The 72089-nt window shown below is 45.4% G+C and overlaps 2 protein-coding genes across 2 annotated transcripts; one reads left to right on the top strand and one right to left on the bottom strand.

Annotated features, from left to right (window-relative positions):
- The first annotated feature begins 39421 nt into the window (after positions 1-39421).
- On the top strand, positions 39422-42758 carry LOC142803406 (uncharacterized). The gene is made up of 2 exons (XM_075888527.1): positions 39422-39688; positions 42415-42758. Exons 1-2 carry the CDS (start codon positions 39423-39425, stop codon positions 42716-42718), a joined length of 570 nt encoding a protein of 189 aa, XP_075744642.1. The 5' UTR covers position 39422; the 3' UTR covers positions 42719-42758.
- Positions 42759-47912: 5154 nt separating this feature from the next.
- LOC142803030 (uncharacterized) lies at positions 47913-68153 on the bottom strand. Its single transcript, XM_075888130.1, has 7 exons — positions 67914-68153; positions 62444-62548; positions 61710-61774; positions 59705-59813; positions 58412-58593; positions 49206-49448; positions 47913-48132 (listed from the first exon to the last, which is right to left on the bottom strand). Exons 1-7 carry the CDS (start codon positions 68151-68153, stop codon positions 47913-47915), a joined length of 1164 nt encoding a protein of 387 aa, XP_075744245.1.
- Positions 68154-72089: the final 3936 nt, after the last annotated feature.

Here is a 72089-nt window from a genome sequence, read left to right as displayed (position 1 = left end):
GGTATAGTTGTAGCAGAGCAACCGTGAGGACCAGCGCGCAATCCTTAATGGTCGGTGACCGGTGCCTTTCGTCGAAAGGAGCGTAACCAGCGCTGCGTGATCCGTTCGTAAGATGAAAGGTCGTCCCCATAGATAAACGTGCCAGTGTTCGCAAGCCCAGACGCAGGCAAGGGCCTCACGTTCGCCGACTGAGTATTTCCGCTCATGCGGTTGAAGTGTGCGGGAGGCGAATGCGACAGTTTGCAGTGAGGTCCCGTTGTCCTGCTGAAGTACTGCACCTAATCCATATCCTGAAGCATCAGTTGTAACGAACACAGGCAAGTGAGGATCGAAAAGATGAAGCACTTCGCAAGATGTGAGCAGAGATTTCAGGCGCTCCAAACTGCTCTGTGCTGCCGCACTCCAAACGAAAGAGGCTTGTCCTCGTAGCAAGGCGCGCATTGGCTCGACAACATCCGAAAAATGAGGAATGAATTTGGAATAGAAGCCTGCAAGCCCCAGTAGCGAGCGGAGTTCGTTAATATTTGTAGGTGATGGTGCCTTTGTTATCGCCTCAATGGATGACATCAACGGAAATAATCCTTTGGCGCTCACAACGTGACCTAGAAAAGTCAACTCTGCCACGTCAAAGACACACTTGTTGTTGAGCCGGAGGCCAGCATCAGAAAGACGTTGCAATACAGCGCGCAAGTTTCCCAAATGGTCCTCTCGGGATCGCCCATACACGATGATGTCATCAATGTAAAATAGGACACATTTGCACCCTTTCAAGATCATGTGCATCATTTTCTGGAACGCTGATGGCGCCGACGCTAGTCCGAAGCAAACCCTCTTGAAGCGAAATAGTCCATCGTGAGTGATGAACGTGGTAAGGTCACGGCTCTCTGAACTGAGCGGTAACTGGTGATATGCAGAAGCTAAGTCTAGCTTCGAGAAACGCTGTGCCCCAGCCAGGCTGTTCAGGAGCTCCTCAGTTTGTGGCAAAGGAAAACTGTCTACTACCACAGCTTTGTTTGGCTCCCGTAAGTCAACACACATGCGAATCGAGCCGTCTTTTTTTCTGGCTACGACAATAGGGGAGACCCACTCAGAAGAGTCGACACGCTCAATGATGCCCTGAGCTTCTAATTTCTGAACTTCTGCCGAGACTTGCTCGCGAATGACAAGTGGCAGTCGTCTCAGTTTGCTGGCCACCGGTTGTACAGACGCGCGAACTCTGACCTTGTGAGTGAAACCTCTCACAGTTCCCAGCTCTTTTGCAAATAGGTGCTCAAACTCAGAACGTAATTCTGGAGGTAGCACAGGAGTTTCTTGCGTCATTAGAAGACACCTGAGCGGTGACCCTTGGATCTTCATATCCAGAGCAGCGATGCCGTCTAATCCCAGAATGGTTGTTCCCCCAGGCACAACGTATAGTAGAACAGAAGTGCATCGGCCGTGAAATGAGGCAGTAGCAATGAAGCATCCTTGTATAGGAATTGCTGCCTTCGAATAATCGAGAAGCTGGACAGATGTAGACTTCAGTGGATACGCTTTAGAAAAATAGCGTTGGTAAAGTTCTTCGGCCAGGATCGAAACCGATGATCCTGTATCGATCAAAAATGGTACAGAAATTCCTTCTATTTCCAACGCTGCGTAAATTCCCTTCTTACGGCTCCAGATCTGACAAACACTTAAATGGTCGTCTGGATCAGCTGTATCGTTACCTTCCGCTACATGCTGAACATTCTTCTCAAACTTCCGCAATGACTTGCACACCTTTTCAAGATGGCCAATTTTCTCACATTGTCGACACCTATGCGCTTTGGCCTTGCACAGAGAGCTATTTGCAAGGTGTGCCGTAGAACCACAACGATAACATACTTGCTCTTTCGGAGATATGCGACTTTGACCGTGCATGTTATAGCAAGTACATGTGCTACAATGCCGTTCTCTGTGATTTGAAGTATCTTTTACACGATGAACTTGCAAGTCATTTTGTGCAAGTTCTCTTGCTTCATTAGTCGCTTGATCATGCTGTTTGGCAATGGTAAGAGCCTTAGAAAGCGTGAGAGACTCTTCCAGCAGAAGGCGTTCACGTAAGTATCCACTTGTGGTTTTCTCTATGAGCTGGTCGCGTATCATGTCGTCCGTTAGATCACCGAAATTGCATGCTCCTACAAGACTTCTCAGCGCGGTGACGTAATCAGCCGCAGTCTCACCTGGGGCCTGCGTACGTCGACGGAAACGGTGACGCGCTGCAGTGACGTTCGACGTGGTTTTGAAGTGACCTTCCAGCGTCGCGATGGCGCGGTCGAACACATCAGGACTAGGGGACGTCAGTGTACCTGCCGCAGCGCTCGCAGGCACGAGGCACGGGTCGTCAGTAGTCGTCAGAGTCTGGAAGATACGTTGTCCTTCCAAGCCCAAGCAGTTGAGCAGGATCGCCTTCCGACGAATGGCAGGTAGGTCGAAGGCGCCCGAAGCAACCATGTAATTCTTGAAAGCCTGGATCCATTGCTCCCATGGAATGTCCGGGTGTCCAGGTGACGACAGGAACGGAGGTGGCGGCTGTAGCCCCGAAATACTCATCGTAGAAGATGGTAGGCAATAAACGAGGGCACAGATGAGGTTCAGGCCGGTAGCACATGGGCTGGTGAATCCTCGTCGCCAAAATATGTTACATCGTACATAATGAATAGCACAGCATAAACGGAGACATCTTGTTTATTCCATCTTCTTCTTCTCTCCGTGGCGGCCACCGAGCGCGTGCCACCGCACAGCGCTGTAGTCGGTAGCGACGCCTTATACCACAATAATGAATAGCACAGCATAAACGGAGACATCTTGTTTATTCCATCTTCTTCTTCTCTCCGTGGCGGCCACCGAGCGCGTGCCACCGCACAGCGCTGTAGTCGGTGGCGACGCCTTATACCACAACCATATTTTATTTTAATTTGTTTGACAAATTCTACTGCCGCACGCTTCGTGGCTGATTCCCAGTGGTGGGTAGTGCCATAATTCCCGGAATTATCATCATCATCATTATTGCTCTTGACTCGATCACGCATATTATCTTCCTCATTCAACTAGCATACTACTTCGAACGGTTGCTGTCAACATGAATCAAGTTCACTTCATCTCGAGGTTAAAATGCACATAATTAAACACGTTTCATTCGCAAGTGAAAGTAAGATGGGGTCCTAGAAAGATCAATTCTAAGCCCATTTTATATGCAAAAGATATTGTTAACATACCACTTACCCCCCACAGTGACGAAACAAGTTTTTTTTCATGCAACGACTATGCGTGCCCGAAAGTGCAGCTAACAATTTATTACATCAGCTCCGTGTTTGGCTCTGGGCGACCGAGCTACATAAGAATGTCAGCACAATCAAAGCCCCGAATAATGAAATCACTGGTGAGCAGATGTTTGCTTGTTCTCGTGAGAATTTTGTTGTTTCAAAAATAGAAAAATACGTGCCCCAATCACCTCACATAACCATTGCTCAATCAGAGAAGTAGGTCATCTTGCTCTCTTTTACGTTGCTTCGAAGCAGTTAGACGGCTTGAGCTTGGTATATTTAAATACATTGGGCTTTCTACAATGGTGGACTTGTAGACAGCGAGCCGCACGGCTTTCGGCAGCTTCGTCGATAATCCTATGGTTGTCCCGAAGCACCGAAAATTTGCTTTTTTCAGTAGGAGCTGGGACCTTCCTGAATTGCCAATCAACACTGCATGTAAGAAAAGCTTGGGAGATCGCAGAAAAAAAAGAACATTATAGTTATGCGAAGACAGCCATCATGCAGCCAAGCTTGCTTGTTGTACGTGCTCAAAGCTGGAAACGATAACAGAGCCACGGCTCGGACTCCTGAGGACACTACCCTCGAAAGCAGCGTCCCTGCCTCGCTTAAACGACATGGGTTTCAAGGGAACGTATAACGTGGCAAGTGTTCGGTTACAGTTAAAACTGAAATACAGACCAGTTGGTTTTGACTTGCATAACGCATTATGTAGCGCCAGCAAAACAAGGAAAGAGAAAGAAGCGCGCTGGACGACCTGTGTACTTTAACCAAAAATCTCAATCTGAGCAGGTGATATTTAAGATGAACAACAATAAAAAATTCTAAACTCATAAGAGCCTCACCTTTCTGCCTTTAATGCAAGCTGAAAGTGCCGAGATATGCATCACGCATGCACTTTTAGTAGAAGCCAACTTCTTTTTCTTTTTGTTAGGAAAATTGAGGGCACACTTACACATCTATCTGCCTCCCTTTGTATATACATGGCCTCAAATATATCGAGCCAGATCTGGTCATGACCGTTTCCCAACACCCGAGTTGCACCAAATGCTGGGGCACACCCAGACCGCTTACAATGATCGGCCAAGTGGTCGCTCGCGGAAAGCGATGATACCACTATTCGCTGCTTTCTTAGGCGGTCATTCGAACAGCGCCCCGTTTGTCTGACGTACCATTTTTCGCAGTACAGCATAATGCTGTAGACGCTGCCTTCAACACAGAAAGCGAACCTACTGATGTGTCTATTGAAGCATCCGTGCCTTCTTGTTTCTTGAACAGCAGGACACAGCCGCATCATTTCACCCTGTGCAGTGTCGAGCACATCAATACCGCATTTCTTGCCCACTTCCTGGAATCGACACTGTTGTGTTTTGGGTTTTCAGTTTCGGTTTCGAATTGACATGTGAGGATGCCAGGGGGCGCCGCTCTGGCACCTAGGATTTCAAGGCGACTGTAAAATAAAGGCAGTGTGTGTTGGGTAACCGTAGAGTGCGGTTGTGTTTTTTTTCGGCGCTTTGCGCCAACCTGCGTGTTCGGGCTGGTCGGGTTCCCACCGGCGGCGTACGTCTGCGTCGGCCGTCTTCTTCTTCTGCTTCGTCGGGACCAGCCAGCCCCCAATACAGCAATGGCGACGAGGACTTGTAAGAACCCGTTTCGCTCTCCGTGTTCGTGCTAACCCTAGACGCTCTTTGTTCCCAGCAAGGTGGCTACTGCGTGCTGCGTTGCTTCATTTCTTCATTCAGCTACGCCGCCTCTGCCTTCTTCTTCAAACAGTGTACTTGCGTCATTTTCTTCTCGTCTGCACCTCTCCATTCTTCTTGCTTGAAATGGCGTCTCCTATTCCACCTCCCCTATTTCTTCATTCGCCCGGAGATCCGCCACTTCCGTGGGCGGATTGGAAATAAGTGTTTCAGGCCTACGCAAACGCGGTCGGGGAGGACACCAGCAAGCCCGAGCGTCGCAAGGCCCTGCTACTCAACGCGTTGGGCCCTGCCGGGTTAAAGCTCTTCTATACTTTGGAAGCCACCAACGCGTCACCGACGCCAGCGTCGGGCGATGCCTTCAAGGATGCTGTTGCTCTTTTCGATGAGCATTTTAAAGATGTTTCGTGCGAATATCTCGCACGCGTGAAATTCCAAGAAAGGCGACAATTGCCTGGTGAGCCAGTCGCCGAGTTCATTACTTCTCTTCGAACGCTCGCCGCGTCGTGCGGCTTCGGTGCGCTCGAGGACGATATGATCCGCCATCAGCTTTTCATCGGGGTAGCCTCGCAAAACGTCCGCTGCCGCATGCTTCAAAAGGGCTCCTCAATTTCATTATCCGAAGCCCTCTCGATTGCGCGAGAGGACGAGCTTATTCGCTCCCAGTTGGAGCAATTCGCTCCGCAGTCAGTGCAGCAACTTTCTGCTGCCGGGGACCAAGGCGCGGCTCTTCGTTTCACGGGACGCGTCAACAAGGCGGCCCTTCATCGTCTCGGCGCGGCGGCCAACATGGCGGCACCTCTGCGTCACGGGGGCGAGGAAGCCGACAATATGGCGACCCCATTCCGCCAAATTCTGGTTTTCAGGAACACCACCGAGCTCCTAATTCGCGTTCGCAAATTTCTTCTCCAAGCGCAACCGCGCATTGCTTTCGTTGTGGATCGGCTCGGCATTTAGCCAATTTTGCGCAGTGTCCCGCGAGAAACTGCACTTGTCTTGCGTGCGGAAAAAATCGGACATTTTCAGTCCGTATGCAATTCCCGTCCAGCAAATCTTCCGGAACCAGTTTCTTCGGCCGCTCCTTCGAGCACTGCACAAACCAATACGGTCACTGTTTTAAATGTGGATGGCCTCCTCTCCACGTCCGAGCCCAGCATCGTAGTTACAGTGGGCCGTGTGCCCTTGTCATTTCTCGTGGACACTGGTGCCTCAGTCTCTTTAATCAGTGCCGCTGACTTTCATAGTCATTTTTCCAACATTCGGCTTTTGCCTTCACACGTCGTTCTACAGACATATTCCAAGGAAACGATTGATAATTTAGGTCATTTTACAGCTCAGGTCTCCTATCGCAGTCGCACTGCTTCCATTACTTTTTATGTAACTGCCAATGGTAGCACGCTTTTGGGACGTGATGCCATCAGGGCTTTGTCCATCAACATCGACGGTGCGTCTATGACGTGTGCTCAAGTCGACGTCCAAGATGATCTTCCGGCCAAAGCGCCTTCTGAATTCCACCACCTGTTCACCCGTGAACTGGGTTGTGTGCGCGGTTTTGTGCATAAAGTGATGCGTCGACCAAGTATGTGCCCGATGCGTGCCAAGCTGCACCGCACTCCTCTTCATCTCCGTGAGCAAGTCTCTGCGGAACTGTCTCGCCTTCAAGCCAGCGGAATCATCAAGCCTGTCTCTGCTTCCGACTGGGTTTCTCCACTGATCGTCGTCAAGGAAAAGATGGATCCCTTCGACTATGCGTCGACTTACGAGAACGGAACAAGGCGATCGTCGTAGACGGGTTTCCACTTCCTCACATTGAAGAACTGCTTCATCAGCTCTCCGGAGCGGTGTGTTTCTCCAAGCTGAACCTCGCGTCCGCTTATCACCAAGTTGAACTTTCGGAGTGCAGTAGAGACTTCACCACATTTGTATCGCACGAAGGCTTGTTTCGGTTTCGCCGCGTGTGTTTAGGGCTTGCATCTGCCCCTGCAGTGTCTCAGAAAATGATGTCAATTATTCTTAATGGTTGTAATGGCGCCCTTTGTTACTTGGATGATATTTTGGTGTGGGGACGTACTCGCGAAGAGCACGATGCTAACTTGCATACTGTTCTCAACCGCATCAGTGAATGTGGTATGAAACTTAATAACAAGTGCATTTTTTCTGTGAATGAGTTACAGTTTTTAAAACATAATGTCAGTTCCCGTGGCTGGACACCTGTTGAATCTAAAGTTCAGGCCATTGTCAATGCCCCACGGCCTACTGATGTTAAAACCTTGCAATCTTTTTTACGTCTTGTTGGTTATTATGCCAAGTTTGTTCCTCACTATGCTGATGTTGTTGAACCACTGCGTACTCTACTTCGTCAAGCACAGCCTTTTAACTGGTCAGCTGAAGCTGAGCAGAGCTTCATTAAAGTTAAGTCAATACTGGCCTCGAAGCCAGCTGTTAGTATTTTCAATGAGAAGCTTCCCATCGTCATCACGACGAATGCGTCCGATGTTGGACTGGGAGCAGTGTTTCAACAACTCGGAGATGATCAGCTGATCACTATTGCTTTTGCATCTCATACATTGACCCCTGCTGAACGCAGATATTCAGTTGGAGAGCGTGAAGCTCTCGCTTGTCTTTTTGCCTGTGAGAAATGGCATGTTTACTTGTGGGGCCGGCACTTAACATTACGTACAGATCACCGAGCACTAGTTGCTCTTCTTTCTGCAGGATCCGAAGGCCGCCACCCCATTCGCATTTCCCGTTGGTGTGCCAAACTCATGTATTATAATTTCAGTGTTCAATATTGTAAGGGTTCTAATAACGTGGTTGCTGATGCACTGTCGCGCCTTCCTCTTCAGATACCGGTTACTGAAGAGCGGGATGAGGAAGTTGTTTCATTAGTTACTTTCTGCATTACTAAAGCTGAGCTTCAGGCAGCTACAGCTGCAGATTCCACTTTGTCTCACGTTCTCAAATATTTACGTAAAGGATAGCCTTCCAAAGGTGCTCTTGCTTCTGAATTCTTGCCTTACTTCGCAGTCCGACAGGAACTGTCTTGTGTCGAGGACTTGCTTTACCGTGATTAACGCGTGATTCCCCCTGCTTCTTTCCGTAACAAGCTAATACAGCTTGCCCATGAGACCCATCCAGGCATTGTCCGCACCAAACAGAATCTCAGAGACAGGTACTGGTGGCCAGCCTTAGATAAGCAGGTCGAGCATGCAGTTTACAACTGTCATATATGTCAGGCAGCTGACAAGTCTGCCAAACCTGCATTTTCCCCGTTGCAGCCAGTCCAGTGGCCTGATCGGCCTTGGCAGAAACTCGGCATGGACATCATCGGTTCTTTGCATATTGTTCCGCAAAATGCCCGGTTCATTGTTTCTCTCATCGACTACCATTCCAAATGGCCAGAAATTTGTTTCACACATACGGTTACTTTTGAGGTCATCATTGAGTTTCTGTCTGCAATCTTCAGCCGGGAAGGCTTTCCTGATGCCATAGTTACGGACAATGGTCCACAGTTTCAGTCCCAACATTTCGAGGCTTTTTTTTCACGACGAGGAATTCAGCACTTGAGGTCATCAGTTTTCTATCCCCAATCAAATGGGCAAATCGAGCTCTTTAGTGCGTTCTGAAGGAACATATCCAGATCGCCCAATTAGAGCACCTTCCCCTCAAGCAAGTCTTGACGGAATGTTTAGCTTCGTACAGGTTCACACCACAAGGCACCACTGGAGTGTCTCCTGCTCAACTTCTCCACGGTAGGCAATCGTGAGTTGCTCTCGACATAGTCTCTTTGCCTCGTAACATAGCAGTGTCTTCTCCTGATCAAATCCGCACCAGGATTTTTTCTCGTCAACAAGCAATGAAAAAGTATGTCGACACCCGTCGAGGTGCAAAGCAGTCCAAAGTTCGCACTGGCGATCTAGTCAAGGTTCGTGTGCCAGGCAAGCGCCCCAAGTATCAGGGTCCTTACAAAGTCTTGGGCCAGGTTAGCCCCACTTCTTTCCGCTCAAGTGATAGTAACATCTGGAATGTTTCGCACCTTGTTATCTTTCATACGGATTCGCCTTCAACACCTAAAGGTCTTCCTCATTACGTTCCGTCCACGCCTTTCAACTACGCATCAGACTGTTACATGTGGCCTCCATGTACAGGCATTTCTTCTTCAAGGGGGGAGGAGTTACCAGGCGGTGTTGCTGGTTCAAATACACCAAGTCATACGGTTCACTCCGAACCGTCAAATACGGCTAAGACCGTTGAACTAGACTCCGGTCCGCAAAATTCTTCCAAAGCTCATGCTGCGGGCTTTGATGAGACCCCAAATTTTAACGCTCGTTCAGAGCCTTCACAATCTTCTTCTGCTCTTGCACCGGATTCTACACCCAAAAGGGCTCGCCCTAAGCGGAAGCGGCAGAAGCCGCGTCGGTTCGAAGACTACGTCACGTAGAACTACAAATCTATATTGTACTGAGTTGTATAGAATTTTTTAGTGAATTTCAGGACTTCCAATGTACATATTTTCAGTGCATTTCCAGGAATCGTTGTGTGTGAGTTCAGTGTGCCGTGTTCTGAATTTTCATATGTTCTAATATACATACCTTGTAAAATATGTTGGTATCGAGCATGTATAAATATAAACAGTGTATAAGTGTGCTTTTTTCGAGGAGGGGATGATTGTTGTGTTTTGGGTTTTCAGTTTCGGCTTCGAATTGACATGTGAGGATGCCAGGGGGCCCCGCTCTGGCGCCTAGGATTTCAAGGCGACTGTTAAATAAAGGCAGTGTGTGTTGGGTAACCGTAGAGTGCGGTTGTTGTGCTTTCTTTCGGCGCTGTGCGCCAACCTGCGTGTTCGGGCTGGTCGGGTCCCCGCCGGCCGCGTACGTCTCCGTCGGCCGTCTTCTTCTTCTGCTTCGTCGGGACCAGCCAGCCCCCAATACAGCAACCACCTAAGCTGATGTATGTAGGATACTCCTACTGTTACTAGAGTACTAGATTACTACTGATTACTAGATTTCGATGCCCTGTGCACCAACTGAATTTATAATTACGCAGATTAGGACTGGCGATATCACACACCTGTGTATTCTGCGAAGAAACAGGAACTATCAAACAATACTTTTATCATGCCGTCGATACTTTTTACTTAGAAAAAGGCTTTCAGTTATTCTATTTTTGAAGGTAGGTATACGTTTAACGGCATATACTGTGCTGAAATTTGCTGCCTCTGTTTTTCGAGAGGGTCACGGGGACGCATTCGATGAAGTTTACAATTTTGTTCTGTTATACCACTTTAAATATCAACTCTAAGATAATAAATGCTGTTGAAGTAGCATTATTATTTGTTTTGATACACGAATTCTAAGCAAACGCACCTGTCTGGTCAGCTAAAACTTTCAGAATTTCACTTTGGGCTGATCTTTTCCTTTTCTCTCTTTCTTTGGGTATTTAGCATTTTTTGTGTAATGGTTTGTTAGTTTTCAATAAAGAGTATTGTAGTGTTGATTGAAAGGTTACGCTACGATTTCTAGGCCGAACGCTCTGAGTTGGGATGTGCCATAATATAGGGGAAACAAACAAACAAACGACTGGAAGACCTCTGTCTTCCCGTCGCAACAACTCAAATTAATAACCTACTATATCAGAGCTTCCAACAAAATTACAGAGCATACAATGATTTTTTGTGAGGCTTTGATAGAAAAGGGTAATACAGATACTGGGCGTAAATACCCAACTCATTCTTATTCCGTCATTTAAAAAGCAATGCTATCTTGGCTGTGTGAATTTTCAAGAGAAATATTTATGTATAGTAAACACATATCAAATATGTTAGCAACGACTGGTACGATTACGTATGCACCCAATTTCACGCGTTTTATTAGCATTTCGTCTATATCTACACTGCTGCTTTTCTTCAAACATGCGATCGTTCGAATCGCTTCCTGCATTGGAACTGGCTGCAGAAATAAAGTTTTATCGTTGCTCATGTTCCCATTGCTGTAATTGTATTTACAGGATATTTACTGGGTAAAATAGCCCGTCAGTCTGTATCGTGGTTGCGTATCCCCAGCTCACGTTGTCCTCCTTTTCTTCCCTCACTACAACCCAGTGGTAGCAGTGGCACAGTGCTCGGCCTATTTTGCTCAATAAGTATCTTATAAATACAATCGCAAAAATTTATTGACATGTTCAGAGAAAAACTAAACAAAAAACATGGAGTGCATCAACCAATTCTACCCACTCAAGTCTTTTCCTTTGATTGCAACTTCGTTAATATGCGACGGCGTCTCGTTCAGCGAAAACATGAAACCGGAGCCAAATCCACGACACAACAGCGACAACGGCCAAAGTAAAAATGAAGAATTTAGAAAGGAAAGGAAAAAGCAGTTAGCATAGCACCAAAATTCTGCAAGAATTCCATCAATTCATGTGCACACTATACAGCTCTTAACCTGGCCTGTGAGCATCGGGACGTTAAACCTGTGACTTTTTATTAATTACATAAAAAATTTGCGTTCAGTTTTCTTGTTTCTCTTGCATATTTCGGCAAAAATCATGGACCTTCTCTTACAGATGGGCGAGCCAAAGCGTCGAAACGCCACCAACAGGCCACCTTGAATGGACCTTCGCTCAAGCGCGCGATAGATTGCACGCGAGCTAGAAGAAGAAAAATCCTTCAAGAGCGCACCGTCTGTTAAGACTGCTCAAAGACCAGCAACAACGAGGACAGCTGGCCCCAGCAAGAAACCAAGAAATATGGATCCTCTAAAAGGCGCGTCGAAGACCAAGAAGCGAGAGCGACCGCGAAGGAAGTCCGCGGGATCCGCCACCGGTGAGCTGCCTCGGATCACCTCGGGATTACAAAAGCGTAGGCGCAGCAGGGGTACGATCGATAATGCTCAAGAAATGACTTTGACTGTTACTCAAGGGTCACTGCTCACAAGGGAGCGAAAAACCGACGACGAAGACAGTGGTACGAGCGCCGACATCAGCAAAAATGCCAAAGGAAAGAGAAGGCGGTATTTTTGTGATGATTCTAGCGCCTTCGCTGGTCCTTCGAAGGAAGTAGATGCCCCGACAACTCGCGATTCACATAAGCCGGCTGCGCACAATTCGGCACCGCCATCAACAAACGAGAAGGACGGCGCGGTTACAAACGGTTATTCGTCTCGTATGCTCGTCCCGCGAAGCGGTCACGAAGGATTGCCCCAGCTGACGCCGATCAAGGGAAAAACGGAGGCCATCCCGCAGCCCTCCTCTGCACAGGCGATGACGGGGAGCGACGCAACGAAGATCCAAGGTTCGCAGTCAGGTGTGAAATCATCTGAGGTTGGGAACGCGAGGAGGAGCGCTACACCTTCGAGGAAAAGCTCAACCGTGAGGACGTCAGTTCCCGAATCGACTGACCAGTCCCCGAAACACAGCGCCTCGTGGAGGTCGTCCGTGCGCGAAGACTCGAGGAGTTCTGAGCGTCGACCTGCTATGTCATCCTTCCTCCAAGGACTGAACGTCATAAGCAACGAGCGCAGCGATCATCGAACAAAGAGGTCCTCGCCCGTCGTCTTCAACACTTCGGCAAGTATCCTAGTTTGGTTCTTGGCACTTACACACTAAGTTAAAGCTTAGTTGCGAGTTTTAGCGCTCTCTTGTCTATCTGTGTTCTTTACTGTTCTCGTAAATTTTGAGCTTCCAAGCTTTCAGCTTATACGAGGTACCGCCGTCCCAGAGCTTGCGTCCGCCTGGGTACACTTACCGTGAATACTTTTTTTGGCGAGAGGTTAGAGTGCAAAAAGGTGTCAAATAAGCGATTCGCCAAGAAGCGCCCAACTATATCAGCCACGTAAAGAGAGTACCAGATGCTAACAAAAGAAAGCTTCTGCCCCGAGGCAGCAAAGAGTCTATCTGTGGCGCGTTATTACGAACACCTGGGACAAGTAAATTAATGAACCAGTTTTTCCAAGAAGTTCTTTATAAATGTGTGGTCTACATTAAATTATTCCTTGTTTTTAAGCATTGCTTTCAAAACTGGCCACTAGGACAGCTTTCATGTCTTCGTCTTTCCTAATTTCACAATTTGATTTAGTGGATCATTTGTTTAAGTATACCGATAAATCATTCTTGAGCTTAGTAAGCATCAGGACAGTAATATGAAAGTGGGCATTTAGATTAGGTTTCATTCTAGTAAAATATTTTCGTATGCTTGCAAGAGGACGACACTTGTGGGTTCTCTTTCCAATGGAGATGAAAAGGGGATGGTGCTGCTTTCGTACGTATTGCGGTGCAACATATGGGTAGAAATCAAGAATATCATGACACATTTACAAAGATGCTGCGATTGTACAAGACATTTTGCAAGCGCTAGTGCCCTCGGAACTCATTGATTTGTTTCCATTATGGGTACAGATGTGCCTTGGCCTGGTGATCTTCTAGTATCCTGGTACGTTAAAAGGGACCTAAGAGGGACCGGCAATTGACCAGAACATGAAATGAGATGATTCTACAGAATTAAAGATTATCCCTCATAGTGACTCAAACCCACCCTGCTTTTCTCGTGAGAAGTGGTGCTATATTTACGTTTCTTCATTAAAAATTAAATTGCAATAATCAACTGTGGCGACATCTGGCGGCAGAAAGTTTAATATTTCGATGTACCCTGTCACATGACCGTAAACTAGTGTGCGCGGGCAAGATTTTTCTTGTTAGTATTGAAATAGTGTTTGCTTCTTTATAGTAAACAATATTACTATATAAAAATGTACATACAGGCCTGAGTTAGTAGCATGCATAAAAGTGGCACTGCCTTAGCATGACTTGATGATCCCATGCACGTAGTTCTGAGGTGTCTAAGATTGTGGAACGAGGTTATTTTTTTACCTAAATTTTATCTTAGAAATGACCTGTACTACTACTCGGAATGGTTGCGCATATGTGCACTATTTTTTTCGGTAACATGGCTTGGCTGGTGTTTCAAAATAGTGAACGATGACGGGACAAGCCAACCACGACACAGGCGCGTCAACCTTAGACGCAGGCGCTCGCACCGTGGTACCAATAGAAGGAAGCTGTATAAAGCCACACATCTCACTGTAACGCCTTATTTTCAGAAAATGTTGTGAAGCTAAAAATAAACGTGGTTAAGTATAGCCACAGGAAATTGTGCACAAGCAGAGCGACAGCGTGCACAACTCGCTAGAAGAACTACTGGCATCTATATCTATTCTCAGGGTTGCTGGATTAATGATGACAACCTTGTTTGGAGCCCTTTAGATCTAAAAATACTGCCCAAAGATAAAGACATGCTTTTGCGATCAACTACTGCATATACAAACGCTACGAAGGCTAAGCTTTATGTCATGCCGCAAAAAACTGGGTAGAAAAATATTAGTTTTCGGTCCCTTTAATAAATTGAACGTCTCTGAACACGGCTTATTTGGCATAAATAAATAGTGATTTCACCTTACAACGAAAGCACTTCGGCGTACCCACAGACACACTGTTGTGAGCTGAATTTTCGAGAATCTGCATACACGCACAAATCATGCTAAGCGTACAAAATCAACAGTCCGTATACTGACCACAGATGAGACAGGTGGCAAAGCTAGAACGCTAAAGTCGAAAAATATAAGTCGTTACCTGTCTCACATTATGTGGGTAACGAAGTTATAGCACTTCAAAACATTCAATGGATAATGAAGTACCATTTCTATTTCATTTCTATTTTCAGGGGCAACGCAGTTCTGAGGTCGTATACAATGTCGCCGGAATGCGGCTCACGCAATTCCGCGCCATCCTGACTGTGAGTGTCACGGCGGTAATAGTAATGGCAGTTGTCATCGTGGTACTTATGCCACAACGGAAAGAAACAGTGCCGACGGAGCCATATTGCGAGACTGACGACTGTTTCCAGCACAGCTATCGTCTTCTCGCCAAACTGAACCACAGCATCGACCCGTGCGAGGACTTCAGCGCCTACGTGTGCTCCGCCTGGTCGCCGCCGCAGGGTTACCTGGAGCACTCCAACTCGGCTATGGACGACGTGCGAAAATTGTGGTTTCCCGGGTTCAGCGACATGTTGTCACTTGGCTCGAAAACAATCAGGGTTGGCCTGAAACCCCTAGCCATGTACTCATCTTGCATGGCTGACCACTCAGTATACGGCTCCAACGTGAAGATATTTTGGGAAATGCTCAAGGAATGCAGGCTCACTTGGCCAGAGGAACCAGAGTCACTCAAAAACACTGCATTAGGCGTACTAATGACGCTGGCATTCAAGTCGCAGTTTCCACTCTTCTTTCATGTGAGAGCTCTGCGCTTGATGTCGGCGCCAAACTGGCGCTTCAACATGAATCCTGGCTCCCTTATACCTCTGATGTATCAACACCACGTAACAGTCAAGCATTCGGGAGGATACGAGAAGTACTGGGCAACGTCCTACTACATCTTGAGCGGCAGGTACAACGAGTCAGCAGTGAACAAAACAATCATCGCCAAAACAAAAGCGATACAAGGCGACGTCTTCAAACGGCTCCTGGCGGCCATGCGTTCCCCGGTAATCAACCCGGTGCTCATGCCCATCTCAGAGACTGGACTCTTCACTACGTCACTGAGCTCCGAGCAGTGGTTACGTGCATTCAAAGAGACAAAGCTCGGTCCTGAGGTAGAACTGAAAGATGAGGTCTTCTTTGGCGACGCGGGATTCTTCCTTGAGTTGGCGGTTGTGATGAATTCGTACCAGGACGCCGAGCTGCTCTCCTTGATCGCCTGGTCATTCGTGCAGCTCATGTCACCGGCGGTAGACTACCGGCTCCTAGAGAATCGGTACGAGCAAGGCATCACAATCTACCGGCCCTACTTCTGCGAACGGCTCGTTGAAACCGCCTACCAGTTTCTGGTGGTCGCGCTCCACTCGGCATCACGGTTTTCGCCGCAAGAGCGCGCATTGGTAATCAACGGGTTTGACAGCCTCGTCTCAGCCGCCGTCGACAGGTTGAACGCGTCGGAATGGCTCGATGTCGAGAGCAGAAAACTCGCCTCCGCGAAGTTGTCTTCGGCGCGCCTTCAATTGTGGCCTCCGGAGAAGTACCTTGATAGCTTTATACTCGGAAATATGTACGCAGCCTTCCCTAGCTTTGAAGATTCATTTGCTGGCTACTGGGCCAAGTCGATGCGCAGCGCCGCGGAAACATATCAGCCGCGTTCCAACATGGACCTTCAAAGCTACATGCTTAATTATGCACTGCCGTACTTCTTATACGACGCCTCGAGCAACACCGTCAAGGTGGCTGTGGGTGCAGTAACTGCGCCTCTCTATTATCTCAGCGGCACCAAGGCCATGTTCTATGGTGGACTAGGATTCTCTATAGCGCTCCAATTGGTATCATCACTGGACAGCCAGGGTTTGAGATGGCATCCCGATGGAACGTTCGGCGGTTCTTTTGTAACAAAGTGAGTGAACGTAACCAGAATTTTCATCATTACCCTGTGATGTGCATTTTGCTGTGCAACGTTGTTAAGGTATCCTATATATATGTGTGACAAAGACATTTTGTGGGTGTTTTTGTACGTGTCGTAGCGCTTATTATATGAACGGCACAAAGCGCGTTGTTGTACGCGATCAAAAAATAATTTGCATATCTTTAGTTAAGTACGAGATGTTGCTGTGAATCAAGCCCAACAGTTCGTTTACAATACTAAGAAAACAGCTATGGGACAGAAGCACTATAGCTTGCACTTATGTTGACTTAGTATTTATGGTAGCAGCAAGGGTACTTGAGAATGACTTGAGAAAAAAAAGGTCTTGCTATCCCATGTAGCAGTCTATAGTTAGTTAACTACAGATTGATAAAAACTGCTCATTCCTCTTCTAAACAGCATAACACTAGTCATAATGGTCCTATTTTATATGTAAGTATTGCGCTGTTTTCTACAATAACTCGGAGGGGCGAGTAGTGTGTTGAAACTATTGGAGTAAATACACTTACAAAGGTGCGTGAGATGGCAAAATGAAGACAAACTAGACAGGCGGGTACATTTCGAGGTGAATTACGAGAAGACGAACAAAAGCTTCACAGGAAGCGCACGCTCAGACGACATCTTTGTCGTCTGAGCTTCGTCCGTTTCAGCCTAAGGATACCCAAGTTACGGCTATGGTGCGGGCATGTTTCAAGTTGTATCGATGGGGCTGTCATGACATGACTGCTATAACATGCCTTCGTCGTCGGGTGATTTACGCTCGTCGTCCTTAAGTGCGTCCATAATTTGCTGCGTATAGTTCTAGAGAACGTTTAACCGGGTGGACTAATCAGCTGAAACCTAAATCCTTTACTGTGGTGTAGGTTCATGTTTCCGTGCGTTACAATGTCAACTCACAATAACTTAAGTACAGCCGAGATTTTGTATACACCGTAATGTGACATAACTTCTCGCTCCTGTTCCAGCACTTCAGCACGGGCCTTTGAAATGCGAGACACATGCCGGAGCGCAGCTCAAAATGGCTCCAACGGAAGCGCACAGACCAACCTGACTGCATTGGGAAGACGTAACAGCGTCTTTCCCGAGATCCCCGCACTAGAGCTGGCCTACATAGCGTACCAGCGTGCGGTCAGCGACGGCAGCGACAATAATCCGCAAGGCATTCCTGGAGCCTTCTCGGGCGACAAGGTGTTTTTCATGACACTGTGCTATATGATGTGCAAACTCCCGGATGCAGTGGGTCCTTACACAGCAGACTGCAACAAGGCGATGCGCAATTTTGAGGCCTTCGCCCGGGCGTTCCACTGTCCTGTGGGGTCGCAGATGAACCCGAGAGAGAAATGCGCATTCTTCGGTTGATCTGTCCAATACAGTAGTCGACAGAATATTATTTGTGTTTATGCACGCTGTCTGACGTTCCAGAGATATGTAAATTAGCGTGGACAAAGTTATAGGACAGAGAAGTTTTATTTTAAAGACAGGCCTAATGGTGTTTTCTATGGGACGGTAGTAGTTAAGCGTTCTCTCAGAGATCTACCCGCTTGTAGATAATTCTTACAGTTGACAACTTCTCTTGTTCTCTCTGTACGACATCGTTTTACCGCATGTTGTACATTGCGCAGTCCTTGGCATGTTGCTCTTAATCCTGTGTTGTCATGAGAGATCCTAACGCAAGCTACTTTATCCACAAATAGCGTAATTTTTTCCTTTTTTTTCCAGCGAAGGTTGATCAAAGTTTTAGCTTCTGAACATTATCCTATTGCCTTTCAAAGTAACTTCAGTCACGATACTGTCTACTCGTGTGCATCTGGGCATGGTTGTCGGTGACCAGTGGCAAGAGTCATTACGAGAGGACAATTATTAGCAATCAACATAAGCTTTAGCTCTTTACAAAAGCTGACAATTTTCTTATCTTTCACATGTGTCAAAGATAACGGGTGCCCCAACTATCTTTAGCCAAGAGTCAAAAATACAATGTTAGAAGTAGCCGAGTGAAATCAGTTTCATATTGCTGACAGCCACCTTGCGCACTTCAATTTCTTGTTTTGTAAATGTTTGTTAGTTATAATTACTTATTTATTCGCTACATAACAACTTAACGCAACAAATGGGATTCCCAAAGCTCGAGAACATCCTCAGAGACCCTAATTTTAGTATTTGCCACGATTAAAGTCGCGCATATGCTATTTCACAGTGAAAGCTGTGATTACAGCAAGGGTCACATGCTGCGCCGTAGTTGTCCACTGCCGCCGGTTTCTGCAACTATAGTGTCCCAAGAAATAATAAAAAAAACTCGGCAAATAAAAAAAGGCCAGGCCTGCGCGGAAGGCGCAACACTGTCACAGCGAAAGCTAGAAAAGCTGCCTTTTCAGAGATTTTTATAAACACTCATTGCGTAACTGCTGCACGCACACTTGTTGTGTACCCACTAGGCATTATTAGACCGTCATTCGCAATGCTATCGTTCGTCATTCTTCTGAGAAGTGTGGTATCCGCTTAACAATTGCAAGGAATTCAGGTTCGTTCAAGAACCAGCTTTTGTAATGGGTTGGAGCATTGGACGACCCACTCGTTACGCTAATCGCATTGTGTGACGCCTGATTGTTAGTTCAGCGAACTGGGAGCGCAAGATTTAACACAGACACAAAGCAAAGAAGAGGCACACAGCACGAGCGCTCAACTAACTAACAGTTGAGCATGATCACTCAACTGTTAGTTGAGCGCTTGTGCTGTGTGCTGTTATGCCTGCGAGTCCACTGCAAACGTCCATGCCTCTGAAAAAGGCAATGTGTGCCAAGGCCAGCCCGTGAGCCCGCCTGACGCGGACAACTCAACGGCGTCATCACGTGGTGGTGCCTTTCTGCCACGCACGCACAGTGAGTCACCTCAGCTAGCGAGCCCGTCGAAGCAATCGGCGCCTTCCTGACTGGCGAGTCTGACGCAATGCTTGGCGACGTCACTCATCCTTGGGTGCAGCCACCTGCAGTACAGCGGCTCCAGATTCGATGAGAATGACGCGGCGCAGCGGCGACCCCATTGGAGGATTCTGACCTCACGACCAGCGGCGCTTCTGGTTGGACATTTGGTTACTTAAAGAATCCACCCGGTGCATATAAAAGAAGCACTGCGGCGCGTCACGAGCAGTAGACCTATGTGTGAGAGGAGAGAGCTCGGCTGTCCGAGTCTCTAAGCTGTCGGCCCCAGTGCCGAATTGGTAAGGCCTCTGTATATATGCTGTACATAAAGCTTGTTTAACTCACCGTCGTCTCGTCCGCTCGTCTATCAGCTCTGCGCAGAAGAAGTCGCGAGCTGAGAAACCTACGCTACCAAACGGCTGGTGACCTTCCTGGCGGACTTCGAAGCAGTGGTGCCTTCGGGACCGTGTTGGCGTCGCCGTCTTTCGTAACAGTGCCTCTTCTTTGCTTTGTGTCTGTGTTTACCCCCGCGCTCCCAGTTCGACTGAACCATCATGAAATACCAACTAGCCCACCTTTCCATTTTCTTGCCTGGTAGTTACTTTGCTGTTCTAAAATGCTTTACTGCTAATAATAAGGTGGTTCTTTTCCCGACATCAAGCCTGCCTAAGACAAGTTTGAGAACACGTCACAAGCACCGGTGTAGCTCAATAGTAGAATACTGATCTGGTATGCAGCAAACCCGGGTTCGAGCCCCACTGTGGCCTTGGCACTCGGTTTTTTTTTCTTATTTCGTGCGAAGTGGTTACGTACACTATCGGTGGAGGCGGATAAGTATGGTGTCGTGAGTGACCCGACTTTCGATCTTGTAACATCTTTAGCTGTAAAAAAAAACCGCCAGGCCTGAGCTGAACGCGCAGCTCATCCGCAAGTGGGAAGAACGTCATTTCAGAGCCTTTTCTTAACACTATTTGAGTATCTGCTAGAAACGCACTTGCTGGGTGCCCACTCCATAAATATTCATAATTTTTGGGTACCAAGCTTCCTTGCTATCCTTCGTCATTTTTCGTAGAAGCGTGGTATCCGCCACTCATTCGGTAAAAATTTTGCGCAACTTTTCGCGCAGTGTATGACGACGATAAGGAATTATGACTGAAATGGGCATGCGCCACAGTTAATAGGGGTCGTTCGTATGCGAAATGTTAGAAAGCACTAAAATCATCGTACGCGCTGGCGCGCGAGCGGGCTTGTCACGTGGTATATTTGCATTTCGCGGGCATTTGCAGTTAGTAGGAAAACACTAAAACTTTGCAGATATAAAGCTCGAAATTGTCTAATCAGACGCGTTAGAAACCGATGAACAACTTTTTCATAGGAATGTCCTGCCCATTTCGCTGCTTCAAAGTTATTCTATAAAAGTGAGCTTATTAGGCAGATAATAAAACACCAAAAATGGTCTTACCCAGTCTGGGCAACAGTCATAACAGGCGTTTGATCTCGTCGTCACTGCGTGTGTCGGTACATTTCTACGCTCTAGCTAAATATAGCTGGGCACCGGGTATGCCTTGCTCTTGAGGGTTAGTGGCAGTATACCACTCATGATTTGGGAAATGCTTGCCGAATGTGATCCGCCCTTATGTGAATGTGATCCATCCACCCTTATGTGAATGTGATCCATCCACCCTTAAGTGAATGTGATCCATCCTTATTCTTTTAGTTTTCTACCTCTCGTGGTTCGGCTCCACGGCTACTACCCAGCCTAAAAAGACATACTTTTTTTCACTTCTAACAGCTCGCTGCTTATAACAAAGCACTGTATTCAGGCGAAGCGGTCGCACGTTACCTTTATTTTATGCACATTAACTTTGAGGCCTACTTTTCTGCATCGCGTGTCTAGCTCTGTAATCATCAGCTGTGATTCGTCAACGAAGCAAAAAACAGTGCGTAACAAAGGACAGGAATAGAAACGGACGAAACGCTGACACACAATGGGGGAGCGAAGAACGGGGTAAGATATAACAGAGCCCGGTGTATTATCAATGAACTGCGCTTATAAGTGCTTATTTGGGCCGGTTTTCACATTATCAATGAAGCGAAAAAAAATGTCCTGGTTACTCGCTGTTTTTTTTTTCGCTTCGCTGATCATGTAACAAGCTACTCAAATAAGCACTTTAGTACTGTAATTCGTCCTCTGAGTTACTCATCAAAACAGTGACATCTGCGAATCGCAGGTTAATAATATGTTCTCTATTAAGTAACTCTTATCCCTAACTATTTCCAGTTTCCTATAAACAGGCGGTGAATAGCTTTGGAAAGAACGTGTTTCCCTGCCTTACGCCCTTCTTTATTGAGATTCTGTCGCCTTCATTATGAAGGATTATGGTGGCTGTCAATACACTGTTGGCTTCTTCGAATATATTTATGTAAGGTTCGTCGATGTCCTGATTCCGTAATGCCTGCATCACTGCTCATGTCTCGACTAAGTCAAACGCTTTCTCGAAATCTATGAAGGACATGTATAAGGGTTGGTTGTATTCTGTGCATTTATCTACCACATGATTGATTGTATGAATATTGTTCATTGTGAAGTAGCATGTACAAAATCATGCTTGGTGTTTTGGTTGATTGAATTCTAATGTCGTCCTAATACTGGGCTAGCATGAAAAGGTCCCGGGTTTGATTGCGAACAAAATGACGCATAATCATGAATGGTCATATCAGCATGCATTCGGTTCTTGCTTTTTACCTGAAAGAAGCTTGGTGGCCCGTGTGTGCAAGAAAATCGAGAAGCCGAGACGAAATTTAGTAAGAATCAATGATATGTTTGTTCAGTGTTGTTTTGGCGTTGTATTAAAGATTCCTTTTTTTTTGCGCGGCTTAATATATTGGCCAAGGAAGTGGTGTGATAATGACCACATTCGCGTGCGAACAAGCTCCACAAAGAAGCTAAAGATAGTCAGCGTCCTCAACATTTCAATCATTGAAGTTCCCAGCCATCTCTTCAAGGTTTCAGTTTTCTGTCAAACCACCATAATACCGTGAGATAACGTCAACAACGCTAGGCCTCTGCTAATATTCTAACATTTCGAATAATCTAACAAATACTACTCTATTACAGATTGCTGCCATTCAAATTTAAATCATTCACTACTTCAGAGTATTCAAAACGAACGAATGGGTGTATGTTAGTTCCAAACAACACCGTGGTCCAAATAAAACCGTAGCCAACTGTAAAGGTAGTTTCGCTACAGTATAGGAGTCCTGAACTCTGAAAGCACTTATCGCATAGAGAACCGCCCTGCCACGAAGCCCATGTTTAAGTTTAAACGAACAACTCGGCTGCTGACCCGCAGGTCGCGTGATCGAATGCCGACTGCGGTGGTTGCATTTCTCATGGAGGTGAAAATGCTGCAGGCCCATGTGCTCAGATTAGGGTGCAGGTCGAAAAACTCCAGGTGGTCAAAATTTTCGGAGCTTTCCACTACAGTGCCGCTCATAATCATATGGTTGTTTTGGGATGTTAAACGCCACATATCGATCAAGGTTACATGAACGTATTATCCTCACACAGATGAACCATTTTTTAAGTTTACAAGCTTGTCATACAGGCTTATACGCCCCGAGTGCAGTTCATTTAAAAACGCAAAATATTTATTGAGCCATCTATGGCTTCTATAAAAATTCATATCCGGCCAATTTTCAAACGTGTTTCCATTTTGAACCACAACAAAAAAAAACGGCGTTTGCACAAGCCTTGTTTGAATTAAAAGTTACAGTGAAGCTTGATCGGGTCCTCACAAATGTGTCAATTTTCTTTACATTATGCGATATATAATATTCGAATGAGATTCAGAGTTATTAAACCAAAATTATTATTCACTTCGAATCTAAAATTTATTATTCGCACAACTCTAAACGTTCCTATTCTGCTGAGTATTTTTATTGCCTCTACGTAGGCTCATCGTTTTTTTTCTGTTTCCTCGAGATTGTGGTTGAACATATATACATGTACTGGAGAGTAAAACACAATTTATTGTTAGTCAGCACCGTGCTCTGTGTGTTTTCTTTGTGCTGCCTTTTTAGCACAGTTTTTTTTATATACTGGAAGCCATGAACGAACCAACCCAGATGCGTACCCTGCTGGCGTCATATTGTGACGTGTATAAGTGATTTTTAATGTTACATGGTGCTGCACTGTCGGTCATTTTCGCATTTGGCGAGACATACAGAAAATAAATATTTCCGTTCGGTTACTGCTTTTGAAAACCAATTTATTTCACCACCATCACCTGCAGAGTGCAGTCGACGATATCATTGCACACATGGTCGTTTGAAGCAGCGCTGCAGTAAAATCATCTTCTGCTTCAAAATCGAGCAGCAGTTACGCAAGGCTGCGTTGACCACGCGTAACTTTTTGTAAGGCTGGCACCTATTTCCTCAATTGCGACACGAAGCAAATGTTGTTCACACAAGCGACAGATACACGGGCTACAGCGTCATCGTTGTAACGAACTGTGCGTTGAGCTTCCTCAGACGACTCTCCGGAGAGATGGCCTGCCGGTGCAGCTGAACTGTCTGCGAATAAGCGTTAAGAGAAGTGTTTAAAGATGAGGATCTGGTCGCAGCTTGACAACTCTGTCAACTAGCTGTAGTAAACAATACTACGACATGAGGGTGACACAAAAAAGCATATGTGGAAAGAATAATGTAGTAAATTACAGCATGAATGTAAAAGCAGTCGGCGTTAATATCACAATGAGGCAAATGAAGTGTTAACCATTAACCGTACAACAGCAGTTTTGTTAGTTAGATACGTATCAACGTAGTAGGTTACATAGAGGGGAAGTGGTTCGTTATTGTAAGTACGTCATTAGGGAGCTGATTGCATTCTTCGGGTGTTTGAAAATGAAATATGTTTGGACGGGTAGGTGTTTGAAATTTTTACAACATACTTCATGTGCGTCATATAATGGAACTTGAAATAAATGTTCCAGGAAATACAAAGAGATAATAGTTTGATTGTGGTAATATATCAGAGTCTGTCGATATTTTTTCTGGTGATGAAGTTTCGGCGAAAACTTTATATATAGACAGGAGCAACCGCTAGGGGCGCCCTCGCCCACGGCGGGTCATAAAGGTGGCTGTGGCACTGCAATAGTACGGCACGCGCCGGAGCTGTGAAACGTTAATAAATGCAGCCGTAGAGTTTTAGTGCGTCATCAGAGTGATGTTTATTTAAATGAATTTCGGAAAAGCTATAATACAGTGAAAATTATCGTCGAATGACGCCTTGAAGCTAGAAATTTGATGGCCTGCTGATTCCCCTGTAAGATATGTTACCGCTATAAAAGCATGCTTATTCCTTTTTCCTGAAGCATCTAGTAAATATTTGTATACAATACAGAGTTTTTCAACAGCTCTGGTGGTTCTTAGCACGTCACGAATATGCAGTGCTTGCAACTTTTGACCGCGCATATACAACCGTCCAGGCAATATGTATGAAGATATATATCTTAAAATTCCCTTGCGCTTATTAAAGCAACGTCCACTTTGATTGAATCAATGCTTTCGATTTATCAAGTGACGAGAATAAAGAAATACTTCAAATGGTGTTTGCATTGTTTTCATGTTTCGTTTTGCGTTAATTTATCACGATGTTTTCGTAGCGCGTTTGAAGTTTGGTAGGCCATGCAATGTAGTTTCTCGGTTCTTCACTCGGCTGTGTAGCCTACTCATGCTGTGTCTTCCCTGTTATTCTTTATTGTTTCTACTGTAAATGCGAAAACCTTACATGCTTCCTTAAAAGTGAGAACTCACCGACTGCATCTCGCGCCGGTTACATCAACATGTGACACAAAAAGTTATTTTCTCGTGCTCACGACGCATTGATATCGAAAATTATTTTTGCGCGCTTTTACAGCTTGCGCCAGTTTTGTAAAGTATTGTGGTGCAACCACTCTTGCGCCGTCACCCTAGCAAACATCTATGGGTAGTGCTGAGGTCTCTGTTGCATGCAATGGATGTGTGCTTTAAGTTTTTCAACCTGTGGTTCGAAAGCAATCACTGTGATTGACGCATTGCAAAACGCATTTAGCCGCTCATAACGCTGGTCCATAACCGTGCATATGCAAGGCACAAAACGTCATAACTAAGCAAGGACTAGTAACCAATAATTGTGAAAAGCGTCAGTGCAGCATCGAGTTGAACCCACTGCTAAATTTTGCAGCCACACGTTTCAGCTTTCGCTGGTTAACCATTCGCATGTAGTGAGTGCTTGGGTGGTAATTTTGTTTTTGGCTTGGCATAAGCAAAAATGGCACTCGACCCCATTGGCCTACCCAGCCTTCACTTGAGATCAAGGTGGTGCTTCCCCACCCCACCTTGGAAAAACTTTCTGCCTATGGCCCTGCCACATCGTTTAGGGTGCTCCGAGGCAAAGAACGCGAATATTAGGACTGACAAAGCGAGACACACATACTCATGTATGCCGAATCCTAGAGCGCCAGTTTTACTTAAAGAAGAGTCTACTGATACAGAGTGCTACTTCAATAGATAGCTGCGCAGTCGCTTCTGGTAAATTAATCTACTTTTACAGCGAAAGCTGTTATGAGATCACTTTTCGGGTCACGCGCAGTCATTGTTGTCGGCTACCGTCGATGTCCGTCACCACATCGCGCAAAAATAGAAAAAAATCTTGCACCAATGACACTGTGGAGCTAAAACTCGAGTTTGCTGGGTGCCGGCCAAATATTCTACCACTGGGCTACACTGGTCCTTTTGTCTTGTAGTCAAACTTGCCATAAATAGGCTTTACGTAGGGAAAGCAATCGCGTTAATATGACTTATAATGTATTTTGAAACAGCGAAAGAACAACCAGTCGTGGCACTATGCGAATATCGTAACGACTAGGCCGTCCAATGCTCCAAACCATCACAAAAGCTTGTTCTTGTTCCCCTATTAACCGTTGCGCATACCCACTGCAGCCATAGTTCCTCATCGTCATCAGCCACTGCATAGACAATTGGCACAAAATTCCTTGGAAGTGTTGAGCGGATGCCAGGCTTCTCAGAATAACGACGAAAAATAGCACAGCAAATGCCGGCCTTTTGCGTCGGCGGGTGGCGTCCGCACGACTGGACGGGGAACTCGGCGCGCGCCGGCAAACTGGCCCACCGACACGAGTGAGTTAACCGAACTCCACGGAAGCCCAACAACGACTCGGCTGACCAGCAGCTGTTTATTAAAACCACACCACGAAGCGACGCGTACACACGCAATTGGCTACTCACAACCACGTGTGCCGGTCTGCAATGACAACTATATAAAGACCACAACAACACTACAAAGAGTGCGCATCCTTCTCAAGGATGGTGCCACAACCCCACACGGCCTACTACCCAAAAGATTATTAATAATGCCCTAGTTGGTAGCAAGTGCAGTAGTTACCCAATGAGTGTTTTGAAAAGGCTCAGAAAGGCCGCTCTTCTAGCTTTCGCTGTGACTGTGCTGCACCTACCGCGCAGACCTGGCGTTTATTTTTAAACGCGGAGCTGACGAACTCGGCCGACAACCGTCCAACGCGAACGCAAATCTCCGCCTCGTGATCACGTCTCCATGCTTTGGGTAGCAAGCGGTTGCACATTCTTCACCTGCATCGCAAGCACATGCACTGCTCTACCACAGCCCATTACAGCTCGGTCGAGTCAGACATGACTCGACAGCGAACTGCGCCTGCGCTTCTTCGTTCTGTAGAAAGCTGACATGGAGCGGTGGTGCCCTATGCAGACATGGTGAGAGGGATCAAGGATCGCACCGTTGGTGAGGAAGCCACCCACAGGGAATGGCTGCGTGCTTGGAAGCGCGCTGCCATTCCCTGTAGGTGGCTTCCTCACCAACGGTGCGATTTTTGATCCCTCTCACCATGTCTGCATAGGGCACCACCGCTCCAAGTCGGCTTTCTACAGAACGAAGAAGCGCAGGCGAGACTGCTGGACTGTACTTGTTTATTGTAGCTCTAGACGTAGTACAGCTGAAGCATCCAAAACATGCTGTACTGAAGTCGAGCGGACTTTGAAATCACTTGGCATTAGTTCGTACGACGTTGTATCGCTCACCATTGCTTAGGATGGCTTAGACCAGCTAGGCACTGATCAGCAACGCTGAGACTTTAGCCTTGCTCCACTAGCGCAAGATATACCAGGATTTTTTAAAAAAATATATGAATCGATCCCATATTCGCACTATAGTCGCGAGGTGGCTCTTTGCCCAAATGACAGATGCGCAAGTTTTACAGTGAATGCTAATATGAGAGCACAACACGGTCAAGTGAGCCATAGTTGTCAACCGCCGCCGGTGTCCGTAACCTCTATCAGATAAAAGAAAAAGAAACTCAGCGAAAAAGAAACACCAAGAATACCAACATCCCAGGGAAACAAAACAAAACAAAACAATGCAATTTGAATCCGGGGCCCCTGCGTGCCAGCCCGGTATTCTACCACTGAGCCACGCCGGTGCTTCGAACTCCTTTACAAACTGGCATCAGTAAGGCTTGACGTCGGGAAAGGAAATGCGTTATATATTATGAGTATTAAAGCGTTTTGATACAGCGAAAAAACAACCACGTGTCACACAATAATAATGGCGGAATGAGTGGGCCGTAGAATGCTCCAGCCCTTTTGAGAAGCTTGGTCTTGTTCACCGATTAACTGTGGCGCGCATACCCCTTGGGGGGGCGGTGAGGAGAATTTTGAGGGATTACAAACTCTTCTGGCAAAATAGTTGATCGTCGTCAACCACAGCACAAAAAATTGCAGAAATCGATAAAATATTTATTGACAACAGCTTTTTTTTATTTTGTGGGGGGTACTTCAGGCGAAAAGCAGTTCCAAACAGCTTGAGAGGGCCTGAAAGCCCTTTGTGGCAGCGCTATACGCAGCGTACAAAAAAGAAACGTAAATAAGTGTACGTTAGTTGTAATAATAACAACATATTAATTAAAAAATTCGGCAGCTAGATCCCACGTAGATGGGAATCGACATTATGCGAAGCATGTGGAGGGAAGGTGATGGTGTTGCATTTTTTTATTGAGCATCACGTCATCAAATGAAGTTAAATATATTTATAAATGTTGCGTGCTCAGACATATGTAGAAGAGTTGCAGATGGTTATATAACCAGTTGTTTGCCCTTAGGCAACGATGCCAGCTGCAACACGCGTATTATAAACACCAGAAGCTGATATGAAGCACTGATGCTCGCGAGCATGCTGGCCCTGGACACTGCTGCAAATATCAACTTCAGCGCATGGCAACTGACCACAATCGACGTGAACCCGACGTGACGGCTGTATCAATAGAGTACATATGTAATGTTTATGAAATTTGGTAGGCAGTAGAGCAACCACTATTGACATTTCACCAAGATAAGCGTCTATTTGAAAAGTAGTTCCGAAACCTGCCGTAGTTCTGTGGTCAAATGCTGCATTGCCACGCAGACTGCTTGGGTTCGACTACAGCTGGGACCCTGACATTTATTATTTGCATTTGTCGAGTCGACACTACAGGTGTCGGGTATTTGTTAGCTCTCACACGTTGAAATTGCCTATGTGTGTTCTCGTCGTTTCTGGGTAGATATTAAGTGAATATCACGGGTGGCACATACACACATACCAGTGGCACATTCCCACCCGTGGGTATGTGCCACTGTCTGGCGGGATGTTATTGACGATGTACGCGACGGCATTTTGAAATTATTCATGTCTTGACCAGTGCGTCATATTCGTCAAAGCATATTACCCTCCCATGCTAATTTTGGTTCTCGCCAAGATATGGGGGTGGCCACGAGAGCCCCCAAACGTAAGCGGGTAGAAAGATAGATACGCTCAAATTCGCCGAAGTTCGCTAAAAAATGCTTCGCATTTAAAACATATAATTATTGAGTTGGTGTAGAACAGTGGTCACATAAAGTTTTTGAAAAGCAAAAAGCAGCAAACAATGCAACTTCATGCATCCACGTATTAAAGTTCCTTGCAAGGGTACAGCGCGTACCACGCTTCTCGGAAGAATGACGAAGGATGGCGCAGTAGATGGCTGCCTACTACACAATGATTCACAGCACAGTGTTTACCCTGCAAGTGGGCTTCCAGAAGGTAACCAAAGGCTGTTAAAATTTAAAAAAAAAACGCAAGAACAGCGCGGATTGCGCAGGACTGTCACAGCGAAAGCTGGAAGAGCGGCCTTCGGGGCTTTTTATATTCATTAATTGGGTAACTGCTACAAGTACACTTCCTAGGTACTCACTACGCCATATATAAGGTAGGAAGAAAAATAACCTTATTTTGGTCCTGCTTAACACGAATCATAATTTTTGTGTAGTTGGCCAGCATTCACTATATGTGCTGTCCTTCGACATTCTTGGGATCGAGAAGCACAATATCCACTACGCACTTATTATGACTGAAGTGGGTATGCGCCACCGTTATCAAGTGATCAAGAATAAGCTTTCGTGATGGCTTGGAGTATTGGATGACCCACTGATTACGCAATCCGCAAGGTGTGACGCCTCGTTATATCTTCTTTTCATGTTATACAACGCTTTATTGCCCATAATAACGCGATTACTTTCCCGACATCAAGCCTGCCTAACCCCTGTTTGGAAACAAGTTGCAAGCTCTGGTGTGGCTCAGGGGTAGAACACTGGGCTGGCGTAAGACACCATGGTTCGGGTTTCATTGACTTATTGGTGTTTTTTTAATTACTGAGTTGCTTTTCTTGTTTTGTGCGATAGTGGTGACGGACCCCGGTGGCAAGCACGGTGGCAGCGGTGGACAACTATGGCGCCGCACGTAAACCATGTTGTGATCCCGTAACAGATTTCGCTTTAAAAAGTCTAAGAAAGGCCATTCTCTCAGCTTTCGCTGTTACAGTGCTGCGCATATTGCGCGCAGTCCTGGTGTTTTTTTTTCAAGAACATCGGTTTTTATATAGTGCGACCGGTACTGAAATGAAATGAATATACAAACAGGTGATTGTCTTGGGAAGGTGGCGTAAATTTCGTCATCACCGAAAGTGCTGCTTCATCTGAATCACCCGCATTCAAATGTGTACTGAGGACGTGTAACAGCGCGCTGAAGGGAAATAAAGTATTTTCCCCAGTTCAATTAGCAAGACGGTATAGGACCGCCTCTGAGTCTATTACTCCATTGTCTATCATCCTCTTCGTGCCTCTCAACTCTTACCACAAGTGCATAGCAGTTGACTGAAAATGATAATAATATCGTTTGTGATAATGATGCAATCGATATACTTCTTGTGGAACACCTACCATGAAGAATTATTCTAACAATGGCGAAAGCAATCAGGGTCACCATCAGCTTCATTTTCCGGCTGCTGCAAAAGAAATACAATGCTGCGACTTTAGCGAACAGTGGAAACTTGAACGGTAGCAGCCAGTTTCGTTTGCTCTTTCCTTGTAGCGAACTCATAAATAATGGAGTGTAAGATGGAGGAAGAACTACATGGCTGTGTGGGAGACGCATCAAAGGCATATCCTCAGCTTATAAACTGAAAAAAGCCGGCTTCTCAAAGGCCACAGCAGACTCTTGTGGGGCGTCTATCACAAATATTTAGCTTCAAATTTCACTGGCGGTAATGATGCTTCCTAATGGGAGTTTTTCAATCAAGGTTGGTGTTTGGGCAGCGCCAACTGTGTTTGAAGTTATGGTTATCTGGAGTTACAGCAACGCAACATTGCTTACATTTTGCCATATGATCACCCGCGCTCAAATGTTATAGTTGCAAAAATTAGTTTTTAGGGGCGAAGCTCCTTGTGGTGTGGGTCTGTAGCTCTTCCATATGTATGTATGTTTGTATGTATGTATGTATGTATGTATGTATGTATGTATGTATGTATGTACGTACGTACGTACGTAGATACATACATACATACATACATACATACATACACACATACATACATACATACATACATACATACATACATACATACATACATACATACATACATACATACATACATACATACATACATACATACATACATACATACATCTGTGGCACATACCCGCTCCAGAGCGGGTATGTGCCACAAGGGTTGCAAGATGGGAGATGGTGGTACTTGGAGTTTTCACTAGATGGACGCACGAAGGGACGGACGCATGGATGCACGGACTCACGGGCGGACGCACGGACAGACGGACGGATGCATGGATTGACGCATGGATGGTCACGCGGACGGACAGGAGCAAGAAGGAACAGACGGACGCTTCGCCCCACTCATCATCATTTACTCCGTGGATATGCAGCGATGTTTGCAAAAAAAAAAGTCTGTGGCAGTTCTCATGCCACAAAATTTCGAAATGTGGCCACTGAGCAGAGCATCAAACCCACATCCTGGTGCGTAGTAGCGCCATACTAGACCTGCTCAGCTACCACAGCGGGTAAGCTAGTTGTAAAGGACGCGTAGCGCATTCTTTGCACAGGTACCAAATCCAGATAGGACAAATGCACGATAGTGACACTCAAGGTTCAAGGCCCCATTCGCTGTTTAGAGGCTGAGAGAGGGCCGACGCTAGCCAGGCTATAGAGAACGTTTATAAATTGTGGCACTGCCCTTTTGAGCTGGTAAGCCAGCGTTGAAGCGTCCACATATTAAGGCCTTCCTATGACATCGTACGGGGAGTTATACCACGCAAATGTAAGTCAACGGTGTTGCGGCGCTCGGATTCTTATAGGGCTTGATCTCGACTGCGCCGGTTGCGTTTTGAAGGAGACCAAGTGCGAAGGGCCTAAAAACGTACTCCTATAGGTGCACGTTGAAGACATTCATGTGTTAGAAATTGCCGGAGCACTTCAATAAGACGTGCCTCACCATCACGATGTAAGTTTGGCACGTGAAGCCCCAGAAATTACTTGTTGCATTGTGTAATTGCCACAGCACAAGACATAATGCAATGCTGTGCCCGTTGGGTGTCTGGTTAGCATCTACGCAGCTGTAAACGCGTCCCACGCGGCAATGAAAAATTGATTTTGAGGCTGCTGCTTTTGATAATTATAACGTTGTAGCTGTTTGAAATTGACAGGTAGCGTGAATGCACCTGCCTGTGTTGATCTGCTGTGTGTGACGCCTGGTTGAAATCCATGCATCTGCCATGCGTACGGATTCTTTGCGGCTCGAATGAAAGACTCCTACCTCCATGACTATTCATGATACTGTTGATGGTGTGATGTTTCGGAGGATGAGAGAGTCTGACAACTGGTCCACTGTAATTGTAAACGTTTAGAGTTTGTGCCGTGGTTAGGCCTTTTAAAGCTCCAACCTACGCCAAGCGAAGCCATTGGTGTGACTGGCCGCAGTATGGCCATGTGGGCCCTTGAGTAGCTGCACACCTACGTGCTGTAGCTAATGATGATGGAGGTGACTTATTGGTGAGCCGTTTTTAACGGCCGGTCGACTGTAAAGTACCTGTTAGTTACGCAATTCACGTGGCCTTACGCCTGAGGTAATAAAACGTGTCTTCCCCGTAAATTTTGTCAGCTAACGTGACCCGACATGTGACAGTTTTTTTCTAAAGTTCTCTAAATGATATCTGTAGCTGCGTTGGGATTTGATTGATATGTGGGTTTTAACGTCCCAAAACCACCATATGATTATGAGATACGCCGTAGTCGAGAGCTGCGGAAATTTCGACCACCGACCACCTGGGGTTCTTTAACGTGCACCCAAATTTGAGCGCACGGCCTACATTTCCGCCTCCATCGGAAATGCAGCTGCCGCAGGAGGGATTCAACCCCGCGACCTGCGGGTCAGCAGCCGAGTACCTTAGCCACTAGACCACCGTGGCGGGGCGTGGATGCGTTGTAGATTGTACGAGTACGTGCCACTCATAATACCTCGTTTTTTATGCTAATCCTGCATTCAACAGTATATACTACACTGGCCATCTGTTCCCACTTCGGTAATGATACGTATAGGAAGTACTAACAGAATACGCACCAGAACGGAGATTCCGTGCTAATAGCTAGATCGTTCGGAGTTGACCGATTTTCACGGGCAGCAGGTGTTGACGTCGGCAAGTCACCCCGCGTGCAGACGTCGACGTGGTGGCGCTTTGAATTTCCCTCTCCCTCGTACTCCTACATATTCCGTGAGCAGTCAGAAAACGTAGCACAGTACGTTGCCCGTCCTCATTTAATAGCTTTGCATGGGTCTCGACCAATGAGTGACATGTAGTGACATGTCTACGAAGCATGAAGTTGAATTCTGACTACTCGCCCCTGTCACAACACCATAATTAGAGAGGATGTCTGTTGTTCGAACTGAAGAGCGGCATTGTCTGAAGCGTTTCCGGCAGACGTGTAATGTCGCTACGGGCAGCCTAGCAGAAAGTTCAATATTAAAGTTCCATATGCACGCACGCTAAAAATAAATGAATATATATATATATATATATATATATATATATATATATATATATATATATATATATATATATATATATATATATATATAGCCGCACCTGGTTGAATTGTAGTAATTGACCTATTTATTATTTATTGGTAGGAACCGGCAGCAAGGCGAATTGACAAAGGTAAAATTCTTCCTGCGAAAAACACTGCTGCGTTATATTTCGAAAAAGTGACCCCTTGGAGATATAGGAGTAAATAAATTCGACCTCGTTCACCAGCGAAAGCGAAACACAAATCAGTGCGGTTAGCAGAGGACCAAAATGTCATTCTTCATTAAAGCGATTTCAGCAGTGTTAATTTGACACTGCTAAGCGTACGTGTGCTACGCCTTCTTTAATGCCAAGCGCAGCCCGCACACGAAAGAAGAAATGTCGCGTTATGTCAAGACGATTGCTTGGTATTGAGTATATAAAGCAGGAAAAAGGGTGAAAAGTTTATTTTCACGCCCGCTTCATTGAAAATTCGTCTATACGCAAAACAAAGGCAACCCTCTACTGCGCCTCAGCTTGCACATGTAGTGATGAACCAGTACGGGCAGGTTAAATATTATGCGGGCCCTGAAGATCAACCTTCAGGTTGACGCAGGTGGCTCTGATCACTTGGTTACGCAATTCGCGGGACCTTACGCCTGAGGAACAGTAAGGTTTAACTTTACCGCTCTATCTCGGGCCTCCTTTATAGTCTGTGCTTCATCTGAAGCAGTTCCACTGCGAAAGGCTCTTTGCCACAAGTATTTTCTCGTTTTTCTTTCCTTGTCACAGTGTGTGAAAGCTAGAGTACACTACGTGGTTCAGAGTAATGATGCCATTACACTTGTCGCAATGAATTTGTAGATCTCCCTTTTAATATACGTGCTAATAATATCTGGGTCTGCGTGCCACATATTAAAACGAACCTTTATGCAGAATCTTTTTCCTAATACTGTAAGGAGTGATATATATTGGCCTGTGACCAAGTGTGCACTTACAATGAAGACTTGCTTTCTTTTTCAAGCTGTAGCCCCCTGAATAAAAAATAAGTAAAGAGTGAACAGAGCGATAACACAAACTGAGCTTCAGCTGTACGAATTGTAGCTTTCATTAATGGGGCTGCCGAAAACTCTTCATCTAATAAAATGTCACAACAAGAGTAAATTCTGAAGCATCCACTGTGCTTTTGCTAGCGTCTCAAAAAAAAAAGAAGCTAGTCCTGCAGCCGACGAAGTCAGTATATGTTGCAGCAGCGGTGCACTAATGCTCTATTGGGAAAGTGACAGGATGATTTCTGGATGTTCTACTACGTCTGTTTCAAATGAGTTTTTTTTAAACGTTGAGAACGTTTCTTTTGGTAGCACGACATGTTCCATATAGGCAGATGATTTAGCTTCAAGCGCGACGTCACAGGCTGCCGTTCCATGCCTACGCGCGTTTGCACAAGCGCATGACGTCAACGCACCTAAACTGATCACCCTATCAACGCGATTATGTCGAAAGTTCGGCACCATTCACCATTTCGGTGCAGCAGTAATGTTGATCAGCTGCTGAAGCGAAGAACGCGGGTTCGATCCCACTAACGGCGACTGCATTTCGATTGAGTAAAGTGCGGTCGGCCTGCGTATGCGCGTGATAGAAACACACTTTTGATAATTCTAGGCCCCGTCTTCACAAACGCTCCCCGACTCAACTTTCACCCTTCACTTGACAGATTTGAGCACTGCGCCACCACTTGGCTGAAAATGACGCTGAGCTACTCATTAATCGCAGTAGACTATCGCTGATATGCAGTGACTTGCCATACCTAGAGATGGCGCTCCCATCGGCTTTCTCAAGTGAAGGCGAAGCGTTGAGTGAAAGGAGGTTCTAGAATACGGGGATAGGAGGTCGAGATTATCTTAGACCCGTCCAGTACGTTGACCCTCACAATAATAATAGTGGTCGTGGGGCTTAAAACCCAGCAATGTACCGAAAATTCGACGACGCCACTTTACCTTTTCGCACCAAGTCTTGAAGGTGTGGCGCTTGAAACATAGCTTACCATGAGGGTACAGAGCTCTGTAATTTGACTATTTCTGCGTTGAATATTTCAATTCTAAGATTGTGAAAATCCACAGATATGAAAAAATTACATTTACCAAATTGGGTATTATGAAACGAGAATAGATGACGAAGATATGTGACTGGTGCAAACATGATAATCATGATATGCGTGTCATATAAAGCATGACAACCTGCTACGCTCATAGCGTACTCGCGGTAGTTTCCCTAGTTTCATTTATACGCAATTTGGTATTACGAGATGTGCATAGACGATGAAGGTAAATGACACGTCCAAATATGATAATCATGGCATGCGGGTTATGTAAATTTTGACTACATGCTACATTCGTAGCACGCTCGCGGCCGTTTCGCTATCTCCAGATATACCAATTTTAATATCAGGTCCGTCCATCCGTCTGTCCACGCTTCAGTCGTCTCTACATATACCAAATTTGATATCAGGTGACGCGAATCGATGACGAAGGTAAATGACACGTTCAAACATGACAATCCTGACATGAAAGTCACAGAATAATTTACTTCCGGGTCGTAACGTAGTGCTGATAGTAAAGTGACTTATCAACATTCGTCATTCATGATTCGCATATTATCCATATTATCAATTCCCACTGTATATATGATCTGCCATTTTTTTCTTCAATTGCCACAGGTGTGACAAAATACGTTTTTTTAGCGGCGAAGCTCCCTAAGGCGTGAGTTGAGCATCCCGTCATAATTGTATATAGGCACCTCTCGTTAGTTCTTGAACCGGACGTAGAGGGCGGTACTTGTACATATAATTAAATGCACATACGCTGAAAAATGCAAACGGTACGATACTAGACGGCGTTACTCGTAGTATGATAAATAATAAAAATTACGACATATCCATGCAGTGACTAATGAGTGGGGCGAAGCTCCCGTCAGTCCATCCACGCTTCCGTTCATCCGTTCGTTCTTGCTTCCGTTCATCCGTTCGTTCTTGCTTCCGTCCATGCGTGCATTCGTCCATGCGTCCATCCATCCGTCCTCTCGTGTATTCATTCGTGCGTCCATCTCTGCGTCCGTCCGTGCGTCTGTGGGAGGTGTGGATAGAGGTACAGTGTTACACAGACTAGCTAAGAGCTGCGTCACAACTAAAATGGTTACAGTACGAATTCTCGTCTCGTCATTAATATACGACACTGTGTATTCTCGGCTCAAGAAATGCATTCACATTTTGTCACCATTGTCTTCAGGGAGGTGGGTGGATTTTTTTTACACGAACCGCGGTATAAAATATAATTTCGGTGTGGACATTCTTTGCCGGCCACAATGGAGCCTGTGTCCAGATATTGTTGGCCTTTCGTACATGATCCGGCCGCAGTTTTATGTGGGGCGCTGCGACATGGGGCTTAAAACTCTTGCGCGATGAAGCGAATGCGTGTTTCGCTTTTTGTTTTGTTAACTTTATAGTGTTGTTTAACCGTGTACGCAAGCTACTACAGCTGGAAACGCGACAGAAAAACGCTCCTAGCGGTGAACTCCGCTATCAGCTACATGGTGTAAAAAAAAGAAAACAATATACTTCTAACGCTGCTTTCTGGCGTGCGATGCGCCATTACGAATGCTACGCACGCAGCTCGTCTTCTATAGTACATGCGCCGGCCGCAGTTCCGTGGGGGCGCTGCGTAATGGGGGCCTAGAGAAGGAAAGAGAACATTATATGGATGCGCCGTCGGGCGTAGTGTCTACACCTAAATTATTATATGCGGAGCAGCTCTTTGACTAGCCCGTGTAACGCTGGTCCTCCGTTCGCACTGCACTCACCTGACCGCAGGTGTTGGGACAGTGCCAAGTAGGTCACGCCTTCTCTCGCTGTGCACGCGCATTGACGTTACTCTCTCCCTAACATGTCGGCGCTCGCAACATTCGAGTGCGCATATAGTGAACAGTCTTTCTGCGATGAAACTTGCTGGCTTCAGTGTTATCGCGTTTCAACCAAACGTTCACTTGAGTAAACGCTACACCCAGTTTCATTTCAAACCGTTGTTGCAGCACACGGGTCAACGATGTGCGCACCGCTGATGCCTCGCCTTCCATCAAGGTTCCTTTCGGGGAGATGTTCCATAATTTTTCTTCTCACACCATTTTAGGAGTCCAGGAACCTTATCCTACTATAAGGTTCACGTATTTCCGCACAGGTGACACAGAAGGTTATTCATAAACTCTCGAATGGTCGTCAGATAGGTTGTGCAAGAGTTTAGATGTCTGCTCGTTCCAAATCGTATATCTAGTTAGGATTCATTTATTGAAACATGAATGCGCAGCGGGCTTACCTGACGAAGACCGAAGCGAAATGGTTCTTGGAGACTAGGCGCACGTATGGAAGAAAAGGCTACGCATTGAAATCAGAAAGTTGGCACGCCATTCTATCGTTCAACAAAGCACAATTATGTGCGAAAAATAGCGCGTCATGGCGGCTATTTCCCATGGTTGGTATAATGGAGGTCACAGAATTGCCATTCCTTGGATCGCAACGTTTTAAAAGACCACTAAACAAGCGCTAAGCGGAGGCTTGCAGAAGAGAAATGCAGGCATATAGAAACCCTATATTTGTTTGATGGAAAATAAGTACTGTTTAGGAGGTTCCTCACCAGATCTGCCGATTATGAGCTGACAAGCAAATTGCTTGCATTGCGTGCTCACTAACCTGTCTGCCAAGAGTTCCGTCGCTAAGCACAGTGAAAAAAAAAACAAAATTTTAAACTTTACGTCATCAACTTGTCTCCTTACAGTCGCCGTGCTCCAAAATGAGGCAATTACATGTGACACTGAGTGCGTTGCATCGTGTAGGGCACCGCGCTGCGCCCCAAAGGTATACGCATAAATTGCCGAGTAAGAAGGGCATGTATTGCCCACGCAACGTGAGTTTTCCGTAGCGTAGAAATGAGTGTGGCTCACGTGATCTCCCTTCACCGGTAAAGGAAAATAAAGGCAAAAAAGCCTTGAGAAGGGCGTGAAGCACGCCTCCTCACATCGTAGTGGTGCGCCGCTGTAAAATATTTAAGAAAATTTAAAAAAAATGCTTTATCAAACGCTTAACAGCGTACAGTGAATTAATAAAACTTGATTTGATGTCTGGGGAGGAGCCCGTTCGGCCTGAAAGATAGTTATATTTTAACAGTACTTGCAGCAAACTGTTCCTACGACAACATGCCCAAATGAGAGACGAAAAGGCACACCACGCTCGCCCTCCCGCGTGCCTTGGCCGATTTCGTGTTGTCGCTTGTGAAAATAACTCACACAAAAGCAAAAAAAAGATATTCCATCCTCTTATAATTTCTTATATATCCTTAGGTGGTGATTGCCTTAATCTACATGCACAAGCTATTCCCGATAGCCTAATCGCAACCACACTGGAGCTGAAAGGCATGCGCAAATTCCGAAGCTATGTAGGAACTAACACGCGTACGAACGCCGATTAATCACAGGCTGCCTCTCTAAGCGTGTAGTCATGAGGTCGCCCGGTACGTACCTCCAGTTCATTGCCGCGCTTCTTGCCATGCAGAGCGCGTCCATGGGCGGCTCGTTCTTGCCTGTTGGCGGCTTGGCGTCGGCGACGAATGGGATTGTTGGCTTCAAGACCTCCATGGCCACTTCCTTGTTGTTCATGCTCACCCAAAGTGTAACCGGCACTTCGAACGTTCAGGCCGGTACTGCCTTTGTGGATTCTGCGTTCGAACATCTCGGCGAACGGAGTGGTAGGCTCTTTTTTGACATGATGAAAACTACCGAGAAGACTGGCATCGATGCGCCTATGTCACCACTGCACCACGTAATCAAGTAAGCGCTAAGCCTTGCGGTAGCATCAGCGATGCCGCTAGCGACTTTGAGCATACATGTCATAGGATGAGAGTTACCGGAAATATGATTACCTGACAAGCCACATCTAATTGAGGCTTCTTCTAACCTTGTATGTAGGCGTGTCTTCGACGAGCGTTATTTGCTCTGGCACTCCCGCCTTGATCTTTCATTGTCCGGGTGATTCTTTGCGCTATGGCCAGAATTATGCTGCTGGGTTACAGCAAAAACAGATTTGTTTTTCCGGTTTTTCAAGCAGTCGTGTGATGTGTCTGCTCAGAGTCACACCCGTTTTGAATGCTTCAGGATTTCAGCAGTTTCATGCTGCTGTTTTCTAGCCACCTGTAAAACGCAATTTGCTGGAAGCCTCAGACGGAGGAGTGTTCCACCGGCATACCAAGAAAAAGAATAGAAGCGCAAGTGACAAAAAGAACATATATATATATATATATATATATATCCTCCTTCCCATTTCTCCGCCCCAGAAGAACAAAAAAAGCCGGGGTAGGGGTTGAGGGGAGGGCACGGTAACTTGGCAAGGTGTTCAGTGGCAGTATTCTTGATTTACGACATGTAGTTTTACGACTCAACATGCCCTCCACGCACACTTTACTTCAAACCAGCCAGACAGGTCTTTGTCAAATATGTTTACCTTTAGACATGTAGCATACAAGTAAACTCCGAACTTGGTCTTCTGCAGGGAAGATATTCCTCTTAGCGACCTGTTTTCCTCTGTGATGGAAGCCATGGAAAGTCGAAATGTAGAGAGGATATTGTAAAGAATAAAGTTCGAAAAAATGGAAAGCCTCTAACGTCAGCCTTTCACGAGTGTGGCTATTGGATAGTTTTTACAAAAAGAGAAGTAACTGCAACTGCATTTTCGTTACAGCTACTCAGTCAAAAAAGTAACAGTATTACCGTTAACGCGTTACTAGTAACAAGGTACTGCCCGATACTGGTTCTAATGTGATCGAACATACTCTCGATCAACTCTGACTTTCCACTCGTTGATGACTTGCGAACACAAGTGGTTCGAAGTTGCGGAATCGTGCGTCTTCCTTGTTGAGGCAGCTTTAGGGTGGCACTACATGTTTGCGAACAAACTCATGTCCGCCCCCTTTTGCTGGAAGGTGTATATATGTACTACTCCTTCTGCAAGACCTTCACATCTCGTTCCGTGTGGATTGGTGACTGGTCGTGTTAGGGCAGATAATTGCCGTCGGAGAATGTACTGCTTGCGTGTGCAAAACATATTGCAGTATTGTACTGACGACAAGTAACCCCGTGTACGTTGCAGGGGCTTTACACCATATCTTGAATCAGCACCCCACACGCTCGCACTTGATTTCCTGCTAGCTGTGACGCGATGCACGTTGTTCGGGTTGTTCTTACTTGGCATTGTTACATGAGAAAAAACACTACCTTTTCAAAGCAAGAAGTTTACCCTACCATGTGCCTGGCAGTCTCCAAACACGCAATAAGTGGTCTTGTCACGGTGGAAACACGAACTTGTCCTATTCTTCTGGTGTTCCCGATTCGTACAGCTCCGCAAACCACCGTCGCGTGTCCCTAGCCGTACGTACTGGTTTCGACGTTGCGACGTGGCGAAGGCCTGCACTCGCAAACCTCACGAACTCAAGTCTTCATGAACCGCTGCATCAGTCAAATTATTTTTCACAGCAGCTGCAACTATATGGTTGTGTCTTCATCATATGTGGTAGCTTCAGGACGCGGCGTCCGGGGAGCCCCATGAATGCGACCTTAAGACTTGTATGCTTGAATTATTCTACAACGTCTGCAGAGGCCCATCAACTAGGGCGCCAATATATCAATGGGAATAATTTATCAGGTAAAGATCAACAATACAGCACCTTTGATCTTTGGGGAACCTTTGCAATGAGATAATCCGGTGACAGGATGAACGGCTGAGAAATATGCTTGATTGCTGTATATGAGGCGTTGTATTCGGAACAATTCTGAAAGAAACAAATGGACACGCCCCAATAGTTACACGCGTTTTTTTTTTGCAGCTGTTCTCTTCAAGCGCGGCTGTTTAAAGATGAAATATTGAAATGCAGGCTGAAGGGGCTAAGCTGACCAAAATGCGACCTGCAGTTGCGTGCGGAGCAAAGACCATTTCGTGGAACGCATGATGGGCATGCGCAATGTTTCCAGCGATGATCGTAACGGGGCGCTGACAGTGCCGTCCCCCACGCGTTCACGTGTTCACCTTAAGAGTGCTCCCCGCTGCGCGTCATTCGCATCCTTCGTCATAACTTTGGTAGCCCAAGGGCCAGTTAGCGTACTTCAGCGTCACTGTGGCTTATTTCAGTCGGTAGCTGTTAAAAAAACAGTGAAAATCCACCGAAGGTTTGATTTTAGAAGGCAGTAAACTCCCTTTTCGACACGTTGTGTTACCGTGATGACTCGGCTATGCATGTGCTTTCAAGACGTTAGTCTGACAGAGGCTAATGGTGGAGGCATTTAGCTGAGGGTGAGATGCAGAGACAGCAATGTGCTTGCACACACTCGCGCCAAGGAAACCAAAGCAGTGATAGTTACTCCAGGGTTCCCTGCAGAGCACCTCAGCAATACCAAGACATTGCTTTAACCTATAGGCCTTCGATCAGCGGTTGTGGCATTTATGGTTAACATGGAGCAATTCCACGTGCGCGTCAGGGTATTTACTTTCAACTCTACACTTGCAGCCTCGACGACCAGCGGAATGAGCAGATAGCCTTGCTGTTTGCCTTCTTGAAGGAGCTCGACGACCGGGGATGTGTCTCCCGTATTGTTTGCGAGAGCACCGCTGGCACAACACGCTTCGGCATGCTGGGTAACGTGACCAAGGATTTCTTCGACACCAACGCGGGCGTCACAACCGGAGCCGTCTCGGTGTTCGTTGCTGCAGCCAGGACTGGCCGATCGGAGGGAATCGCAGGCTGTGCACAGGCCTTCCGAGAGTGCACCGCCGATCTTCCTTACGTACTCAGGTCTGTCGAATTGATGTAGGCCCCTACTTTTGAGAATAAAGGTCCTTTTACGTCTTTCATTGAGGACTAATCTTCCAGGCTTTGCCTCCTCACTAGGTTCAGCTAAATGGCTCTTGGCCAGTAAGGACCTTGGCCGAAGGTCCACATATTCGTTCACTGCTTTAGTATGTACTACGGAACTTGAGACGAGGTCATGCAGACATAGTTGGCCCGAGCCGAAGTTCTCGCATACGTATGAAGCACAAGCCAGCAACACAAGTCTTTACTTTGCACTTGATTATATTGGGAGTTTTGGATTCGGTGACAGGTACGGTAGAAATGAGAAGGCTGTATCTTTCTAATTGCACACGTTCCATGAAATCCGTTTTCGTTTGATTTGTGTTTGACGGGGGACATTTTGCATTGACCCGAAGCATTCATTAAAATTGTAGCATCAAATTTTACTGTATGGTGTCCTCTTAAAACGTACGAATAAATAAAAAGCCGCGCTAAAATCGCCAGGCAAGGTTTTAAAAATCGAAGGTACCATTCTAGGGCGGAATAGAAGTTTTTCATTCATTGTAAAGCGCGCTAAAGTGACCGTGAAATGCTGTAATCTAAAGATCTGCTTATTTGTTATTGAAAGGCGGATTTCGCTTTTACTGAGTAACAAGTTTCTAGCTTTTACCACTTTGTACGTCGCTTGGAATTGGGAAATTATTCGCATTTGTTACGCTTTCATGACAGTGTCCTGTCTGCATATGTATTTTACTGCTAGGTAGAGATATTTGATTTGAATAAACTTCATTTGCCCAATGGTTGTCAAGGGCTTGGCCGCCAGAGATCTGCTGTTCGATAACATCTTCTGAGGACCTTACCAATGGCCCTGGCGTGCTGTGTCGCCGACTTCTGGCTTTCAGGAGCCTCGATAGGACTTCTGTATTGTCCGCGAGAGCTTCCACTAGAGAGGCCAGCCTTGCGATCGTTTTGACGTTACAGTTGAGATTGTGGCTGTGGAATATACAACAGCTTTGCTTTTGCGATACCACTTGCATCAACCCCCATTACTGCACCGGTTATTAGTCACAATGTAACGATGCCTAATAGACACGAGAGTCCCTGTGGAAGCAAAGATTCGTAGTTTCCTTGCCCGTATTATCAGGTCTTACCGCTGTTTTAGACAGTGAGCTTCAAAACAAAAGGAAACACGCACTGGGCTCACAGCCAAAGCGCAGGAAATGCGGTGTTCTAGCAAAAAACACTACCCGGCATCCAATGGGTGACGTCATCACGTAGGTGGCACCACGCATGTCCTCAAGGCCAATACCTATCGTACAAAGGAGTCTTGGTTGGCAACTTTTTCTTCGCTCGGATATCGTTCACTGATTTAAACGACCTCTTAAGCTCGTGTGGCGGCGACAAAAATTACTTAACGTGTCCAGGAACAGAGATAGGCTTGCGAATGACTTGGTCACCTCGTGGCACATTGCAAACAATCCACCGTGCTTTCAAACTTCACCTTAGGCGCACGCTTGTTGAAAAGACCCCGCATAACGCAAGAAACGAAAAAAAAATGTCGCTGTTGCAGCATCAGCCACGGCGTGACACGATTTCCTGCCTACCACAGGACACCGATCTGAAAGATACTCGTCCGACAAAAGTATGTGAATGTTTTCCGATCAGGGCTGATGTGTAGCATGAATGATATTGGGGTAATAATCAGTAAATCGTTACGAAGATTAAATATAGGGTGCGGATTCATGTTTTTGGCGTAATTACGTATGCTGTAAAACTTAAATTGTTTCAGGCGTAGCAGCATCTCTGGTTTGTGAATCTCTAGAAGGCTCCAAAGATCCTGAAAACAAAGTTACCGCTACGCCCCATCGAACGTTTCCACTTCGCATGCTGTCTGAACATCTACACAAGACCATGTGACCACTATTGAGGAAGACGGCCACACATGTGAGAAACGTCACCCATTTTTTTCAGTGTTTGTCGAAGGTGACAATCGGTAGTGACGAGAGGCTCTAGTCATTCGATGTTATTTCTCTGTTCAGAAATGTGCGTGTACCCTTCGCGGTCTCTGCTGCCCGAACCGCCTCGGTGAAAGTTGAGAACCACAGCGAGCGAAAGAGTTTTGGCATGAATGAACTGCTTCAACTTATGAACGCAACGTATTTCTCTTTCGGGGGGTGAATCGTCTAAATAAAAATGTGGAACCGCGATGGGTACCATTACTTGAGCCACAGCGGCAAACTTGACGATGGAAGTATCAAGGAGGACATCAAAAACAAGCCATGAAAACCTCATTAGCGTCTTTTGGGATGGTTGGTACATACTGACTTTAATAAATAAACAGCGCTTGAACAGGACAGAGAAGAGAAGACACAAACACAGCGCTGACTAACAGCTATGTTGTCTTGCTTTTGCAAGTCAATATATTCAGAAAAACACAAAGAGCAAACATATCTTGGGAGATGCTTAGAGTGATTGGTGTAGATTGGCATGCTTCAGCGATAACTTCAGCCTAAATATCTTCTTATCATATTCATCTAAGCCGGGCACTGTTCACACCTCAGGTGACGTTGCGGTGGCGGTGCGTCTTATCGGTGAGATACTTCAACGTGTACTCGTGTCTTGTTGGGCTATAAGATGACAAAGTGGAGGCTGTGCCAAATTATGTACAGAGTGCGTTACCGCGATCTCATGCTCAAGCCTTAAGGACAATGCGAGAATTCATGTGATTTTGCCACATCTTTTTTCAGGTCCACTTTTCGTATGACGGTGAAAACATGTAAAAAAATGGTGCTCACTATTTCTGGCCGATTCTCTTTTACAAAATCTATAAGAGCTTCTTGTCTTACCAATATCCTTGAACTCAATGTAGAGGCATATTTGCTCTTTCTACCCATTGCTGCCTTCTTTCTATACATTGCTGCCCACTATGTAGTGCACGTCACACTAGACTTTCATAAATGATGGCGATTTCTTCACCACCTGCCCAACTAACGTAACATACCCCGGAAAATAACTAATTTGCTTTATGCAACGCTCAGAGGTCTTGAAGCCGGCCACAGCCCACGAAGCTTCAAACGCATGTGAAACTGCACCCGAAGCAAGCAGAGTATAAAACAATTCGCAAAATGTTTCACCTAGTCAGAGCCGTGACGTAGCACATGCTCGTACTGCTCAGTCGCGCCAAGACAACAAGCGGCTGGCACGCACGAAAGCATCTTCTTTCTACTGGGAACACGAGCGCCATTTCTCGTGACAATATAATAAAATGTGTCTGCAGCCTTCGCGTTCATGTGCCGTCTCAGCAATGTCGTGGAGGAAAGACCAAGTATGTTCACCGGGAAGTCTGACCCAGAACAGTGATTAATAAAGGAATGAATTACTCCATACTTTGCAAGCATAATGTAAACTCTGGTGGGTCTACAATGCACGGCGGCTTCCCTTGAAGGAGTTCTTGTGGTAAAATAGCACATTACGCTTTCGCTGACGGTTAAACAGTTTCGCACTGCAGACGTAATTGTTTGCGGACGCATTGCCTGTGTGCTCAATGTTGGCCAACTCTTTATTTGCGTAGGTGCCAAAGTGGTAGAAGGTGCTTAGGAGGCACAGATGTCTTCATATGTGTCATATGCGCGAGCAAATGTGTGTAGCGGCATCTCTCTCGTTCATTTTGTGCTTGTCGTCTTGCGCTACTTCATAAGTAATCATTAACTTTCACCAACTCACCTAGCTTTCGACATTACTGCTCGCCTAATGTATTCAGTGAAACATTCCACTGGGCACCAGTTATGATGCACAGCCTACAAGTCCGTCAAGTTCTCGTAGCAAGGCACTGAATAATATATTACAAGAAAAAAAGGGTAAAATGCCTAATTTTCTGTATCAATAAATAATCGTAATTCGCAGGCAACTACACCCTGAATTATTCTGAAGTAGGTCATATTTCATTTTACGCAAAAAAATTGTAATGCTCGAAACGTGTGCTTAGTTTTTCTTTGGTTGCATAACTTCAAGGAAACAAAAATATCATCTTGTGATGTTGGTGATGTATCGCGGCAAGTCGAATGCCTCGTCCAAAATCAAGGTGCTTTCAACAAATTGATTCATTACAGTCATCTGCAGCACATTGAGGTTAAGTAAAGCCATGATGACTATGCAAAGTGTTCAAATCGCTGAATACTCTTGCTATCGTTTGCTCACAAGTCGGCCAAACAAGCATAAACATAGAAGAATAAACTGAAGCTATCTCTTTGTACACGTTTTCCGTGCATTTTCCGGGAAAAGCATGAACATATTGCGTACACAAATGCAGTCGATACTGTTAAAGGGAATGTTATAGCTGCACACGTTGGTGTCCATACTGAACAGATAGTAGATATCCCTTCAATATGGCTACGCTGTGCAACAATGAAACGGAATCGAGAGCAAGAATACTGATAGAGACCAGCCGCAAGATCGGTTTATCTGATTCAAGCAGGAATAAAAGCTAAACTTGAGCGTTACAGCAAAGTGTCGCAAAATATTTTTGTTCAAGCAGCAATCAGTTTGGAATACATTTTAAATGAAAACGTGGTCTCAATGAAAGGCTATTTACCAGCACTCCTCTAGTAACTGTTTTTTTAACAAATTCATTAATTTACGACATAGTGCAATTCGCTAATCACCGTCCATGTCGCTGGCTGTTGTGCATACTTTACCGCCACAATCGGTGAATAAACCATGTTTAACGCCATCCGCGGCTCCACATATGCCTCCCGTAGCTTGTATAAACAACTTGAAATTCAGCCACATGAACACACTGTTAAGTGGAATACGTCAGCAGCACTTAATATTTTTTTATCTTCGTTCTTGTGTGGATTTTTCATTTTGATAATTATTAGCTGACAAGTTTCACCTGTGACCACTAGGCAGTGGCGATCCCTACAATGAAAAGTATAGACAAACAACTAATTTTTTTTCTCTAGTAGGTGGCTGAAATTTCGTTCTACTGCACGTCATGGGTCATACATGAAGAAATTCAAGGAAGATGACTGCCGATGCAATCGTCGCACTTCCTTGTTTAATTTAATTTCGCTCATTACAATGGCTCACGCGTATATGCCACTTGTCTTGAAGTGTCTGCACATTGTCAATTTCAGCGGTGAATCTAACACATCGGGACGAGGCGAGCTTTGTTCGTCGGTAGCTTGCACTGCTTAATGGCCTACGCAAGCAGGTGTTCACAAGCGCATCATCTTCGCACTCGGTTCCCAATCATCGTCATCACTCGCAATATCGGGGCCATCGTCAATGTCTTTTTCAACGTTTTCTTTGACGTTGGACGGCCTCTCCACCTCGATTTGACCCAGTAGGCAACAGATGGCAGTGGTGCTGGACTCCAATTCGGCGCCGATCTCTTGCAGCTTCGCATCACCAAAGAGGTCCCGTATGGTGTACCTCCTGTAAGGCATGCCAATTTTATCTTTTTCAGTTTTTTACAGAAAATGGTGGATTATGTACTTCAGCTACCACAAACGCTTCTCAAGAAGTCCTGCTAAAGAGGTACGTAATTTTAAGATGCCTTTCATGACGACCTGAATAAACAAGCTTTCATTCACGCCTTCGTTTGTTACAATATATTGCTTGTAGACGCATGACAATGTAGAGAGGAAGAAAAATTGGTGTGCCGCAGTGTGACTCTTCCTTAGAAAATCCGAGAGCGATCTGTTGGCACTAAATATACGAGTGTTTCGAAGCTTCTCGTCATTCGCCTTCAATGTCCACAAACCTGCTTACCACGTGCTGCTTGCAGACATAATAGTATTATGGTGCACTCCTGTCTTTGTGATGATTATTCTCAGCCTACTGCGTGCCCAGTGTAGGCCAAAAGCGTTTTCTAGTGGACTAAAACTCAACCACACTGGTGCAAGGTATTTGCACTCTAGTATGGCGACATTCTTGATTATGTCATCCTGTCTAGCACGCTACCCTCGGACTCTGCATCACCCATCTCGTTTTATAGAAAGTGATGCTTTCACTCCAGTATGTCTGCCCTGGGCCTCCCTCATTAGGGTCGATTCATTTTAAATAAATGATAAGTGCAGTATCGCCTACGCATTATGATTCTCTAATCCACTCTGCATGCCCTCTTGTTATGTTTTAGTATTACGCCTGTAATTATAAGAGTCATTACATGCTGCATGATCCTTACTTTCACTTTTTTGAACTTTCCACGCGTCTCAGATCTATACCTTAAATTACATGTGTAACTGTGTACCTGTCCCTTGATACAACATACAAGTAGCAGTAAAGGCTATGATGCTCGTGTACCGGAGACATACAGATGCACCTCGCCAGGTAAACTCGGAATAGCCAGCAATGCTTTCACTGATCTGGCTGCAAAGCTTAAAAATGAAAACATAAATTTATCGTTTCTCGTTTCTTGATTGATGCTTGCCTATGCAGTAAACAGACATTTCCATGGAGCACTCACTGGAGCTATAAGTTTTAGTAACTAATGATGTCTTGCGTACCTGAATGCCCACCCCGATTCGGACGTGTGCTGCGCGAGACTGTACGCATGGTCTCGCGCCACTGCGTACCGTTGCTCGTCGGGCACGGTGACGTTGAGACCGAGTCGGATTTTCTCGGTTTCGTCGTCTGCAGGGCACACCATAAGCACAATCGCGACGTCACACCCAACGTGATCAGCACCGCGCTGCTGCATCGCATACGTAACACGAAGGGCACCCAGAAGCAGGTCGCATCCAAAAAGCCTGTAGAAGGAGAGCGAGAGTGCGTATGGTGTTAACTACTGTCAAGCAGCGTTGCTAGGTTTATCTACCTTGTGCCAGTTAGGTTGCTTTTTTAAGGCCGATGCAGGTAAAAAAACGGGTTGGCTACTTGACTAATTTTGGTGACATTGTTGTATTATTCGTTTGAGCGAAATCAACAATATTTGTTGACATCGCAGCTGCTAGATTTTGACTATATGGGGTAAAAAGTAGTAACCAAATCGCACTTCTATAGTTCTTAAAAATGAATATGGCTTTTTTGATTAGGCAGAAAATTGATCTAAACTCAAAATGATGAGTGTATGGCCTAATAGGAAGGACCAGTCAGTGAAAGGAATTCCGTCATAAATACTACAACAGCTGCGTGTTCATAATCTGCCAGTCAAGTTAGCTTTACACGGAAAAAGGAAAGGTCGTTGGGTACGTGGCGGGTACAAAAGAAATTGTTGTATGGGGCCTCACTATAGAAACCACGTGGGTCTCGTGGGTTCTGGTAGTGGGCTCCTGTCGTAGGGCCCGTCGTTCAATAGGTCAGATGAAGCACTCGTAAGAACAACAAATATTTACTTACACGGTCAGTAACTGAGAAATCGAAAGGCGGAGATCAAGTGACGAAATGGTCACTGGAAAACAGTGAACTGCTGAACTGAATAGAACTGAAACAAAAGGTCTCCCGTTTAATTATATAGCGCTGCCTTGCCAACCCTGGGCGCACTTCCGCCGCTTTAGCCAAGACGGCGCTTGATGGTCTAGGTGGTCTAACCACGAAGGCGGACAAATACACAACAAAATGCACGTGCACGGAGATGGCACAGTCTAAAAAATGTCCAAGCATGGTCATGAACGCACAACACCCACGTTTTGCACCCGACACCACAATTTTGCGCACGTTCGATGATCTTAGATGAGCGAAGTTCCAAGAATTTTCTCGGCAAATAGGGTGATGTTCGGAATGCCCGGCTCTCGGCACACGTGCAAAACTTGCCTTTCGGCGTTTGGGTAGGGCAATGTCGTGACCTGACAGGTTATTGTCAAACATTCATTTCATTTAGCTGATGCTGTGGAGAGAGTGGGAATGAGGAGAGGTTGACTAAGCTCTCGTTGTTTGCTGGAAGAGCAAACCTCTGGGTCTTCTTCACTTCTCCTTGAAAGGTGCAGCTGCAACCGGTCTTGTTCAAGCTTCCAACCCAAGCAGCAAGTACCACGCTGCTTCAAGTCTCTCCAAATCTATGGTGGTTTCCAAAATGGCGAGTAGCCTCCTTATTCGCCTGAAAAACCTTGTATGGCGTCTAGATAACAATGAGCTTTTCTTGCACGTGCGCTTTCTTAGCGCCCAAACGGTCCTGGGACACCCTCGTTCACGCTTGCTAGAGAGGAAATCAGCCTGTCTCTATGGCGCATCCTTGCTTGGAATGCGTTAAAAACTTTTCATGAGGTTCACAGCCACGAAAGGAATTTCAATACTGATGACGGTCGTAACACCACCTATTGCTCAATGTGACTTTAACCTCCAAAGGGAAGTGAAAACGACCCATAAGGGCTCCGCATCACGGGTGCACTAGACTCGACTACATCAGAAATGCAGCGTCTCAAAAATTGTTGACGTGATTTTCTATAATAAGGTGTGAATTTGCTCTCTAAAACACTAACTGATTGGCCGTTGTAAACAAGCGAAAATTAATTGCCAATGTGACTAGAATTTATGCTTCAACCCTAGAAACTCAAAGTGCATAAATTGCCAGTCGTGGCAACTAACGGTATGCTCATTTTTATTGTCGTTACTTGTAATCCTTCGCAAGGCACGCGAAGAGATTGCTACATTTTGCAGCAACGCATGAACTTCGCCATCCTGCAAGAAATGATCGTTGAATGAACATTGTTTAGATCTGAGCAACTCTGATACTCAAGTGTTTATGCCGTCATACACTTGACTTCTTTCGGCTACTTTTACACCCAATGGCTCGAGTTGGTTTTTCGCAAGTTTTTTTAGGACCGAAGCTTCTTAGGGCATATGCTAGACCCTCGCCGTTGTAGTCAACCCTAGTACGCTGAGGGCTCACTAGATGGCACTGCGGCGCTTACTCAGCTGGGAGTTTGGGCTGTCAAGCTGGATAGACGTGTTTTTTTAGCGCTCCGGATCGACTGCGCAGATAAGAGTTTTTGCATGTTTTGAGCTTGTCTTTATAATTATAAGGCAGCGGTTGAAATCTTCGTAGCACTTATTTTATGGTACGGCTTTTTCGAGGGCCAGTCACCAGGTATTTAGTAGTTAGTGCGGGTGGTGTTTGAATTTTTTTGTTGTTGTTGTTTTTTCTTTTGCCGCCCCGTGGGGGAGGTGCGCGTACATTGAACACGCAAATTTTTATACTAGATCTTAGACTTTTTTTTCTCGTAGTGCAGGGCTCGAGTTCAGTAATTATCAAGTTTAGGGACAATTGGTGTCAGAAAGGCATGGTTAAAAAGATTGTAAAGTGTTCAGGATGTGGAGTGGGTTTGAAAGTGGACCCAAGCGTAGAAGAGGATGGAGAAGAGGCTGACGCGAAGTGTAGGCACTGTGAGGTCGAGGAAAAAATGGAGAAAATGATGGTTGCCCAGAGTGAACTGCTGATAAGAATCGCCGAGCTCGAGACGGCGTTGGCGACAGAGCAAGAGAAAACGAGGGCAATGGGAGAAAGACTGAAGTCCTCCGAGGAAGCGCTAGCGAAGCTGAACAAAGAAGCGACCTACCGAGAGAACAGCAGGGAACCGGAAACCAGAAAGGTGGAGAAGAAAAAGCGAGCAAGTTTGGAAAAAAACAGGTTTAGCCGGTTGAACTGTCGCAAGGCTTAGCTTGAGCGGGGTAGTGGTGGGGCAGGGAGGGAGCAAAGCAGCCGGCGTCACAGGTGCAAGTAGCCCCCAGGTGCAGAACGCTCCAGCTGAAAAGTCACAGCATGTGATAATCCCCGGGGACTCGAATTTAAATCGATGCACAGAAGCCATCAAAGAGAGGGTCCGACGTGACAAGAGGGTTGCAGTAGGGGCGTTTCCAGGACGCAAGCTGGAAGCAGTCATGAAGCAAGCGAGCGCAAAGCTCAAAACAACAGCTGATAGACGAAACCTCCTGATAATTTCAGGTGGTTTAAACGATGTCCTAAATGAAGATGCAGCAGGACTAGCAGCCACACTGGCGAAAGGCGTCGATGACATGCGCGCCACTTCTCCTAAGGTACAGGTAGTGATATGCACAATACCGGAGGTACCGGTGCGTGATAGCAACCTGCAAAGAGCGGTGGTCAACGCAAACCAAGAGATATGGTGGATGAGTCGAGAGAAAGGCTTTGAGGTGGTGGAAATAAACAGAGAGGTGCATAAATGTGGGGAGGGGGGTTCCACAGAGACAGAATTCACTTCGATGGGCGGCTAGGTCATGAGGTGGGTTGGCGACTTGCAGGACGCGCAGTAGCTTTTTTGGGGGGCAAGCGAGCCCTTCGGGGTGCAGGATAGCTAGTAACGAGGAAAACAATCAGGGAGACTCTTTGACAGGTGGTATGGACAGATACGATTCCAAAGTGGCACCAATATCTAAGATAGGTAGAGTCCGGGGCATAAATAGACGTAGCCACGAGTGCCGAGCCAATTCAGACATAGGGTATATTAACATACAGGGTGGTAGGAACAGGCTGAAGTGGGAAAAGATAGAAGAACAGCTAAGGGAAGAGAGGCCGATGGTATACGGCTTTGTAGAAACACATCTCAGGGACATGGAACAACCTCCGAACAATCCGGACTACGCGGGGGAATATTGTAATAGAACAGAAGGCAGCAGAAAGGGGGCTGGTATTGGGGCATTCATTCATAAAAGTACAGACTGGCAAAGGGTCAAGCAGGAGTGCAAGGAACATTTATGGCTAAAAGGGAAGGTGGCAGGTCAAATGACACTCCTTGCTTTCGTGTACTTGTGGACGGGATCAAACGCCGGAGAGGAAAACCAGGCAATGGTGGAGTGTATATCAAAGGACATTCAGGAGTTAGGAAGAGAGTGCGAGATAATTATACTAGGAGACATGAATGCGCACATAGAAGATATAGATGGGTATACCGACCCGACAGGCAAAATGATCATGGATATGTGTGAAAGGCTTGATTTGATCATTTGCAACAATACCGAAAAGTGTGAAGGGCAAATAACTCGGGAGGTAGGAAGGCTTCAGTCGACGATAGATTATGCACTGATGTCACATAGGATGTATGATAAGCTCAGGGGAATGCACATAGATGAAGGTGGCTCCAGAAGTCTGGGTAGCGATGACAAACGTATCAAGCTAAGTTTTGGAAGAGCAGTGAAAGTGGGAAGGAGACAAGATGAGCAACTACAGGAAAATTTTTATCCAGAAAGGCAAATTGAAATAGCCACTAAACAAATTGCGAAACAAATCACGGAGGATAATAAGACAGTGTGGACACACACGAATCTAATTAGACTCTTTGAGCTAGAGCTTGCTAAGACGCGTGACAAGTCACCCCGGCAAAGACACAAAACCAAAAGTTGGTGGGATGAGGAAGTTAAGAGAGCCATAGCAAAACGTCAGGAAGCCTCTAGGGAACACAGACATGCTAAGCAGCGGGGTGAACCGACAGATGATGTTGAAAGAAAACGGGCAATTTGTCTAACCTGTAGAAGGAATGCATCCCTTCTGATCAATGGAAAGATGAGAAGGAAGAGAGCTCAGTGGCTGGCAAAAGTACATAAAAAAGATAGAAAGGCAGCTGCGAAATTTTGGAACCATCTAAACCCCCCAAGAAATGAGACGAGCCTAGAGCAGAGATTTATAACTACAGCCCAAGGTGCTAGGCTAGAAGGGGACGAAGCTATTGAATATAAGAACAAGGGTGACGGAAAAATTTCAACAAGAAGTACTTTATGCACCACAATAGACAAGGACGAATCAAGTGGTGCAATGGCTCCATTTTCACAACAAAAGTGGGAAAGGGCTGAGAAAAGGGTTCCTAGTAGTACATCAACAGGCCCAGATGGCATTCCAATTAGGCTGATAAAGACATTAGGTCCGAAGTCTAAGCAGGCTTTGAGAGAGGCAGTGAGCACAATAATAATCGATGGTGAAGTTCCCGATGGATGGAAACTTAGCAGGATGAGCATGACCTATAAAGGAAAGGGGGACAAAGATGACATAAACAACTACCGTCCTATACAGTGACATCAGTGGTCTACAGGCTGGCGATGCAGATTATAAAGGAAAGACTGCAGGCGTGGATAGAGGATAAGGGGATGCTGGGGGAACTGCAGAATGGGTTTCGGAAACACAGGAGGTTGGAAGACAATCTGTTCTCACTGACGCAGTGCATCGAAATAGCAGAGAAGGAACACAGGCCCCTGTGGCTAGCATTTTTGGATATCAAGGGAGCGTACTATAGCGTGGTTCAAGAGGAATTAGGGGGAATACTGGACACACTAGGCGTGGAACATGTAGTCACTAATCTTTTGAAGGGTATCTATAAAGGTAACAAGGTAGTTATAAAGTGAGAAAAACAGGTATCCAAGCCTGCAGAGGAAAAACGGGGGCTTTGGCAGGGGTGCCCCCTGTCACCCTTATTATTCATGATGTGCCTACAAGGATTAGAGGCAAAATTAGAGGGAAGTGGACTGTGCTTCAACCTCTCTTTAGAAAAACAAGGAAAAACTTATTGATCAGGCAATACCAGCCTTAATGTACGCAGATGATATAGTGCTAATGGCCAACAACAAAGAAGATTTGCAGAGATTGATGGACATCTGCGGTAATGAGGGAGATAGGTTAGATTTTAGATTCAGTAAGGAAAAATCAACAGTCATGATTTTCAATGACAACGAAGGTAGTGAGCTTAGAATACAGGAGGTCACGCTAGAGATAACAGATAAATACAAATATCTGGGCGTATGGATAAGCAATGGGACCGAGTATCTGAGGGAACACAAAATATACGTGACGACTAAAGGTAACAGGAATGCAGCAGTCATGAAAAATAGGGCACTGTGGAATTACAATGGGTATGATGTTGCGAGAGGAATATGAAAAGGGGTCATGGTTCCTGGGCTGACGTTCGGCAATGCGGTCTTGTGCATGAGATCAGAAGTTCAAGCAAGATTAGAAATTAAGCAACGTGGAATAGGTAGGCTTGCTTTAGGAGCTCACGGGAATACACCAAATCAGGGAGTACAAAGTGACATGGGATGGACATCATTTGAGGGCAGGGAAGCTAGCAGCAAGATAAAATTTGAGAAGCGATTGAGAGAAATTGGGGAATAGCGTTGGGCTAGGAAGGTTTTCAGCTACTTGTACATGAAGAATGTCAATACAAGATGGAGGAAAGCGAACCAGGAAGTTGACTGGTAAATACTTAGAAAACAGCAGGTGGCCAAACCAAAAAGAACTATCGGTTAAGAAGAAAGTGAAGGAAACGGAGACTGACATGTGGAGAATGGGCATGATTAAGAAGTCCGCACTAGAGATCTATCGAACTTTTAAGCAGGAAATTGCCAAGGAAAGAATCTATGATAATACTCGGGGTATTTCTCTACTGTTTGAGGCCAGGACGGGAGCACTGCGAACCAAGACATATCGGGCTGAATACGAAGGGGTAGACACAGTATGCATTGCGTGTGGAGAGGAAGAAGAAACTGCCGAACACTTGATAATGTTCTGTAAAGGGCTTCACCCTATAGTTCAGGATGATGGCGCCGGGTTTTTCAAAGCACTGGGGTTTAGGGACCGGGAGGGCAAAATAAACGTTAAGCGGGTAGACTTAACTAGAAGGAGATTATCTGATTGGTGGCTAAAGTCAAAGCACGAGTGAAAATAAACTCTTCACTGCAAAGTACGAATCCTCAAATTCACGTTTTAAGGAAAAAAATAAATATAGTTTTTGGTTCATTAGGTATTACGGCTTGGTGGCGCTAGCCACCGCCCGATCTAAAGGGTACAGCCATATCCATCCATCCATCCTGCTGGTACTCGAATTGCTCATTAGATGGCATTGGGGGCGCTTGCTCCACTCCGATGCATTGGAGACGCGTGCTTGGCGCGCTTCCTCTTCCGCCGACAATCACTGGTCTTCTGCGCCTCACAATGAGCTACGAACCTAAGGCGGTGGAGTGGAGGGCTTAGAATGCTGCTGCAGTGCGATCTCGCCGTCAAGCGCTCTGGCAACGGCTGCGAAACGTGCACAAAGGCAAGCGATCCCGAGTGGAGAGCCAGGCAAAGCATTGCCCCTTACATTATCATTCACTTCGTGAATATGCTGTAAATTTTTCATCTTTCTGGCATTTTTTTGTTTTACACATGGCAACCTTGCTGCCAAGTCATTGCTTAATAATGGCAAAAGCACGACTATACGACAGCCATTGACCACAAGTAACTTCAGCTCTTCTCTTCTAAACCTCTCACTGCACCCTTCAGAATGAGAAAAAACTGGCATTTGGTATTGGTGGCGTCATTTTGCCTACTTTGGGCTTCCACTGATACTATATTTGGCTTCATTCAACACGTGGGTTGCATAGAATGACCAAAATAAGGGTGTTCTGGTTTATTACATTTTGTGCAAAACAGCATTCATAAATGATATGTTGCATGACCAAGCTATATCATGGTTCATGGCACTCTAAAACAACAACGCGAACACCATAGCTCAAAAGAATCTGTCTCATTTCTTTCATATTTTCACAGAATCTATAGCTCGCTTTCATGAAAAAGATCTGTTTTTTTTTCTTTTTGCAGACACTCTGGTCTTCCAAATGGGAAGACCAGGGCATCTAGAAAACAAATTGTTTTTTTGGACCTGACATCTTTTTCTTTCACGATCTTTGAAAGCTGAGACATTGCTCTATTTTCTAATAGTAATTTCAAACCATTTCTGACTATGTATAGGTTAGTTATCCGGGAGCGTTATGCGAAATGTTCTAGAGGAGAGGGGGTTGAAAAACTTTTGATGCATGTTCGGGCATGTGTATACATAAACACACAAACTTTGAAAAACTCAGGGGTAGATGCTCAACCCCCTTGAATTTCCAAACTAAGATGTCGAACATTCTTTGGGCTGCTGTCCACCTGCCGGGCTCTACTTTTTATTTTCCATTTTCTGCTTATGACACCGCATATATTTCCACGTGTTCCCAACCGGCCCGATGGCCCATTGGTTATGGTGCTCGGCTGCTGATCAGAATGTCTAATCTTTCACCCTGGCCGCGGTGGTTGCATTTTTATGGGGGCGAAATCTTCGACTTTCACTTACTGCATGTATGGTGCCGGTGCAGGTCAAGGAATTCCAGGGTGAGAATATAATGTGATGTTCACCACGACTATGTACTTCATAAGAACATTACGCTTTCTTCCGCGTAATGCCTTGCCGATTATTGTTTATATATAATGCGTGGCCACCGAAATTTGTTGTTAAGGCACACGCTATTAAACAGCTCGGAAAAGACATAACGAATAATCACGAGCCAGCTTTTTCTTCCTGTTTTTCACAAGCAGTGGAAGAGAAGTCAATTAGAAGCCGAAGTTGTGGCTATTTCGCAAAGAAATAGCAGGGAGCGCCAAACTTTAACAGCTTATTCCAAAAGTACTACAGCGCTATTTATACACAAAGGAATGCGTGGGAAGTACGATATACACACCAAACAGATAACATTTAGTGCAATGAATACACAGGTGTAGACATGCTCAAAAGGACAGGCCCACAACAATCAGGTAACATCCTAATCACAACCTGTAATGCAAGAACGTGCTCTCTGTTTACAAAAAGGACATTAAAGTGTCATAATTGCATAACAAACCCCACGCTTTTATGTGAACAACTTCCAACCCTTCTGAGCAGGTGGTCTTCCTGGTTCTAACCAAACTTGAAATTTTTGATGGTACGGCTTACACGTGTGAGAATTGCCATATTAAGAAAAGTCATATCTTTCTGACCTGAAGTAAGGCTCGACACCGTCCTTCTTGGGATCGAATTGCAGACGCAAGCATCCACCTCCGTTGTACGCAATGGTTGAGTCCACAGTTGCTGAGCCGCATCCTCCGCACAGCGCCGTGCCTTGGTCGCGAGGCTGCAGCTGCTGCTTGGCAAGATTGTACCATGGTCTTTGTGACACCACCTGCACAACCAGTCGTCGTGGAGAATTTCACGCTGTGCGACTAAGACGCTATTAGGGAAAATATATACAACTCATAAAAGCCCTGGTTATCCACTGGACTTCGTTTGAACAGACGTCAGCCTGGCCATATTATTATCAATAACACGCGAAAGGAAAAAGACACACAGATACTGTTAATTTTGTGTGCAATAGGTGTAAATAGGAATTTCTTTCATACCCGAGGTGTCTTTATTGCATAACGGTGTAAGAATAACTCGTGAGAAGCATATGGAACTGAGCAACTACGTTCTGCAGTAGGGATGAGAACGTAGGAGCAAAAAAGAGACCACCCACTTACAGACATAAACATCTTGGTCTCAAAATTGAGGGCTGATAGCAAAGATAGTGCATGAAGAAATAATGACCACTAGCTAGGGGACGTGGCGCTCTTGCAAGGACCTGTTTTGTGCCTGACTGGTTCACATGGCAAATCCTGGTGGAGTGTGTGAATCTCCCGACGACGACTCCCGGCCACACAGCAAGGATTTCAACTGAATCAGTACTAACCTTACACACGACATGATACGATTGGTCGCAAACATGCATGGTATCACGCATGGATATCGCCCCAGATTTTTACGCCTTCATCACTTTCACGCTCCACATATACACGTACATCAACACCGAAGTGGATGGGCTGAGGAAAATAGGTGCTGCTGCGTCATTCACTGTTGTTTTATAATAGTGTGGTCTTGATGCAACCTACCCAGCACAAATGAGAATAGTGTAGATGAACATTTTATAACACCTTCCCAAGAATGCTTCATATTTCCGCCCTGGTGCTGTAGCGGTGAGGGTGCTCAGCTGCTGAGCTGAACGTCGCGAGTTCGATTTCAGCCGCGGCGGTCAAATTTTGGGTAGTGACAAAACGGTAAAGGCTAGTGGGATGTCGGCGCAAGATAAAGAACATCATATGGGCGAAATTTTCGGAGCCCTCCACTAGGCATTCGCCGTAATCATCTTGTGCTCTTGGGACGTTAAATCGAATATATTACTGATGTTATAAATATATTGCTTCATATGCTAATGATCATATTTCACAGAAAATGTGCATCAGTCTCAATGTACTGACCTTGCCATCCTTGTACAGCCTTTCGCCGAATCCCTGACAAAAACTAGTCGTGAGTGGCAGGGTGGCTATACGCCAGTCGTTGCACAGTTTGTCGGGAAATTTCCAGAATCTGCACAGGAAAAACATCGAGGCACGAGTGCAGACACGTAAGTCCGCCGAACGAGGTGTAAAAAGCATGCCGCTTTAAGGGGCCCTGAAACACTTTTTAAAGTAACCATGGAGTGAATTCACTGTTTGTCACATGCTGCGATTGCATTCTCTCTCCTCTTGTCCTGACGAAAGTGCTGGAAGCTAAGCAGGGAGAAATGACAGGGCCACACATAAACATCACGGTCGCCTTGTGACCTTGAGCACTTTTTTTTCTTCGAATGCGCGACTTTTTCAGTGTGATCACGCGTGCATGTGTGGACAAGTAGCGGCCTCCTGTGTTGATCTTTGTAACAAGGAAGCACGCCAAGTTCAAATCAGCCAATGGCTGGTAGATAGGCTTGCTACGTGGGATCTTCGGGCATATTCCGGGATTTGCCGAGAAAAGAAAAAGCAATTTTTAGCCTACTTTGATGATTAATTAAGAATTCCAGGTGGCGTGCTGCACTATAATATTTGGCTCGCGTGTTGTCGGGAGCCTCTACTACCGATCGGCATCGTTTCATGAACATGCTCAAAAAACGTTGCAGCACCCTTTTAAATAACAAAACATACCAAGGCAGCTTTCTTTGCTTATCTGTTTTTTTCTTGCTGCAAACTACCGCAGCTCATCCAGAGTCCCGCATGTGGCCAGACAATGATTTATAAAAAAATATAGTCTTTCTTGGGATACTTGATTGCAGAAAACTTTGTCTGTCTGTCTGTCTGTCTGTCTGTCTGTCTGTCTGTCTGTCTGTCTGTCTGTCTGTCTGTCTGTCTGTTTGTCTGTCTGTCTGTCTGTCTGTCTGTCACACGATTCGGCCCCCACTCAATCTTTAGGCACTTCCTGAATGCCAAGCAACCTTGAACTGATGGTTTCTTTCATACTTCTGATCTTTGTCGATGAAAAAGCAAATATTATGCATATATGAGGCACGGCATTCAAACAAAGGTATAAGGGGACGTGCTTCTTTACTAGAAAATACATATATACTCAATTCTAAAGTCCATAGTGCTTCGTACGCTGCGCTGAAAAAGCGACGCTATATACGAAGAAGCACTGTTTCTCAAAGGCACCGCGACATGGCGCTAAGATTGCACGAAGCACCTCCTTTATTTTATTGATGCCAGCCAGATGCGGCCGATTGAAAACAGAGGAGGCGTTGTATAATGCAAGGCGCTACATTAGTGGCCGTTTGGCTGGCCGAACACTATTCATCTTACGACATTTGCAGCGAAGGACGTAGATACGCGGCCAATTTTTTACATTCATTTGTAGGCATTGACGTTTTGTTTGTCACTCCAGTCATGCGATTATACCCTGTATTCGGATGTACTCTGCCAGTTCAATCGGTTACGAGCAAAGAGAGAAAAGGGAAAGACGCCTTCCGGCTTGCTAAGCTTCCTTGGTAGATTTCAAATATGTTAATATTTCATCCCCTACTGCGAAATGAAGCTCTAGCATTAGCTCAACACTTGCAAAGCAAACATCAGCTTAGAGTGCGAGCGCCAGCATATGATCGGTCCACCGGTAGAAACTGTTGATAATAAAATTAAGACAACCGCTACGTTGTGTTTCTTCTTTTCCCAAGTACGTTTGGCCCATTGGAAGAACTTCTTCATTATATATATTCTATTACGTGAAGCGATGAAATTAAATACGTGCGCAAACTATTCACGCCACACAATGTTTTAAACACAGTTTCACTGGAAAACAATGGAACAGTACAGTTCAACAATATTGTCTCTTATGGTACCATCCGCTACAAGATACATGGTGATTTTTTGCACACATGACATGCTTACACATTAGCAACAATAATTAGACTTATTGCGAGTGTTGCCCCAAATGCTTGTGCATTTTTATGGTTCTGTTTACTTTCCATGCTTCCATTTTCGTTTCTTTGCCATGATAGTTGATTCGGCGAGTATGTCAGTGCTGGCCTGGCAAGCAGTGCACAAACGAAGAATACGTAAATGTTTATGTATTTTTTCAACATGACGCTCTGACTACCTGGAGAACGTAATTTGTGCCGAAGTGCCCTATACGTGCTCTTACGCAAGACTAAACCTGGAAGATTTTAATAGCTCTGTGTTTTAACACAAAAACATGCAGTTTGTATGAAACTTTTGTTTTTTTTGGAGTACTTCCCTGAAACCGATTCATAAAAGATTGTATGGATGCTTTGAGCGTGCCATTTGTAACGCCAACCCGCAAGCACCCAAAATAGACTTTTCTTTCGACCGAATGATTTGGCTACATGAATTTATTATCCGTTCTGAAGTATTCATTGGCCAACATGACATTCTGCTTGTTAGAGTGAACAAGTTGTCTGGCTGCTTTGTTTTGATTTCAGTTCCTTGCGCGGGAATGCGATGAGATTACTTATTTCCCAACTTCAAACAGCGGCCTCGAGGGGGCGACTAAAGGAGAATCATAGGGAAGCTTAACAGAAGTGCTTGGATGCGCAAGTGTCCTCCCTTTTTTCCTTATTTCAGGTAATAAAACGACCTTGGATAGAGCAGCAAGTGTGTCATTGTCATTTCTACGACCTAAATTGCACATTTGTGCCAATAGTCTGCTGTGTTATGCAAAGCGTAGCTAAAGCTTACCGGCACTGGTTTTTTCGCGAACTTGTCCCAGTTTTGAGTTTGATATACCCAGCCTGCAGCGAAGATGCCAGCTGACAGGCCATACTTCAGAGCTTCAGCGACAGCCTGAAAAGACGTAATTTACCGTGTCGTGATGTACAGGCGAGACTGCTGTAAGCTTAACTGCCGCATGACGATGCACAATAATACTACAAGTGGCTTTATGCTACCTGGCCATGCGCATCCGACCCCGTATGCGAAAAAACTAGCTCGTGTGTCGCGGCCTGTTCATCGAGGGTATGAAGAACGACATCCGAGATGTCTGGACACACGAACTGGGCTGAATGGCACACTACCTTCTTTCCGAGGCCTCTAAAGTACTTGTGTGTTTAACAGACAAACAAACAAGCTATCGCACTGTGGTGATATCGTAGTTCCTACTACCTATCGTAACTGTCGTACATGCAGCATCGTTGCCTTCACAGGTGCTCGACTCTGCTTTCGTATACGTTAGCTTTAAAACACACCCGATTAGACAGGTTCAGAGCTTTTGTTATGACATTTGGAGTCCGCAGCAGGAGTGAAAATGACCTACTCATTTGTTTTCGGTAATAATTGAGGTAAATGTCGCTAATAACTCGAATGCGACTCTAACAATGTTCCATATAAGGAGACTTCAAGGCAGAGGATGTGCGCTAGAATGAACGAGCATTGCGCTGAACTTAGCGTAAGTAATCCAAACAAGCCACACTTGAACTCACCATCGCCAATTAGGCGATATACATGTTCGCGGAAAGTGACATCGTAAGTTAAGTTTATGGAGCTGTCACAGCGAAAAGAACCAATTGATCAGCAAATGATACGCCAGAAATGAGCAAGGACATTCATTCATGAGAGCAGTGAGCTTTAATTTTGAAATACATGTCACAATATACGCTCTAAAATACGTTCATTTACATGAAAGAGTTAACCCAATCAAGATTAAAAGTGATCAGCAGTTTGCATTTGCTTGTGCTTTTCTCGCGACATCGTGCGCTTCATTTGCAACCTGCCCAAAAGCTCCTGCACAGAGTCAGAATTCTTATATGCTGCTGTTTTGTTGTTTCGTAAAGAACCCCAGGTGGTCGAAATTTCCGGAGCCCTCCACTACGGCGTCTCTCATAATCATATGGTGGTTTTGGGACGTTAAACTCCACATATCAATCAATCATGTTTTGTTGTTTTGCATCATTAGTCGATTGGGTTTGGTTTTACAACACATTCTGATCATTTGGGCCGACTTCTGGGAGAAGCGATGAAAGCCAGGTGTGTTTTATTATCAATGTACTGCTTCTTGTTTTTCCTTTATTAAAATTTATGCTAAAATTCATTAAAGCACTGAGGAATCACCAGCACCTTTCTTGTGTGCGAACATCCCCTTCATCAACATTTATTTTACACTTAAAGGCCCTTTTCTGAATAATCCATGTGAGGAGGAGTGGGGAAGCAACAAAAACAGCATGGTTACTATATAAGGGAAGACAAAAGCATCAATAACATTATAATCATTATTACACAATGCTATAAAAAATGAAGAAATAAATGTTTGCAAAAACACAGAATACATAATTTTTCGTTCAAAAACGAGGCAAAGACAGTGCAATAGCAAAAGAAAGGGCATTTACGCCGTTACAAAAATAATAGTACATTAAATAACACTGTGATGGTGGCAGATTAAGGATCGATAAAACATAAAAGTACGTGTCTAAATTTATTGGAGTCTTGCTCATGTGTTATTTGTTCAAGCATCGCGTTCTATAGCTCAATAGCTGTTGGTAGGAAGGATTTGTTAAATGCTCGAGTGGTACAATGTAAGCGTTGAACACTTGGGTTATTAAACATACGGTGAGAATCGTGGTTAGATGGAAGAGAACAAGTGTCTCTGAGGTTGGGGAAATTGTAATACAGTTTGTGGAAAAGGAGACGCTGTAAAATCTTACGGTGAAGAGGTAGACAAGGTATGCTAAGGAAAGATTTGATGAATGTGATACCGGTGTGCCAGTCATAGTTTGAAGCAATAAAACGTATCTCTAGATTTTGTACTGCTTCAAGTGAGTCATGAAGATAAGTCTGGTGAGGGTTCCAAATCACTGAGGCATAGTCAAGTTTTGTCCGAATGAACGTTTCGTAAGCGAGTTTGAGGACAGGGGGAGTGGGGATAGAAAGAGTGATCGCTTGAGGATGCCAAGTGATTTGGTGCAGTCTTTTATAAAGTTAGTTACGTGTGCAGTCCATGTGAGTTGATCGGTGATATTAATTCCAGGGTAACGGTAACAGTCGACTTGGGTGAGGGCGGAAGATTTGAGAAAGTCCCAGTGATTCAGGATTGTGTGCTTGCGGGCAACATACATGAACTTACATTTGTAAACGCTAGGGACATAAGCCAGACGCAACACCAATTTACAGTTTTATTTAGGCCTTCCTGGAGGATAAGATCGCATTGGTGGAGGATATCTGCCGATAGAAGACGCAGTCATCAGCGAGTAGTCGAATGGATGAAGAAATGTTGGTATAAGACAAGGAACAGGAGAGGTCCAAGCACTGAGCCTTGTGGTACACCTGACAAGACAGAGCGACTTGACGACAGAACGTTATCAATGACAGTGTGTTGTGAGCGGTTCGTGAGAAAACTCTCAATCCAGGATAGCACATGGGTATCAAGACTGAGGTAAGCAAGGTTTGAAATTAGACGACGATGGGCGATTAGAGAAGACAAGCTGATAGCAACAGTCTGAAAACAGGAACCAAGGTTAAGCCTGAAGGTGTGTGGTAAACTCGGAGTTGTGGTTCACGTGTGTAGCCCTGTCGAAATATATGCTGCTTGGTAAAGAAAAAAGAGTGCTTGTCTAGATGCGACGCGATGTTGGAATACAGAACATACTTTAGGAGTTTACAAGAAATGCAGGTTAGAGTAATTAGGCGGTGATCACATGGATTGGAGCGGCCGCCTGATTTCTGTATGGTCACAACATGGCTGATTTTCCAGTCATTTGGAATAGTAGAAGACGCAATGAACTGAGTGAAAAACAATCGCAAGAATGGGCTATAGGTTGCAATTTGGTGCCCTTTAAGGCTTTAGCAGGTATGCCATCCGTGCCTGGTGCACTGAAAAGTTTGAGGTTGTCGATTAAGTTTGCGATTCCTTGAATAGTTATAATGACCGCCCAATTGACGAAAAATTACAATATGACAACGAATGAATATTGTCATGTGGTTCATTAGTGGAAACTGAGCAAAAATAGGAGTTCATGACATCAGGACACTCATACCCTGAAACAGATGACCTGTCATAGTTAATAAGCGCTATGCTATGACGTGAGGTGCGTTTTGTTGACAATGAATTCCAGAAATTGCGAGAGTTGTCGCGCAGAGTGCGCATAAAGTCCACGTGATATAATTTACGCTTAAAGTGCGTCTGTAAACCGGTGTATTCGCACAGCACCGTAAAGTATTTGACCCATTTTAGCGGATCGTTACTTCGCTTGAGTTCCCGGAAAATGCGTTTTTTTTCTAGATAGGATTCTGGGGTTATTGGTATACCAGGGTCTCCCAGCATCACCACGAATGCGCACGATAAAACATGGGTATCAATAAGAGGCGACAGATTGCCCTTGTAAAGTATCCAGTTTTCCTCAACTGTACGGACAGAGTCTGACCGCTGGGAGTCTTCAAAAATTCCAGCTGATTGTTAGTTTCCAAAAAGTTTGCTTTGTTATAATCTAATTTATTATATGTCATAATATTAAAAAAGTTACGAGGCTCAGAGTTTGAATTAACTAGTGTGAATAGATTATCTGGAGTTTTCCACCATGAAAATAAACATGGCTGTGCCGGGACCAGGGTGCTAGTTTGAATTAACTGTAAGCTGGAATTAGCTGAGTTCAAAATATTGATGTTTACTGTTGTTGAAAGGTAATGTAGCCGAAATTATTCAAGTTTAGTCGAGCACTTTATGACCTGCACTTAAGACCAGCAACATATTCCTGGCCTCGACCCTTGTGGGCTCACGGGGAAGTTGACATATATTAATTGGCCGAGATAAGGTTTGCCTTATATAAGCTAATTTTGCACGGCCAGGTTAAGAATGAGCATGATCAATATGTCTAATTGGATTTGGCTGTACTTATTGCGACCGATCTGGGCTCATCAAAGCCTATCTTAGTGAAAACAGCAAGCTAGACTGGGCTTAACTAATTCTACTTATGCCTGACTTATTTAGGTGATGAAGTGCTCAACTACATTTGAATAATTGCGGCTGCACCAACTTTGACTTAACTAAGCTCAATTAAGTGCAATTTGGATTAGGCAGTCAGAGGCCAGCTAACCTGTGAAAATTGTATTTTGTGCATTTTGCTTCGTCAGTTTGTGTGATGTTCACTATGCTTCATCATCATCATCATCATCATCATAATCATAGTCATCATTCTAACTACGTCCACTGCAGGACAAAGGCCTCTCCCTTGTTGCGCCAGTTAACCCGGTCCTGTGCTTGCTGCTGCCAATTTAAACCCGCAAACTTCTTACCTCATCTGCCCACCTATCATTCTGTCTGCCCCTAGTCAACTTGCCTTCTCTGAAAATCCAGATAGTAAATCTTAATGACCAGCGGTTATCCTGTCTACGCGCTACATGCCCGGCCCATGACCATTTCCTCTTCTTAATTTTAACTAAAATATCCTTAACGTCCGTTTGTTCCCTAATCCACTGTGCTCTGCTTGCTTATCCTAATTAACCGGTGTCAATAGCAACGTGAGCCGGCGCTTGAATCACCCCCAACGCAGCCGCTACGTAAAAGAACAGTACAGATTCGATGAAGCAAAGAAAGCGCCACCCAGTTGTCGTTTTCGCTATGAGCGCAGTAACCGCGTCCCACAGAGCGACATGAGAAGACAAGTGATAAACGGGACGCCCATGCGCCCTGCAGCAGGTGTCTCGTCGTGTCTCGCCGCTAGCTGGCGCGTCGATGCATTCTGCCACGCAATCTTATATCAGCACACTTTTGATCGCACCTCTACGTGCTCATTAAACACAGGTTTATTCTATGTTACGAATATTTTTAATTGTGTGATATTAATACGAAGCGTTGCACTAGCAGAAAATAGACACCACCAGAGCAGTGTAAATAAAACTTGATTCTAATACATGGGGTGCATCTAAGGGTTGACAGAAAGTACCAATGACATAGTGGCCGGTACTTCTTACTCGTGCATGTAAGAGCTTTATGGGCAACTCTGTTTCTAATATAAACCGACATCTGTTTGAAAAAGGAAGCGGGACTATCCGCATGGTGTAACTTTACAAAATAACAAAAGAGCCCTCCACAACTAACGTGCGCATGCGTAAGCACAATTTTCATCTCTCGATGAGAAACTGCCCAGCTTGTACGCGTATAATGGCCAAGAGGCGTGCATGCGTTGAATGTCTCTAGGGTGCTCGCCCTAGAGCACCATACCTTGTACGTCTCAAAGCCTCCGGCGTACTGCGTTTTTCGGGCGAACACATCGATGCCGACGTAGACGTCTTTTTTGCGGTCCCCCGCGAGCTTCGCCGAGTCCTCCAGCATGTCTTCGGTCCACTTGAAGTGGAGGAAGATACCATCGCACAAATCGAAGAACGGTATGCTCTTGCGGTTGAGCTCGCTCTGCCTGGCGCACTTGCCCGTTCGCGTGACGGCGTCGTACCAGATTACCATGGACTCCGGAATGGCGCTGTGCATCACTTTCTTCAACAGTCGGAGTAAGTCGTTCACGAAAGGTATGCAGGAACTGTCCTGCATGCATTTCAGGTTCGCTTAAATAGATACCTTTTATTTGTAAGTAAGGACTAATGTTTAAGACTACATCGCCAAAAACCGTCGGGGAAGCGCGACATTTCTGAGTGACATATTTGTGGCTCGTATATAAGACAACAGTTTATACAGCATTTATCAAAAGTAAATAGATTTACCGCTGAGAAAGCGTAATACAACACAATTACCGAGTATTGAAGCCTTCATGTTAAGCAGTATTTTCAGGGACAACTGTTTAAGCATTGCCAGGAAACACTCCCAATCGGCAGTCAAGGCTCTGGTTAACATGCGAGCCAAACATTACAGCAGCAACATTCGAGGAGAAATTCTTAAGTAACTCCGAAATTAACCTAAAAATAACTCCCTCTTTTATCTGAAAATGATGCCATAATAATGAATGACCACGCCATGTACCCCAATACACGGCCACTGGCCGATTTAAGCATCGTGGGTCGTGTCGTTGCTGCGTTTTCTGCGGGAGGTCGCAAAGTGCACTGTTCACGCTTGCCATCTCACTTGAGGTTACCCCGCGTTGAAAAAAACAACAGCAAAGCTCTCAAGTTCATGACGTGTGCGTGGCGCAATTTTTAATGATGATAGTCTTTTTGGGGACCTTCGACGCAAAAATTTTGGTCTGTCTGTCTGTTTGTCTGTATGTCTGTACATTTGTCTGTTTGTCCACTCTTAATGGCACCGGGTACTTGAAACCGCCGACCCCTTTCACAGCCCCACCAATGTTGCTCAAGGCTTAGCGTTCATACTTGTGTAATTTTCAAATAAACAGCAATTATTGCGCATGTCTGGGGCATCTTAACAACACGTATATATTGTGCATGTGCATCCTTTACTAGAAAAGACATACATAACTAGTTTTAACGACCGTTTCGCTAATCAGGATGCACAGACCATGCAACGCTTGCACGATAAAGCGAGTGTTTCCAACGCTTTGATAAGATGAGACGGTGGTGGCACCTACCCAACGCCTTGCGTTCTACACCTTATCGCCTCTGAGACCGGCCCGCACACCCGTCTCAGAGCCACGCGCGTCGTTTTCCAACAAAACTGCCAGATGGCGCTCCTGTCTCACGTGTGACATGACTTGATGCGCTCGTTCGCCTCCACTGCACGCTCGAGGCACTCTAACGCAGTGCCTTCACAGAACCTTTCACCTATTTTCTTGCACAGAACATCGTATAAATGTTTTGTTCACTCTCTCCACACGCAAGACTATCGTCTTTCGACGACCTTTACAATATACATGCAGCTAGAGGGCCAATTTTTTTTGGATGCATTTCGCGCCGAGATCGGGCTATAGGTGGCGGCACCGTCCCTCGCCAGTGTGGACAGGTGATCGGCGGCGCGTATACAAATACACGCAGCAGTGCTTCGTTGCGTGTGGTCTGTGCTGATTGTCGGCGGATAAAATGCGTTGACTACAGTTCACTGTTGATATCCTTGCTCTTCTTTACTGAAGAACCCCAGGTGGTCAAAATTTCAGGAGCCCTACACTACGGCGTCTCTCATATTCATATTGTGGTTTTGGGTCGTTAAACCTTACATATTTTTACGTGCGTTTCGCGAAAAAGACGAAGGCGACAGCACATCTGCGCATCTGCATGCTTTTATGCAGAACGCAACAACGAGAAAGACAAGGAACTGTCTCTCGCGCGCAGTTAATAAAAAGACCGACCCACTGCTGTTTTCTCAGCGTTTTCAAGTACGACCTCTGTCTTGACGTCGCGACAATATCCATCCTTTCTACTGAATCGGTACACGACAACTTTGAACGTTAACATTACCCGCTAGTAAAGAGCATCCTGCATTTCATAGGGATGCTCGCCCTGGGTGACTCTCTTCACACTTTCGCACTAAACCGCGCCTTTGCTGTCTTGTTTGTACGGCATTAGCTTGTGTTACACCTGCTACGCACTGCTGTAGCGTGACTAAACTACTGATTCACATTTTTGTCATCTGCGTACCACAAAAAATTAAAGAAAGAAAGATCGTAGAAAGCCCGCATATCTGCACGCTTCGTTCAGTACCCCCGTTCGCACCTTAGAAGCATGCGTTTTTTTTTCTCACTCTATTCACTATGAAATATGGGACAGTCGATAAGCCTAGTCAGTAAAGCTTGGTGGCTGACGGCACTATGGGCTACTATGTTTACCACGTGTACGCACATGTTCTTGCACCAGTGAAAATCTTATATAAGAGTTCAGCAGAAGGTTTTCATTGATGGATTACGTGCATAACGGTGCTACTACAAGGGCCTGATTAATGGGGCAAGCGTGTGTTTTTTTTTTCAGACCAAAAAAAATTATGACTGCCTTCCGTAGGTTACTAACAATTCAACAAAAACGCTGCAAAGAATTGATTGATTGGTTGATATGTGGGACTTAACGTCCCAAAACCACCATGTGATTATGAGAGACGCCGTAGTGGGGGGCTCCTAAAATTTCAGCCACCTAGGGTTCTTTACCGTGCACCTAAATCTGAACACACGGGCCTACAACATTTCCACCTCCATGGGAAAGGCAGCCGCGATTTCATCCCGCGACCCACAGGTCACGGGATCAAATTTTGGCTGCGGCGGCTGCAAAGAATGTAAAAAAGATGACATTTTCAGTGAAATAATAGGACAATATATATAAGGCATGCCACCGGAATTATCAGCGTCGGGGCTCATTAAAGCACTCCTAAATCTAAGCACACGGTTGCGCCACATGGTAACTCCGTTATAAGTACAGTGCAAGTACCGCAGTCTCTCAGTTTATGTGACAGTAATATTTCTGTGTAGTGGTGCCACGGCTAGATAAACTCTATTACGGCTACTCGCATAATCGATAAACTACAGTGCCGTAGCTGTACATTTACCAACAGCACGCAAGTGCACAACCTAGAGTCTGCATTGTTTCTTTAGAGCTGAGTCGCTATAAAATGCTGCATTCCCACAGCATTTAATAGTCCTCATGTTTTGGCACATGCCAAGAGCATTTTGTGATGTGATTGAAATAGAAAGCGGCACCCACTCTGAAATTATTCTGGTGAATGAAGGGTACAAGACAATAAGAAGCACTCTGGAAAGCGGCAGTTGCCGATCTTATTGCAGTGCATTAGTAGCCGAACAAGATAAATGCTTTCGTACGTCGTTTCAGGCATACGTAGAAAAAGTTACGCTCGCACTGACATAACCAACAAACCATACTTTGAGAGCGTGCATTACGTACGCGCACAGAAACGCGACGTGGCTAGCAGACGACGCAAAGAGCAATCCACACCTCACCGTTTCGGCCAGTTGCCGCCAGGTGGCAACTCTGCTCAATTTCGCGGCGAATTCCTCTCTCCTTAGCCTCCAGTGCAATAGTCGAGCAGAAAAAAGAAAACGAAATCGGGGCACGTGATGAAACTTATTCCGTTCGGACATGACAGATCTTCAAAATGTTTGCAATGGTCGATTTGTATAGCCACAACCTAGGGAAATGCAGATATTACAAAATGACGAATCCAACAAAACTATATTAGATTTGCTGAATTGAGTAGCGCATATTGGAAATGCCTCGAATAGCTTTCGAATAATCAGCACCGACGGGAGCACCACAGAACAACAAAACTTCGTAACAACTGATGGCCATTTTCATTCTTTTAGTCCCCAAATTATCTATGCGCATGTAGCCTATAGCTTCTAAGGAACGTTGACGCTATATTCACTACGACAAAAAGCATACCAAGCCTGACTTGAAATTTGTTGCTCGCATAGGTGAAAGACGTTCGAATAATATTCCTTTCGATTTTTACCAATTAATATAGTGCATGGTACTATAAAAACTATTTATTTGGGAC

This window comes from Rhipicephalus microplus, chromosome 3, assembly GCF_043290135.1.
Source record: "Rhipicephalus microplus isolate Deutch F79 chromosome 3, USDA_Rmic, whole genome shotgun sequence".
NCBI lineage: Eukaryota > Metazoa > Arthropoda > Arachnida > Ixodida > Ixodidae > Rhipicephalus > Rhipicephalus microplus.
This window is presented reverse-complemented; position numbering and strand designations above follow the sequence as displayed.

What these genes read in the sequence shown, in the direction of transcription:
- LOC142803406 (XM_075888527.1), top strand. Translation starts at nt 39,423, where the DNA reads ATGGGCGGCTCGTTCTTGCCTGTTGGCGGCTTGGCGTCGGCGACGAAT. An exon ending in CCACTGCACCACGTAATCAA is followed by an intron (nt 39,689 to 42,414) that starts GTAAGCGCTAAG and finishes CTACACTTGCAG; the next exon opens with CCTCGACGACCAGCGGAATG.
- LOC142803030 (XM_075888130.1), bottom strand. Translation starts at nt 68,153, where the DNA reads ATGGTAATCTGGTACGACGCCGTCACGCGAACGGGCAAGTGCGCCAGG. An exon ending in GGTGTCGAGCCTTACTTCAG is followed by an intron (nt 49,449 to 58,411) that starts GTCAGAAAGATA and finishes CTCCTTCTACAG; the next exon opens with GCTTTTTGGATGCGACCTGC. An exon ending in GAATCGGGGTGGGCATTCAG is followed by an intron (nt 48,133 to 49,205) that starts GTACGCAAGACA and finishes CATGCCTTACAG; the next exon opens with GAGGTACACCATACGGGACC.